At 32.7% G+C, this 69,364-nt stretch overlaps 3 protein-coding genes across 5 annotated transcripts; 2 read left to right on the forward strand and 1 right to left on the reverse strand.

The window, feature by feature from the left end:
- The first annotated feature begins 19,618 nt into the window (after positions 1–19,618).
- On the forward strand, positions 19,619–32,437 carry LOC109337502 (ubiquitin carboxyl-terminal hydrolase 15-like). 2 transcript variants are annotated; one of them, XM_019574479.1, is made up of 14 exons: positions 19,619–19,780; positions 20,964–21,376; positions 22,151–22,574; positions 22,668–23,127; positions 23,280–23,440; positions 23,564–23,652; positions 24,977–25,062; positions 25,181–25,343; positions 26,932–27,055; positions 27,381–27,538; positions 27,685–27,769; positions 28,559–28,771; positions 31,309–31,370; positions 31,598–32,437. In XM_019574479.1, the coding sequence occupies exons 2-14, from the start codon at positions 21,090–21,092 to the stop codon at positions 32,145–32,147; spliced, it is 2,862 nt and encodes a 953-aa protein (XP_019430024.1). In that variant the 5' UTR covers positions 19,619–19,780; positions 20,964–21,089; the 3' UTR covers positions 32,148–32,437. The 2 variants fall into 2 exon arrangements, with proteins under 2 accessions (XP_019430024.1, XP_019430025.1); XM_019574480.1 differs by having other exon boundaries at positions 19,620–19,780; positions 22,151–22,559.
- Positions 32,438–33,290: 853 nt separating this feature from the next.
- Positions 33,291–38,911, forward strand: LOC109337505 (ubiquitin carboxyl-terminal hydrolase 15-like). The gene is made up of 6 exons (XM_019574483.1): positions 33,291–33,445; positions 33,771–33,928; positions 34,075–34,159; positions 34,949–35,161; positions 37,783–37,844; positions 38,072–38,911. The coding sequence occupies exons 1-6, from the start codon at positions 33,338–33,340 to the stop codon at positions 38,619–38,621; spliced, it is 1,176 nt and encodes a 391-aa protein (XP_019430028.1). The 5' UTR covers positions 33,291–33,337; the 3' UTR covers positions 38,622–38,911.
- Positions 38,912–40,106: 1,195 nt separating this feature from the next.
- Positions 40,107–46,427, reverse strand: LOC109337503 (protein SIP5-like). 2 transcript variants are annotated; one of them, XM_019574481.1, is made up of 9 exons: positions 46,326–46,427; positions 44,607–45,021; positions 43,986–44,037; positions 43,862–43,907; positions 43,654–43,735; positions 43,412–43,556; positions 43,210–43,315; positions 41,710–41,777; positions 40,107–40,919 (listed from the first exon to the last, which is right to left on the reverse strand). In XM_019574481.1, exons 2-9 carry the CDS (start codon positions 44,796–44,798, stop codon positions 40,333–40,335), a joined length of 1,278 nt encoding a protein of 425 aa, XP_019430026.1. In that variant the 5' UTR covers positions 44,799–45,021; positions 46,326–46,427; the 3' UTR covers positions 40,107–40,332. The 2 variants fall into 2 exon arrangements, with proteins under 2 accessions (XP_019430026.1, XP_019430027.1); XM_019574482.1 differs by lacking the exon at positions 46,326–46,427 and having other exon boundaries at positions 40,107–40,917; positions 41,711–41,777; positions 44,607–45,286.
- Between the last annotated feature and the right edge of the window lie 22,937 nt (positions 46,428–69,364).

A 69,364-nucleotide genomic window follows, 5' to 3' on the forward strand; every position in this document is an offset into this window, starting at 1 on the left:
TTTTTTCACTATCTTTGGTACACTTATATCTTGGAGCTCAAGGAAGCAAGATGTGGTAGCCCTTTCAACCTGTGAAGCAGAGTATATTGCAGCTTGTAATGCTATATACCAAGGACTTTGGATGACATATTTGATAACAGAACTGAGGTATGAGGAGTTTGATAACTTCGAATTAAGCGTAGACAATAAGTCAACAATAAACTTGGCAAAGAATCCTATAAGCCATGGAAGAAGCAAACACATAGAAACAAGGTTTCACTTCTTGAGAGACCAAGTTGAAAAAGGAAGAATGAAGATGGTGCGTTGCTCAACAGAAATTCGAAAAGTTGATGTATTGACAAAGGCTGTGAAGAATGATAGGTTTAGAAAGTTAAGAGACATGTTGAATGTGTTTAGTTCCTAAATGATGAACTTTTTGCTTTGTTGTATAAGTTTTGTTTTCGTTTTTCATTTACTTAGAAATGAAGTAGCTTCTTGATTAAGGGATGATGTTGAATTGAGTAATCAAGGAGTTATTTAGAATTTTCTAACTATAGATAGTTGGTTAAGTTGGTTAACCAAATATATAAACTTGTATAAAAGCTATAATTGAGGCATTATTGAAGTAAGGAAAATTCATTCATTGATTCCATTCATTCTCACATATATAAACATTCATCCTCTATTCACTTTCTGTTTTCATCTTCTTCTCTTTCTCGACTTCTTCTTTTGATTTCTAACACAAAAACTATGTCTCAAATTCTATACTGCACAAATGAAAACATGTTATATTAATAAAATTTTAAATATTCATTATTTTTTCTAGTTTTGCTTTATTATCATTGGTGCAAGGCAAAATTTAAGACATAATGTAGGACAATAAATCTTTATTCTGTAAGTACATGTAATAATTTCTTTCATAGAGGAAGCATTATCACATGGTAGTCATTCACTCACCATCCATTTTTCTTTTATTCAAGGCATCTAATCTAAATCTTAATTAAACCCCACAAAAAATATAGTGGTGGGAAACATGTGCATTAGAATATGAGTTGGGTGGTGACAAAGATAGGTATCAAGCTCTTGTTTGTTTAATTGGGGTCACTAATTGCTTTCATGCATTAACTATTATTGGATGCATATCTTCTCAAAACCCTACGTGCACAAGGTCAGAGTTGCCCATAATCTTATAGAGCCCCACAAACCAGATTTTATGTACCTTCACTTTTGAAATTAGAGAATATAGATAGATATTTCTCTATCAGCTTTCCTAAGATTTGACACAGAGTGTTGCACCAATTATTCTTAACCAATTATTCTAGTTTTAGTTTGTAGCCTTAATTGAATAAGAATTAGTACATTTTAAACTGGGAAAATTTCAATCCAACTATACTAAATCGCAATAACCCATAAAGTAAATTGTGTTTTTTTTAAGCAGAATACTACTCTAATATTTTATTTTACTTCAATCCAAAAAAAAAGATAGAGAAATGTTATATATAAAATCATCTGGTCTAACTAGATGGTTTAACATTTTAAATTGATTAAACCTAATACGAATTTTCTTTCAACTTGATGTATTTCTCAACATTGTTATTTAATTTAATGCGAAGATAATGTATTTTGAAGATTGTTTATAGCACCAATTATGCAGATGGACTCCTTAAGTAAAATATTATTCTATTCTCATTCTTCATATCACCATGAAAAGGAGTGAATATCATCATCATTAAAACTGTAGCACCACAAAATCATTTTATATATTTCAAAAAACAACTTCACTACCAGTCATGACATGTAAGAATTGTGTCATATCTAATAGTTTTATAGTAAAGAAGATAAAACCATGTGAGCTAATTTATGAAAGAAACGTCTTTTATTATGATGAATTTCTATTTGAATAATTAAATAGAATCAAATAAATATTATACAAAATGATATGAATATTTGGAAATTCTTATTAAGGTGTATAATAGAAGTAAATTATCATGAAATGATATAATATTTGGAAAACCATGTTTCATGAAAAAAATATGATTGATAAAAGCATCTTATCATACCTATAAATTAATGATGTGGTCATCACTCTCTCAAACTAAGAAATATATTATCTTCATTACTAAAATATTATTAAGAAATGAAATAGGTCAATATGGAGAAGAGATTAAAAAGTATGTGAGATGGTGCAAATATACAAAATAAGTAAATGCAAAAAATATTCAAAATTTAAAAAATATTTGAAAAACTTATGTGTTATTTGTGTGTAAATATAATGATTAATAAATAAGTAAATGCAAAAATATTCAAAATTAAAAAAAAACTAATTCATATTTATCACAAAAATAATTTGTAGAAATACTAAATTATTATAAAAACTAATGAAATAAAACAGATTACAACATTAATCAAGCCTTACTCTCATAAATGTTATATCTTATATCTTGTTCACTAACAAAGCATTAGTCTCTAAAAATTTCCTAGTCATTTAACCTATGTGTTTTCTTGATTTTCTTTTGCCTCTGGAAATTGAGTTAACCTCTACTCGATATACTCTTCTCATTGTATCATCTAACAATCTCTTTCACATATGACCAAATCATCTAATAAACGATTCTACTATTTTTCTAGCATGGGAATTACCTCAATTTTCTTTATGATGCATTTTTTCATAATCATATATTGTCTATTGTGTTTACTCATCCAACATAACATTTTCATCTCTACTACATTAAATTTATTATATTCTTAACATTTTAACATACAATGCTCAACCTGATAAAATATTAGAGATCTTATAGCAATGCTATAAAATTTTCTCTTAAACTTTAGTGTTATATTTCTATTATATAGAATAGGTGAAGAAACATTTACAGTATTTTATGATATAAAATATGAATAGTGTGAAATTGAATCATAAGATAAAAGTAATATGTGAGAGTTTAAATACTATACTACGACCCATACTTTAATTCTTTTATGAGCATTTATTATCATTTTTTACTATCAATAATATTTACTTATCGTATGAGTAAGGAACTAATTTCTTTTAGAGTGTGATTATCTCTCCTAACAAATGTCACTCCTAAAAATCGAATATTTAACATTTTGATCTTTATGTAATCTAGCAGCACATTACAGACTAATGCCCTTATTCGAAACAATATTTTGTGGGTGATGTTTCCTTTATGTATTGATGTATTCAATATATTCTTATACACTTTTTCTTTGTGGAAAATGGAAATATTAGGATAAACTTTTTAAGTGGTTCCTTTTACTCTTCTATGTTCTAACACATGATCCTCCTAACAAGTCATTGATCATATAAAGAATATATTCTCTGCTCAATGCAACTTGATGTTTCAACCACTGAAGGAGTTGTTTTTTCATGTTTCATTGTCCCACCCTCCCATTCTATGACTCCACAATATCTTGCTTACTTCAACCCCTCCTTATTGCCATATCACACTACCCACATGGAGATATTCTTTATTTATTGATGAAATTACAACTATGTTATGTTGTTATGAAACATGATCATCAAAACCATATAATTAGTTTTCTTTATAGAACATGTGCATGTGGTTATAGGTCATGATTGTTGTACCATCCAATTGTTGGAGAGACTATTACATGTTTGATGACCAATTGTTCTAACCATATTTCTACCATTAAATTGAAATAAAATTAATTGATTTTAAGTTAGTAATACATTATTAATTCTGAGAATTTGATTGTGACCATCAATCTTGAATCATAAAATAATTTCAAAGATTGTTAGTGTAATACCTCAATCTTAATATAGTAGTCCTATGGGCTAGTAACATTACTAAATGTATCACCTTTTAAACTTAAATATCTTATACATTATTTTATTTTCTTACAATGGGCCTCCCACGACTTGAATCTATGTAATCCTAGGGACTTTTAGCTAAAGATTTTGTTGAGTTGCTACCCTTTAGTAAATTTATCGGCTTGGAAGGGTCACATGCAAGGCTAAGATTTTTCATGACCTTAGGAACTTATAACCATATATTTGATTTACTAGTGCACACTTTGTGGCTATTTAAATTCTAACATGCCCTCGTAGTTAGATTAATATGTTTCAACATTGAACTTCATAGAATCTTCATCATGCTCATTTGGGCATTATTTTGGGTTGAGCTTTATTCTCAACCTTGAGCATTATTTTGAGTGGGTAGATCCTAACTTCAAATTATGCTTAGATTAATTCTTGCTCCAAGGTCCTTTTCTCAACTTAGAAACTCATAAACACATTACTACCATATTAGTCTATACACTAACAATGTAAAGAATTATAATCTGATAGAATTTAGAAATCTACATATTCTCATTGATTGAAAAAAATGAAGTCAATATGACTTATTTATACAAAAGAGAAAGAAAGCAAAACGAAAGCTTGTAAACCAAACAACTAATACAAACCTAACTAAGTAATAACTTACTAACCACCAATCATCTTATAAAATAACCTCTAAAATATCTTCGATTTACAAAGTCAGTATATCATCCACCACTCCATCGTATTACTTTTTTCAAGAGTTAATGATTATTAAACATAAATAGTGAATGATACAATAACAATATATAAAACTCATCATATATTGTCAGTACATACATTTTTTTCTATATCATAATCCCATAGTACACTAGCAAGAAATGGTGCTTTTCTAACAAAAGATTAAAAATGTATGAGGTAAAAATAATGCCAAAGTAGCAGGCTCAGGTTAATGCTTAATTTATCAGTTTATCCAATAAAGTCTAGATAGAAATGTAATACCAAAGTATCTTGTAGATGGGAAGTGAATTGTTAAAAAGCATCTAACGCAGTGAACTTTAATGCATGGTGTCAAGACCATCAAAGTGTATGTTAGGAGATATATATTGGGTAGCATAACAAACTCAAATATAATACTTAAGCAATAGAGTTTTCTCACCTAATAGACTAGTCTTTTGAATTGAGCTCTACTCATATACTTAAGTCCTAATAATTGGTACTACTTTAATTGAGAGTCGGAAAGACTACCTATAGGTTGGATTAATGTATATCACCAAATATTGATAGGGCTATCATTGGATCTATGTCGATAGAGTGAAAGTTGTTGTGGATGTTAGCCTTTAAAGGGGTGGCAATGTTAGGAATCTCACATTGGATAGTATATCAAACTCAATGTCGTACTTAAGTCATGAGGCTCTCCCACTTATAGACTAATTTTTTTGGTTGAACTCTCCTCATGTGTTTAAGTCGTAAGAGTGTAACTATATTGTAACGTTCTGCCCAGTAATATCATTCACTTATCCATAAACAACATATCAACAATAAAGCAAATTGAAGGAGGAAATGCAAAACATACATGAATAAGGGAATCAACCACAAAGGAAGCATGAGATCCTATTTGCTAGAGAGTATACATGGAAATGGTAGTGTTTGAAATGTAGCCATTTGATCTATAAGACAATGCATAACTGAACCAAGAACTCAGCATCACAAAGCCAACAAATTATAGAGAAAAAGCATATCTAAAGTGAGCTATTATGTGCCAATAACTGCAGCAGCAATCCAACAAAGTTGATGCCAAAAATGAGAACTGAACAAAAATTGGTTCATTCTGACTCAATCAAACAGAAAATAAATATCAGGTTTCATAACAAATATACATTCCTTTTACTCTTCAATCATGACAGCATTAAAAAACACATGAATGAAATTAACAGATATACATCCTTAATAAACACATGATTGAAACTAATTTGATATTTTGGTATGTTTAAGATCATAAAAACACTGAACATGATTGACTTGGCAAAACTAGAATATTACATCCATAAAATGAAACCAAGCCGCAAATTAAAACAATAACAACAATGGTAACTGGTAACCGTTTAGTTAAGCACATTGTTTCAAATTCTAGATCACATCACCTGATGCTGATGCAGCTGTATTATTGAAGAATCGTAGCACACCACAATTGTGAGTTTGCGACGTGACACTGAATCACAATTATATGGCCATAACACAAACTGATCAGACTGTACTTGGACCACATCGAACCGCATCAAATTCAAAATATATTTTTTTAATCACGAATAAATTCACACTAAAATGGCCACAATCGCAGGAATCGCGTCCACACTTTAATAAAACACGGGTTAAACATATGCCTACTTCACTATGAGGTCTCTCTATTGCATAAGTCATAATCAACCATGAAGTCATGTCTCTGAAGCATATGATCATGACACTTCTCAAGCAAACTGAGACAGTTATAGCATCACTAACTTAGTATCTAAATTAAAATCAAAACAAAAAATGCTATGCTAATAGCAAGAACAGCAATTAAAGGAACAAAATTTTGATTACAATCTAAATGAGCTATAACTAGGACAGTGAATAAATCAGTTAGCATATGTTTATGTAATCATAGACACAAATCCCAGACTCTCAGCACAGCTACAGTGTAATGTGCTGCACCAGGAGAATGCTGGACATGTCTATATCAGAAGTACCTGCCACAAATCATCACTTTTATAAACTGTCCCATGTCACTAACTATAATTTTACCTAACAAAATAATACATCCTTCTACAAATCCTCTCATACCATCAAAAATTATTCGGACTCCGGCTTATGAGAAGAATCTAAGCCAAAAGACTAATCTACTAGGTGAGACATCTTCATGGTTTAAGTGTCATATTGAGTTTGTTATTTTACTCAACCTAAACTCCTAACCATTGTCGTCCCATCTAAGGGCTGACATCCCCGGAAGCTTGCACTATATTGACACTAATGCGATGATAGTCCTTTCTCTCTGTTTTTTTTTTGGCGACTTCACTTACCTATGAGTATTCGGTAATATAACTTAATTCAACATGTAGGTAGCTCTTTTCAGTAACACAACTCAATGAAAAACACCAAAATGACTTAAAGTAACATGTGTCCTACGGTGTGTCACAAAGTAATATTTACTTATTTATGTAATGATCTAATAGAAGAATATATCATTACACTTTTAACTATCTTTTTTAAAAGAAAAAGTCAAAAAACTAGTGTTGAAAAATGACTAATAAATCAAAATAATTTTTTTAAATGATGAAAGTAATAATGAAATATCTCAGATGAGTAAGGCAAATAAACATCAAATCCAGGTAAAAAAAACCACCAGCAGCAGTAAACTGGGCAGTAATTGGACCAGGATCTGCCATGTCATTCTTCATTGACTGGGTTTTGTAAAACAACTATGTTATATATTTTATCCGTGTTATAAATTTCACACCCAACTGCAACTTTGCGGCCATAATATTGAAATTGCAATATTGTAGCCGCATCGACCACGTTTTCCGGCAAATAAAAAAAAGTAATAATTACATGGAAATTAGAAATGAAAGAGAAGTATAAAGTGGGATGATATGTACTATACACTGGTGTGGAGCAAAATCTTGGTTTTCAATGTTGTTGCTGTCTCCTCAGTGAGTGAGATGGGGGCGGCTTTCTCCCACTGTTATTTATATAAATGGATACATTGAATAACCCGAATAATATGTAATCCGGCCCAATTTAAATATACACTATAATTTTAACATGAAAGAAAGACAAAAATTTTAAAAAATGGGAGAATGAGTTAAATATCTATGAAATGTGTAAAAATTTATATACATCTTATAGCGTGAATTACATATAACACAATGAAGATGTATAAAATGATAGCACATTTATTGTCCGATGGAGAGTTTCAATTTATGTATTATTAATTGTTATTGGTGAAAAAAATAAATTTAAGTTAAAATTTTAACAAGTAACTTTTTTTTGACTGATAATAAGCAGTGGCGCATATAATGTTATATTTTTTGGGACAGAAGATATTCATCGGTATAAAACTCATATTTTTTCCCTTTTTTGTTGCTATTGTAATTTCTTATAATTATATTTCCAATATTCTTTACAAAGTGTTTTTTGGGATTTAATAACAAGCCTCTTTATGATATCAATGGAAGAGCAAACCTATATGGATCTTCTCAATGTTCATAGGCTAGACAAAGAAATTGGCATTGGAATTCAAATTTAAATTATCCTTCCAGATTATCAACACAACTAATTCTACATTTTTTCTTGAGTAGTAGCATTCACAATAAACACAAGATTTTTATTAAAGGGAAACAAATCATGTATTATGTGAACCAACCTTGATAATTCTAATTTTTTAACAATAATCTATATTTATATTTATACTTACTATATATAAATCCAAAACATCTTATAACTACTTAATATGGTGTAATTTCTCATTGCCTATTTTTCCCTTCTAATTAACTATTATTACAATGTTTTTATACATAATAAAAAATATTAATAGGAGTTAAAGAAAGTTACATACCTAAAAATATCATATTATCAATGTAGTTTTTTAAAAGAATTAGAATTCATTTTCATATTTCTTTTATCACAAAAAATATAATATGATTCTCTTAAATATTTAATATTATGAAATAAGAATGCGGGTCGGCAGGCACGAAGTGCTTATCGACACGCTAGTAATAATAATGATAATAATAATTAAATTGGTATTTTGACATATAAAGATAAAGAGTAAATTACACTAACATTCCATGAGTTTTAGTGAAATTACACAAATCACTCTCTCATTTTTTACACCTACAAAAAAACCCTAAATTTTATACACGCATTATAATGACTACCCTTCTCCGATAAATAAGTATAATTTTTTTTTTAAAAAGGGAGATAAGTGTAATTAAGTTAAACAAAATATGATATATTGTAGAAATAAATACAAAAGTAAGCGAGCCAATACATTTTCAATGTTTTTTATTCATTAGAATATATATAAGAGTGATTTAAACAATTTCTCCTTATAATTATTGATGCATATTATAATGAAAATGTATTGACTCATATATTATTTGAACTTGTCTCCACAATATATCATATTTTGTTTAACTTAATTATACTTATCATCATTTTTTGTTTAAAAGATCACACCTATTTCTCATAGAGTGTTAGTCAAGTGTAATGTATGTATAAAAATTAGGGGCTGTTCCATCCCGGTTAAAACCGGGCATACCACCCGATCAAAGTAGGGTCAATCCAGCCAAGTTAAGCATGGGTCAACCCTCACGTCATCCTCACCTAAACATCATTAAAATATCACTTACATAACACTCATTTCAAACCCCAATTAGGTTATGCCACACCCCGTGACACAACGAGCCTGACCCCCAAGGCAGAAAAGTCCAACTTAGAGGTCTACGTCGCCATACGTCAGGACCCCAGTATTCCTCACACCCCACTCAATATTTTGCCAATTGACCTCTGCCATGCCGCCTATGGATTACAGCCTGCCCCCTCTGACAAAAAGTCAGAGACGAACCTACAGTGTGGCAAAAACAGATCTGTCACGCTCCAATCACACACGTTGCTAAGTCACTATCAACCGCTAGATAGGTGACACGTCTCCAATATATTTGCTATAAATAGCAGGTGCTCCCCTACAGGAAGTATCTCTCATCTTTATTCTCTCATGTAATAAATACACACTCTCATAATTTCTTACAGTCTGATATTTATTACTAGCATTTACTTATCGTCTCGATAAAATCCTCATACTAACTTGAGCATCAGAGAACCTTTTCAGGTACGTCCACTAGCAGGCCTAGTTTCCATCTCCATCTAGTTCTCCAAGGAAGCTTCTCTATTAAGATTCACTCCCTTTCAGGCCACCCCGATCAACCAGAAAGAACATTAGTGCCGTCTGTGGCTTACCTACACCATGGTAACCACTCGAAACCAAGCACAACCAATAAGTCAAGCAAAACCACTCACCGCCAACATGCCTCCCACCCACCACACTCCCTCCCTTGATCCTCCAACACAAGTACAACCATCCCATCAAGCCAGCCAGAGCCAGCCTCCCAACCCCATCCTAGAACCACCCACTATCCAACAACTTCTCCATATGATCCAAACCAAGGCCAAATCCTTCAACAATAAGCCCTACTTCTAGATAAACTTAGACAACAAAAGCCCGAATCTAGCAATCAACATCGGCCAGTTGCTGATGAACATTGTGCAGACTCCGTAGAGGAATCTCGACCAATACCCACAACCCCCATAAATACCAAAACCACAAACGCGTACCATCCAACCGACTACAACACCACAAAGGGTCAAACACCCTTTCACCAAGGCAATCATGTCCTCACCCCTACCTAAACATCTAACCCGACCAAGCAATATTGACCAATATGATGGCACACCCGACCCACAAGACCATCTGGATGCCTTCGAAGCAACTATGCTATTTCACGAAGCCATTGATCCTATTACGTGTCGAGCTTTCACCCTCACTCTAAAACGCGCCACATTATAGTGGTTCACCCGACTTCCACCAAACAACGTTAACCAATGGACAACCCATGCATACAAATTTAACATCATGTTTACAACTAGCAAAGAACAACCAAAGTCCTCTTACACATTGTCCAGTATTCGGCAAGGACAACATGAACCACTCCGAGCCTATTTAGACTGGTTTAATATTGAAACTATGAAAGTTCGCACCTTGAGTCTTGATGTGGCAGTGCATATTTTGGTCACAGGACTCCAGGATGGACTCTTTAGACAAGAGTTGGCCAAATATTCTGACCTCACAATGGAAGACGTTAGAGTAAAGGCCCAACAATTCATTAACCTGGAAGAGACCCGTCCAAACTAAACCACCCCTGATCACACCACTTATAACCACCCCTCGCGGGAAACCAAATGGTCACAGTTCCACGAACACACCAAAGATAACCTACCACGACAACCCAAAACACAAAATTAATGACCTATACCCCCCTTAACGCTAGCCGTTTCCAAATCTTCCAGGAGGTCATGGCCATCCACCTTGTCCAATTTCCTAAACCTATCCCAGGATGGTAGGCGGGAACCCAAAACCGCTCTAAGTACTGTGATTTTCACAGCCTGTTCAGGCATATAAGTGAAGATTATACTCAACTTTGTGATACAATAGAGGATTTGATACAAGCTGGCCATTTACAACATTTCATTGCTCAAGCAACACGACAAAGACGATTACCACCGATCCGCCAACCCAGCCCCTCTTGGAGACGCTCTCCCTCAAGAAACCAACAAGAACGCCCTCCAACCAGAGACCGGGTACACAGATATCGAAGGTTGAAAATGGCCTCATCCTCCATCCAGGCTGCCAACACACCCTCACTCTCAAAATACCTAGTAATCGAGGCAACCACGACACTGGTCAGCCTCAACCGTTTCAACAGTTTGGCTAGTGGGGTGTAATCCATCACCGCCTGAATCTCAGGATTAACTAGGTTGACGTTTATCTCCTCTGGGATGACATAGACATACCGGCTTGTGACTTTCCCCTTATCTTTGCCCGACCAAACAGGTGACTTATCCCTTCCCGACCTAGACCGAGTCAATTTCACTGCCTCCTCATCAGTCGATACGGCTTGGAATCCAACCGAATCAGCATCAGTCGGATTTGTCGGAATATCAGCTAGACGAGGCAACCTCTCGTCCTACACTCGTTGTTTGGAACCATGACCCACCCCTGGTGCCCGAGGGGCAGAAGACCCATCCCTTTGATGAATGGTTGAGGGGGTCGATGAGTCCACCCTGGCCCACTTTGAAGAACTTGGTGCTTGTCCCAATTCTTCTAGGCAACACGCTTCAGCAATTTGCTACGATCAATGCCATCTCCCATCTTAGCTGCTGCAAAAAAGTCAACAAAAAGGGGTCATAAAGAACGATAAAGGTGCAACAAAAAATAAGGAAAAATAGTAGGTCAAAAGGCACTACAACTCCCACAACTAGGCCTAAAACCTTGGACGAGTAACTTACCAACCAACGCTTTAAAAGCAACATCACCCTGCCCTAACACAATACACTCCAGGGTCTTGTCGGCCTCCACCCACTGTAACGTTTCCTTGGCTGCCAAAGCCTCGCAGGAATCCAAATCTTCAAAATCATAGCTAAAACTATCAGTCAGCCTCTGATGAATCCCACCATCCCAAGAAAATGGAAAACGAGGTCTCCCATCCGGGGCATAAGCCCACGTGTGACGACTACCTTGGGCTTCTACCAAAAAAACCCAGCTTTCCAATCCTTAACCGATCCCTCAAAAGGACGGAAAAATGCATGTTTGTTCTTAGACTGAAGGCACATCCATCCCCGACGATCAAGCTGATTCTCGTTCTTATTGGTGTTGTGCACAACCCGGAACATCCAGAAAAATAACCAGACAGTGTAGGGAAGTTCCAGGACGGCACAAAAGATCTTAAATGCTCGGATGAATCCCAAAGCATTCAAGTGTACTTGAGATGGCGCCACATAGAGGTGCTGCAAAATGGCAACGTGTCATTAATCCAAAGACATCTTCACTCCAACCAGGCGGGAGACATATTCATGCATATAAAAACTCTATTTATTACCCGTCTCCACTAGGAGGTCTTGACACACTCTATCGTCAACACTCGGGGCATAACAACTGATATCATTAGTCGGTTTAACCAAGACATCCACGTTTGGCCTAACCTTACCCTTATATGAGGTTGGGATGCCCAGCACAACGCGATCCACCCTCTAATACCTTGACTCCGAATGAATCAACACCTCTGGAATAGTGCATAAGTCAGCTCGGTTGGTAAAATTTATTCCCATTGTCAACCTGTGACTAGAGGAAGTATCAGAATCTAAGTTGGATACCCCATCTAGAACTGAACCCCACTTCTCAAGGAATGATGTCGGTTCCACAATCTGTGCAATCCTTCCGATCCCCTCCTCCTTAAATCACCCAGTAATGTAGGGAGGGAAAGGTCTCTCTGATCATAACCTCGGACAGAGGCTAAACTCTTACGCCAACAGTGACAGGTTAACCAAGAAGTGAAAGGTGGTGGTGGTCCAAGCAAGACCACCGTCTCAGCAGAGTCTTAATCATGCTCAGGGCAAGCGCCCATGATAGATAACTACTATAAAAGAATAAGAAAGCAAAAAAATGAGGAAATGAGACTTACAAATTGAAAGTTGAAGAAATGCAACAGCAAGGATAGTCACTCAAGTACATACGTGAAAATCACAGAAATTTTAGAGAAAAGTAAGCGTAAAGAAAGAAAAAGAATAAGAGGGACCCCTCTATTTATAGAGAAAAAAGATGGGGCCCTAAGAGGCCTAACCCCCATAACCGCAAGGTTAAGACAAATGGCAATAAAGAAAAAGCGCACCATTATGGTTTGAACTTTTGGCATTTGGATTCTGCATAGGCCATCATGACTAATGACCCCTGACATTCGTGTCAAAGAAAAAATGGCTTTAAGCACCACATGTCAACCACCAAAGAGAAACCACAATAACATATACGTAAACCAAATGTCACCAGATCTTTAGAGAATTCAAATAGTCAACAATGACCAATATTTTTGTTTCCTCGGGGAAAAGAAACCCATTAGGAAGTATGATTGGGAGCCATGTCATCATCCCGACCCCCGGATGACCCCATGTGAGCAAACAGACCAAAGACAACCATCAAGGAGGAGGTACCCCCTCCAAACCAAACTCTCGTTTGACCCCGGAACATATGAGTCTGTCAACTCCCTCAAACTTCGACCGTGCTGCCAAACTGGGGACAAGTACTCCATCCTAGTTAAAACCGGGCATACCACCCGATCAAAGTAGGGCTAATCTAGCCAAATTAAGCATGGGCCAACCCTCACATCATCTTCACCTAAACTTCATTAAAATATCACTGACATAACACTCATTGCAAACCCCAATTCGGTTTTACCATGCCCCCTGACATAGCCAGCCTCACCCCCAAGGCAAAAAAGTCCAACTTAGAGGCCTACGTTGCTATACGTCAAGACCCCCTATTTCTAACACCTCACTCAATATTTTGCCAATTGACATCTGTCATGCCGCCTGTGGATTACGACATGCCCCCTATGATAAAAAGTCAGAGATGAACCTACTATGCAGCAGAAATAAATCTACCATGCTCCAATCACACACATTACTAAGTCACTATCAACCGCTAGATAGGTGACACGTCTCCAATATATTTGCTATAAATAGAAGGTGTTCCCCTACAAGAAGTATCTCTCATATCATAAATACACACACTCTGATAACTTCTTACATTATCATATTCATTACTAGCATTTGCTTCTCGTCTCGATAAAATCCTCATACTGACTTGAGCGTTGGAGAACTTTTTCAGGTACCTCCACTAGCAGGCCCAATTTTCATCTCCACCTAGTTCTCCAATGAAGCTTCTTTATCAAGATTGACTCCCTTTCCGACCACCCCTATCAACCAGAAAGAACAATGGGGTTTTGTGTAAGTGTAAAAATGGAGGAGTGATTTGTGTAATTTTACTCAAATTCAGAAGGTGTTAGTATAGTTTACTCAAAAATAAATAATTTTTTATTTACCCAACACTATTAACTCACTTTTGCACTTTCCTTTGGATGAATCACCTTATGTTTTACTCCATTTTTCCTATATAGAGATATATTATAGAAGGTTTTCTTATTCTTAAATACAAGTTAATTTACAATACCTAGCTATCATTAAATAACTTATATCAAACATATTCATATTGTTTCCTAATATTTAATTACTTTCTCCATATTTCAATATTTTTTTACTCATCCATAATAATTATTACACCAATATAAGGGCATTTTTAGAACATTGACACATTTTTTTTTTATAAATTTCGAATAATAATCCCCTTTAATTTAATTTCTTAATTTATATGAAATAATCATTTATAAATAGGAAAAATAAAAATATTAGATTTTCTTTCTTAGTAACTATTTTAACTATTACAAAGGGAATGTATTATATTAATAAGATATTGATCTAGTATGGTGTAAGTGCCCACTGGATCCTAAGGTCGAAAGTTCGATTCCTGGGAGCGACATTTGTTGGAGAGGCACCCAAGAACCCCAAAATTATTAGTTCCTTACCCAAAAAGGTGAGGAGATACCCTTCATAATATAAAAAAGAATGTATTATATTGTTTTAATTTAATTAACAACTATGTCCACAATCATCCAAATTACATTAGGAATACTAGAATTATATTTAATAATGATTTAAAAAGTTTGTTATCTACTAACCTCTTAATTGTTCATCTTCTTCTCAATTTCCAACTTTGTTACCATTGACATTGTAATATTCGGAACAAAAGAACTCACATGGCTCTCTCACATAACACATGTTTCGGATTAATTTTTTTTAATGTAATAATAAGCGAAAGCAATACATTGGATTGTTAAGCTATTTATAGTTTAGCATTTAAACCTGCAATAGATAAATCTTGTAAATTTTCAATGTCCAACAAATAAATTATTTCCCTTAGTTGACTATTCCCCTTTAGAAAAACTACACTTAGACATCTAATATGCCATCATGCTTCCATCTTTAAGATCCAATCTCACATGGTTTGTGCCAAAGTTGCATTAGACTTATTAAACAATGACTACATAATGGACAAGACTCTCTTATTTAGTGAGGAAAGTAGGGTATCATCCTTACTTATAAGGAGTGATTGTTTCATAGATTTAAACTTGTGATTACTAAAGAATAAATTTAATGTTGGACTCCTTATTCATCAAGAATGTAATATATATATATATACTACAAGTGTAAAGATTTATATATGTTGAATATATGATATAATGATAGTGAAAAAACTCTTATACTTTTGGTGCATACATTTGTTTCCATGCACCATATCTATTTAGATTATTTTTTTGAAAAAATTAATAATAATTAAACATGAAAAGTAAATAACACAATAACAATATATAAAGCTCATATAATGTTAATACAAACATTTTTATGATAAAAAACATATTGAGATTGCAAAAGAATTACGTAAGTTATTGTTTTTAGATTTGTAATGTACTATCACTATGTCAGATATCATAATAAACAGCGGCCATTCAACAACGGAATTTTGAACGATGCTGTTGAAAATGAGGCGGAAGAACATCAACAACACATGATAAAGTAGACGCTGTCAATTTGTGTAACTTCAACATCGCTTTCTTGACAATGCGCTGTTGAACATCAATATCATTAGCGCTAGCTTGAATGATTTATTTTTAACAGCGCATTTGATAAAAAGTGTTGTTGATGTGAATATATTCAACAACGCATATTTAAGGAAGCGCTGTTGAAAATACATACACTTGCTTAATTATGCGATGTTGATGTTTTATGACTTTTTAAGCGTCCGAGAAATTAATGGTTGAGTAGTAATGCGTCTCTTTGTTTGTTAAATATTAATGGTTGAGTGGTTATGTGTTTATTGAATGGTGAAATATTAATGGTTGAATGGTTATGCATTTCTTGGTTGTTGAAATATTAATGGTCGAGTGATTGTACATCTCTTCGTTTGTTGAAATATTAATGATTGTTCATCTATAAATATTGTGGTTCATTCAATGTTCTAATTCATCAGTAAGCTAAAGTCTAAGAGTGTGTGTTTCTATAAGAGTATGTTCATGAAGATAGTAGTAAAAAAAAGAGCAATACTGCAAAGAGTGAAAAAGAGAAAAAACATCCAGATGTGTATAGAGGAGTCAAGGTTGTGTTTCTATTTCAGAATCATGTCAATGAGGTTTTTAACAAGTTTTTATTTTAGAAGGAAGGTGACTGTCATACAAGATTTGCGTGAGATGAAACAAATGAAAGTAAATAAAAAGAAAAGGGAAATCAATTATTTATTTAATTGATCTCTTTCAATTATTTTCCTTCATCATCTACAACAATTCCTAAAGTTCATTGATTTCCTTCATTTGATTTTTATGGGAAAATGACCTAGATTTTAAATTGAAATCAATGAACTATTCTACAAGATTTGTGTAGAGGAGTCGAAGAAAAAATTATAAACAAGATTATTTCCTCTTCTACTATTTTGTCTCTCTGAATGAATAATAAAACAATTATTTTGGATGTTGATTTCTGTTTTTTGTTAATTATTTGGATGATTATTCTCTTTAATATTTTTACATTGTTCCTTATTAATAAACACAATAAACAAATTATCAATACTTAATAAATACAAAAACAAATTAACAAAATGTAATGTTTAATATTTTATCCGGTTTCGTTTTAATAAACACAATTATATAGTAATAATCTACTTCATGTTAATTTAAGTAAAGTCATGTTGTATAAATATTTTCCAGTTATGTAAAATGTTAATTTAATAGCGCATAACTACGAATACGCTGTTAATTTGGAAAGTGAGTTTAGTTTAACAGTGCATAATTACGACTGCGCTGTCAATTAGATTCTATTCAACAACGCATAATTCAGATAGCGCTGTCAATTAGATTCTAATCAACATCGCTACATCTCGGTAGCGTTGTTGACGTGTTAATGAAAATAAGTAGTAAACAGCTGAATACGCAACAACAACACAATCCTTTATATGCGCTATTGAAGATGTTGATACAACAACGCTACGTTAAATATGCACCATGGAAGAGGTCGTGTTCATAAAATGAGTATTGTACAGTTGGATACACAACAACAGCGCAATCGTTAATATGCACTGTTGAAGATGTCAATACAACAATGCTACCATTAATATGCGTTGTTGAAGAGGTCAATACAACAACGCTATAGTTAATATGCGTTGTTAAATGGTTACTCTATTTTAAATATCTAAAACATGAATCGTTTCTTCTACGCTCTCAAACTTACTCGAAAAGAAATCCTCACACTCTCAGCAAACCCTCATACTGTCATAATAACATCCCTATTTTTAGGTCTAGGAACAAGTTCCCAAACTTCGTTTCTCTCAAACTGGTTTAATTCTTCATGCATAACAAGAATCAAGTGTTCATCCTCAATTGCTTCATCAATCTTAGAGGGTTCGATTTGAGAGACGAAGGCCATGTTAAGACAAGCTTTATCAAGCATTCGTCGGGTTGTGATCCCTGTATTTAATTCAGTAATAATATTGTCAATTGGATGGTACCGATGAGTTCTCCACTCTTTTGGTAAATCTTGAATATGCTCCTCTTGAATGATAGGTTATTATTCATTTTCAATTGCTCAGTCAGTTGTAGATTCAATAATAGAAATTTTATTTGAAGAAGAACTTGACAGTTCCTCCTCATCAGGAGTTATCACATCTTTTATCTCAGCATTGGTTTCATCAAAAGATACATGAGCGGATTCTTCCATGGCTTGTGTTTTTTTATTAAAAATTCTGTAAGCTTTACTCGTAAGAGAGTAGCCTAGGAAGATGCATTCATCTACGTTTACATCAAATTTTCCCAAGTTATCCTTTCCATTATTTAAAACAAAACATTTACAACCAAATACATGCAAATGAAAAATGTTTGGTTTTCTAACCATTAAGCAAAAAATGAAGGTATCAATAACTAACTATGTTTCTTACCTTTTTTCAGAGAGGATTCAGTCTAGGTGTTTCTGAAACATGCAAAACAAAAAAAATTAAAATGATGATTATTTGAATAAAAAATGTATAAGTAAAATAAGAGATGCATAAGAGAAAATTATCCTGCAAAAATATTTTAAGGGAGAAACAAACTACAAAGAAAGAGAAAAGATGATAAAAATAAGATAAGAAGTTAAATATATTAATAACAAAAATAAATGTAATATTGTAAATGAATGTATATATGGAGATTGAGTAAGATACCCTTGCTTGTCAGACACTAAGGAAGAGAAATGTTGAAAGAACAAATCTACAAAATAATATAATCAGTGAGAACACATCTACAAAATAAGGAAATCAATGGAAAAATAATAAGAGGGTGACACGTGATAAATAATAAGGTGGTATGAGTTTTTTATGTTATATAGTAAATAGAGGTGAATGTATATATAAATGGAGATTGTGTACATATCATAGGTTGTTTTGAAGGTTTAGTCTTCCTTGAGGAAGAAACATTTGCTTATCAGATGCTAATGAAGAGAAATGTTGGAAGAACATATCTACAAAATAATGAAATGGGTGAGAACACATCTACAAAATAAAGAAATCAATGGAAAAATAACCAAAAATCAATGATAAAAATAAGAATATATCTAAAAAATAAAAACATATCTACAAAATAAACAAAAAAGTCAATGAAAAATATATTTTAAACATTAGATTTACAAAATAAGAATAAATCTACAAAACAAATAAAAAAATGCACTTTAAAGAGGATTGAAAGAGAAATAAAATAATGAAATCAGTCAGAACATATTTACATATGATTAACATGAAACCATGTAGGAGGAAAAAAATGAAGGAAAATATAACATATGACAAATAATAAGATTGTAGAAGTTTGTTTTTTTTTGTTATAGAGTAAATATTAAATAGATGTAAGTTACTCTCTACATGATACAAAGTTACAAACTCCCAACAATTATGCTCTTATTAATGCATCACTCGTACACGTGGCTTCAACGAAAAATCATTGGGAGCATCATCCAAGCGGGTCCCACCCCTCACGAGAAACACCCTCCAAAATAAACGGTCGAAAACAATCATCACGCCACGTGTACGGCCACTGGTTGAGTATGTATTCCACAGCGTAAGAAAACCCCACAAACGTTAAAGAAAAAAGCATAGAATAGAAGGGGTTCCAAGTTGTGAAGTGAAGAGGAACAAGGTTCATGAAGAATCAACGAATCTCTTGAAGTTAGAAGAGATTAGAGAGGTGAAGTGTTTCTGGGTTTTCCTCAGATTTCTTCTTTGTATTGAAGGTATTTCAAAGTTTTCAACTTGGCATTGCTTTATTTGCATTGTGTTGTACTTTCTCTTTGTACTTGAATCTCAGATTGGGAAAAAATGCAGTATCTTTTCTTGATTTTTCTCATTTCTATGGAAAACTTAGTTTTTTATTTATTTTTGTGTTGAACCATTGTGTTAGATTTGTGTATTTAGAAAGAAAAAAAAATTAAATTTTTAGAGTGGTTCACTAGTTTTCTTTGGTTGAAAGCATCTTTTTAGGTGGAGTACTTGGTCATATTTTGTTGAATTTGAGAGTTTTCCTTAAATTGGTGTTTGTTGAATGAATGTAATATCTACGCACTGTCAATGGTAGATAATGCAGTGACAATGTATAAAATTCATACACTGTCATACATCTTTTTCTCTTGTTGAATATCAAATTGGAGCTGTGGGCATAACAATAACTGAGCCTTAGTTCCACTAGGTGGGGTCTATAAAAAAATGGAAGAGGTTTATTTTATTATAATTATCCTCAAATTGTTTTGTTATGTGAGATTATTGGTCTTTCACTGTTGATTATTGTGAGTATTGGTGAGTTGGTATTTAAATAAATGCGTTTGTTTGTTGTGTTTTGTTGAAATGGTGGATATACATGACAACTATGTTGATTGCAATTGTCTCTGGATTCTTGTTGAAATTGGAATGCGTTTTTTTCTTTACTCCCATCAAATATAAAACTCAGCCAAATTATTCTGCTACTAAATTGTAAAATGAACAAACATTTTTTGTTTGTGTGGCAACTCTTTGATGAATTTGTTGTTTCTGTGCTGTGAAAGAATGAACAAACCGGACTCTATCAGGTTATATGAGGTAGATGATTACGTTACTTAAAGAAGAAGCATAGTTTAGAAGTTTCCACTGCTTACTTTTTTTGAGCTAAGTAACCTATTATCATTAATCTAAAATTTGAAAATTTCAAGTTATTCGAAAGAAACATGCAAATCGAAGCTTGTATTCCTTTGTTCAACACTTAAATACATGAAATACTGTAGTCTTATGCTCTATAATAAAGTGTTTCTGTAAAAATTATAAATCTAATTAATTTTGTAAGTAAATGTCTTGCGGAAGTACATAAAATGGATTGATTTATGTACTTGATTTATTATTGGGAAACACTGGTCCTTGAAATTAATTTAAGTAGCCAAAACTTGACAGGTTGGCCGTGATTTATGCTGCACTCGAATTTGCTTATTGCCCAGATGCCATTTACTTGGGCTTTAGGTGATCATATTCTGATTAGCGGTTTAGGGTGAAACTGGACATGAGTATATTGGTAGGGATATGCTCGAACCACGCGAATCTGATATACCTGTCCTGTTTCTGGTCCTGGTTGTACTTCCGTTGGTTGCTTACATCTTGCTTGGAAAATGGAGTGATACTACTAAGAAGAGAGATAAGATAACTTTGCTTGCTCAATTGGCTGCTGAAGAAGCTTTGAGATCAGAAGAGATGGCCGTTCCTGATGTAATTCATCCAGTTTCTTCTTTGAAGAGTGAACTTCCTCTCTGTGCCAGGTGCTCTGCTCCAGCGAAAACTCGATGCTCCAGATGCAAGTGTGTCAGATATTGGTAATTCTTTTTGTTGAATTTATAGGGTCGGTCTAGATATCGAATGAAAATAAGGAATGCTCAAAATAGTAGCTTTGTATCGATAATATTGTGAATGATGATGTGATAATAATATGATACAAATAACCCTTATTTATACTAATATTAGACTTCTAAGAGAAAGAAATTATAAAATACAAAATAAAGTAATCTTAATTCTAAGAGACTTAAACAAATCTAAGATATAATCATCATAATATTAGATATTCTCTCTATATAAGTATCCTGTAGAAGTTCTCTATAAGATAATCTAATATATTAACTTTCATATATTCTAACACTTTTAAGTAATTTTAGCTGCTAATCGTTTTTCTTCTTCGCCTATCAGTTTTTTAGGTAGATGTATGTTGAAACTTGCTTTGAATACTTATAACAGTATCTGCCGAAGGGAAAATGTCTTAAAGCTAGTTTTATTATGGATTGCCAACTGAGCAGTACACAACCCTAGGAATTTTGCTCAATTAGTTCTCAAATAGGTAACGTGAAGAAACTGATGGCTATCAAATTAGTTCTTCGCTAAAGAAATATGCTCAAATAGGTTTTAGATCTTCTTGCTCTTGGCAATTGCTAATTTAGTACCTTTCTTTCCTAATCTAATCTGCTTCTAAAGGTTTTATTTCTCCATGATGGCCATGCTCCTATCTTATATGTATGATTTTTTTCGACATTGTTGATGAAAATGTTCTGTTTGACTTCGGATTATTTTTCAAAATTTGAGCTGTAAGTGGTTTGCAGCTCTGGGAATTGTCAAATAATTCATTGGAGGCAAATTCACAAGCATGAATGCAAGCTACTGGAAACTGATAAATCAAGCTCGTTTCCTCTGCCTGTTTCAGTTGACGAATATAGTCACGGGAGTGATTTTTATGACCATTTGAACAGCCAGTTATTTGGTCATAATTCGAAGTTGACTTTAAGGGAGAGTGCACCTCTGGATAATTTGATTCACCCTCTAACTGGCCTTGATGCTTCTGCTACAGCAGATTTTTCCTTATTAAATTACTCTGAAGTCTCGACTTTTGAGAGAAGAACTTCCTTTAAATCCAAGCGAGGAACACAAGGAAGAGACAATGAGTCTATATGTGAATCTTCTGAATCTAATAAGGCTACCGGTTCTCCCTCTTCAAGCGTGGTATCAAAGGAGGTATTTATGAGAAAGGTTTACTTTGATATACAAGTGGCATGTATTTATTATAAACTAACAAACATTATATCCCGGGGAATGATGCTAATTGCTAAACTGTTGCTGCAGTCAAGGAATAATGACTATTCTGTATCGGAGGACGACATTTCAAAGAAGGTCAATGCCAGTGGCAGTGGTGTTTACTTTTACGGACAAGATGGTTCAAGAAGCACAATCGTAGAGGGCGGTAACTATCAAAGTCAGTATGGAAATGCGTTTATACCGCGAAACAACGACGGATGGTCAAGTGTGTCAATTGAAGGAAACACTGATGAAAATGCATATGAATGTGACACAGACATCCTTACAAATGGAGGAAATGCAGTCAAAAGTGGAAATTGTAATTATGATGGAGCAGCACAGTACAAATGCTCTATTGAAATGGCAGTTAAAGGAGGTGTGAAAGCTAAAAAGTATTCACACCCTTCCAAGATCAGAAGTTCTAAATCGCCAAAGTCGACACCAAAATTTTTAACAGACTTTTGTTGCCCAGAAATAGAGAAAAAAGGGAAAATTGCAGATGAACCAAGTTAGTATGGAAGATCAAATCTATTTTCCTCCATATTTATTATGTATTTGTACTTATCTTAATGTCAATGATTCCTATGATTTTAGTTTACTTTTAATTCTATGATAAGCTATTATTTATTTGTCGTCAGAATTCTTGTCTTCATTGTGCAGAAGTCTCTGAAATCAGAGATACTATCTCTTTACATGGTACCAATGGGGATGCAAGCACAGGATTTATGAAAATGATGGGCTTGAGGAAATCGATAAAACTTACAACACCAGTTTCCGCAGAAGGTAGTGGAGTAAGGTTTAAGAAGACGAAGAAGATGAAGGTTGGTTTCATGCAGATGCGTACAAATTTAACTTTCCTCTCCTAATTGAAAAGGAGATATCTCCACAAGTTAGATACTGAATGATGCCCTTACTAACTAATTGTTGTCTTGATCATGTCTCAGATGTTGTTTCCTTATGAGGAGTTTGTAAAGATTTTTCAGAGTGAAGTCTTTGGCTTATGTCCCAGGGGCCTTTTAAACTGTGGGAACAGGTAATACTAGCATGATCCACTGCATGTTAGAATTGTGATAAAATACAAAGAAATGTTGATTATTTTTTTTGAAAAATTAACGAGTATTAACTGTTATTGAGTTGTGTTGTACATTGAAAACAAAAAAGGACAGCACAGTGCACGAGACTCCCACCTCAAAAAAACAACTAGCAATATATTGTTCTATAGCTTTTCAATGACGGCCAAATTCTTTGCATTATGATTGACTAAACACTAAAGGGGTCAAAATTATACATTTTATCGTAGAACTTGAGTGTTGGATGTGAAAGAAGCTTTGAAAAGGATAGAGAATGAGAAAGTGGTTGGACCAGAAAATATACCTATTGAGGCCTAGAAGGTTTTAGGAAATCAAGACATTAGTTGGCTTACAAAGTTGTTTAATGAGATTATGAGGTCTAAGAAGATGCCAATCGAGTGGAGGAGAAACATTTTAATCCCTATTTATAAGAACAAGAGAGGTATATGAAATTGAGCGAACTATAGGGGGATCAAGCTCATGTGCCATACTATGAGACTATGTGAGATGATAATTAAGCGAAGGTTGAGACAAAAGACACATATTACTGAATATTGGTTTGGTTTAATGTCGGGGAGGTCGACCATGAAGGCTATATACTTGCTACAAATATTGATAGAGAGATACTGAAGGAATCACATAGATTTACACATGGTTTTCATTGATTTGGAGAAGGCGTATGATTAGGTGCTTTGATGCTGACAGCATTCATACCGAATCAACCCACAATGCAACCACATTTAATTTAAAACCTTGGTTATCCTTTATACTGTTTTCCAATGTTTATCACCTGCACAATTGTGCTTTGATGCGGCCAATGTTGTGGTCACATCATGGTAACTCTGAGAAAAGATGTTTGTTTAAAATTGCAGTGAGCCCTGTTATCACTTGTGAATACAATGTTAGGATGGAATTCCTAACAAGGGATAAGACCAGATTCGAGATGGTGGATCTCCAGAAAACTTGGGAGAAAAAGCTAAGAAAACTAATAAAATCATTTGACTGATTTCATTGATTGATTGATAGCATAAAAGGTACAATGCGTATATATAAGATAAACCCGAAATTACTAGTAAGATCAACCCTGAAGTGACATGATCACATAAGCTAGGAATGATCTAGAAACTAAATATTAATAAACTATTTAATTACATAAAGACTATCCCAACCCTTTTCTATTGGGCCTAAATATTAGCAACCAATCATACAACTATTGAAAATCTATCCCTCATTCCATTTTATTATAATCTGAATCATTGTTAGTTTTTCTATCTCTTTATTTTGCAGTTGCTATGCCAATGCTGTCTTGCAGTGCTTAACTTCTACAAAGCCTCTTGTTGTCTATTTGTTTTGCCGATCACATTCAAAATTCTGTATTTCCATTCCCTCTCCATCTTTTCGCTGAAACATGAGTGTCAAAGTTCAATTTGCTTTCAAGACATATTTTTACAATTATCTTCTTTTAATTCTTATATTTTTATTGAGTGCCAGGTTGTGCTAGAGATTGGTGTCTCATGTGCGAGTTAGAGCAACACATAATGACTTTGAGAGAAAATGGGGTTCCTCAATCTCTTAGTCGGATACTTTGGCATATGCGGAGCATTAATTGCCACATGGGTGATGGAAGTCAGGAAGATGCACATGAATTTTTAAGGTCTTCTGAGATTATTTTGCTAATTTCTCTTTGGAATTATCAGGATTGTTTATTACTATTTTTCTTTTTCAGTTCTTAAAACCTGTACTGAATACATTTACCCTCCCTAAACCCCATTGGTTGAGGGTAAAGTTGAAATACATTTACCCTCACAAACGGAGAGATTGTTTTCAAGATTTGTTTCTGCGATCTCTTGGCCACTAAGCAATAACCTTGCCGTTGTACCAAGGCTCACCCTCTGAATTTATAAAACAATAAAGTTAAAATTTGTGTTTGGCTGGTATATTTCTTAAACAACTTTTTTGAAACACTAAAATAAGAATGTTTGGTGAAATTCTAGGTAGTTGATTGTGGAAGGTGGCTGACCCCAAAAACACTATAGCGGCATAGCCGCTACAACTACGAAAAAATATAGAAGTAATGAAGCCATGATTTTGGGAGTGGGTGTGGCAATGGGAGGTTGAGATGAGGCCATGATTGAGGGAAGTTTAGAGAAAGAAGTGGGTATGTGCAGCAGGAATAATTCTTCAACAGAGAGGAGTAGTTCTGCAGAATTGGAGTAATGAAGCAGAGAAAGAAGTGGAAGAGTTTTAAATAAGAGAAAGAAGTGGAAGAGTTTTAAATAAGGGAAAGAAGTGGAAAGAGTTTTCACGTTACAGCACATGTTTTAAATGAAGGAAATATGTGGAACTTTTTTATATAAAAAACCCTAAGAAACTAATACTAGCCATTAAACAATAAGGGCAAAAAAAACGTTTCTCATTTAAAAATTAGGGCAAAAAAAACGTTTCTCATTTAAAAATTAGGGTTTAACTTACCTTCATCATGTAGTGGGTTCTGGACTGCGAAATGGAGCGGAAACTGGAGTTCAACTCGACTTGCAATAGCTGCAACGGCAAGCTGCATCGCTATTAGCTGTTTCGTCATGAGGAGGGGCTGACAACCTCCGCAACACAACTATCGTGTGCGATTGACTACATAGGTGAAATTCATTAGTTTTAGTTCTAGTGGAGATATTGAAGAGTCAAAATTGGTTTTGTACATGGCAAAGAACAAGAATTACCAAACTGCCATTAAGAGAACATCTTAATTACAACACTGAAAATGTCTTTTACCTGACTTTCTTATTCTTTAAACAGTGTCATGCCCGAGTATACACCTGCTGTCCTACAAGTTGTGCCACTGCATGTGCCATCAACTGTGATTGGTCAGAAAAATAATTAATTATTAATTTTTTAACTTCAATAAATTTTTTCAACCAATGACAGGTTAGTGGTATATGCAGTGGCACAACTTGTGGGACAACAGATGTGCTCCTGTCATGCCCTATACTTTTAAAAACTAGGAGGAGAAAACACTACAAACGATATGTATTGGTCTTTTAAAGGCAAAACTGTTCTTTAAAACAGAAACCAAACATGCTGCAAATTTTAGAGATACCCGGTTTTCCTTCTGAACATCTCTCTCTCATATTAGTTTCCTTTATAATCTTTTCTAATTCTATACTGAAAGTCCGAAATATTGTTGAGAACTTGAGATTGTATAAAACTTATGCTTTGTCATTATTAAATTAAACTTGTTTATGTAGGCTTCTAATTACATCAATGCAATCTATATGCTTGGAGGGACTTGGTGGTGAGAAAAAGGTTGATCCTAGACTACAGGAGACAACTTTCATACAACATACTTTTGGTGGTCGACTTCAATCCAAGGTATGTATCACGTGTTTCCTTTTCTTCTCTTATATTTCCCTTTTCTCCTTTGGGCTTTAAAGTCTTTGATATTAGTGCTACTATTCTTTTATTTTTATAGTTAATTTTGCATTTAGAGGGTGAGGCTTGGCGCTACGGTAAGGTTGTTTGTCTTGTGACTTGGAAGTCATGAGTTCAAATCCTGGAAACAGTTTGTTCGCTCGTGATGGTAAGGCTGCATACGTCTACCCTCCCCAGACTCCACTAGGTGGGATCCTCGTGTACTGGCCGCCTTGATAGTTAATTTTGCATTTGTTTGACGGCATAGTGAAATTTAATATCACAGGTTAAGTGTTTAAATTGCAATCACGAGTCTGAAAGGTATGAGAACATTATGGACCTTACATTGGAGATATTGGGTTGGGTTGAGTCGCTGGAAGATGCACTAGCTCAGTTTACTTCCCCTGAAGACTTGGATGGTGAAAATATGTATAGATGTGGAAGGTTTGATGATCTTTTCCTGTATTTATCTTTCACAATTATATGTGGTTTAGTTATAATAAAAAGATATGTGAAAAAGAGAAAAACAAAGGAAGATTTTAAGGTTTTCACTTCTAATTGAGAAATTATCTCTATACGTTTTGAACTAGGTGCACTTCATATGTTCGAGCAAGAAAGCAATTGAGCATACACGAGGCCCCTAACATCCTCACTGTTGTTTTGAAGAGATTTCAGGTATCTTGTTTTTTTGTTCTCTATTCTGCTTTGCGGTTCTTCTGTTGCTAAGCTTGATTTTGTTACTTGTCTTGCTAGTTGTTCTTATTGGTATTTATGACTGGGTGTTAACTATTGGCAGAGGACATGAATTGAGTTTTAAATATTTAGCTAGATGTTGATGTTGTCGAGTGCTTCGTCATTCAATAATGCTCTGATCGGATATTCCAATATGCTATGGTGAATGATAAAGCAAAGTTTTATAGCTTGATTTTGCCCTTGACTCGTTCTTTTGCTTCTGACATAATTACTTGAAATGTGTTATGGGTTGGTACCTGATTTGCCACTAATGATTATGTTACAAGACTTTCCATATGATGAACTTGGCATGCACTACTGCGAATCTGTGATTCACATATCACATGGTTGTTAGTGAATTGGGTAACTAGACTTCTGAGTTGGGTGCTTTTTAGGCACACTCCTAACAGATTTGTGGGATGAGGTATCTTCAATTAAATGTTACTATTAAATAACAAATAATTCTTGTCACGAGGAACTTCACACTTAATTTGGTCATCGGCAACAAATTGTGAGCTTATTTGCCTTCAGAAATTCAGTCTTTAATTATGCAATGTCAGTGTAAAGATTGAATCTAGCAAGTCTTTAATTATCTAATGTTTTTAGTTATGCGGTTTTGAAGTTGTTTTATGTTTGGATTCTATCCTTTTATATGCTTGACAATGTTTCGAATTTCTCCATTTCCATATATTGACCCATTGGAATATCTTGTTTCTGGTTGTGCATCATCAGGAAGGAAGATATGGAAAAATTAACAAGTGCATAACTTTTCCTGAGATGTTGGATATGATCCCATTTATGACTGGGACGGGTGATATTCCTCCACTTTACATGCTTTATGCTGTCGTTGTGCACCTCGACACGCAAAATGCATCTTTCTCTGGACATTATATTTCGTATGTGAAAGATCTGCAAGGCAATTGGTACAGGGTAGATGATACTGAGGTAATTTGTTACCTTGTTTGCATTCTTTGTATGTAATTTCCTAAGTGGTAATCTACTTTTTATGTAACCGTTTTTGTTGCTTAGTATTTTGTATTCACATCATATATATTTTGTGGAGATTAAAATTTAGGAGAGGAACCCTCACGAATAAGTTGAATTAAGACGTAATCAAAGCAATCAGACGAACTTGTGACTATTAATACTTTGCTACAAGTTTGTGTCTACTAGGTACCAAAGCTTCATAACTTCTCAATTTGGAATTACAAATTATGTCATTTGGCGGCCGCAGGGTTAGATTCTGTGGCATAGCACATTTTCTAGCTGCTTAATTTCTCTTTTATAATAAGCACACTAGACTGGATAAGATTAGGAACAAATACATTAGACTATTAGAAAGAAAGTTGAGGTAACATCTACTATAAAAAAGATGGTAACCTTGCCTTAGGTGGCTCGGTTATGTGTGGAATGTGGAGAAGATCTGTAGACCTGATAATTTTCCGAGAGTAAATCAGATGGAGTGTAGCCCAATCATAGATGTTGGGGGAGACCAAGTATAACTGTAGTCAGAAGTCAGAATCATTACGATGGATTTAGATGTCAATGGTTTGTCACATAATTTATGATAAAACATTATGGTATCGTTTGATACAAATAGTTAACCTCACCTAGCTGGAAAAATCTTGGTTGTTGTTAATAATAAGCCAAATAGTGACTTTTTTATGTATCTACTTTATGAGATGATTGGTTTAAATGGGCATGGGCTTTGTGAACCAAAATATGAGATGTTTGACTGTGTTTCCATTGGAAAATCAGTTTTAAGTAATGCATCATAAATCACCTGTAGAGGAAACATTTCTCAGAATATTAGAGGTCACATTATCTTATATTGACTTGGTAGAATTTCATCCCTAGATATTCAGTTAGCAGAATTTCATTTGTTGAGTATTGGTAACTGTAGAGGAAGTCTTCAATGCCCCAAACTCCTTCTAAGTTATGTGTGCATTGTTGACCATTAACATGTACCACACCTTGACCTGTTTAGTCGCATTTTGACTTTTAACCTTGTATTAGTTCTTTCTTCACTTTCGCCCAAATAGTTGAAAGGACAATTTTGTCCCTGCATATTAGATGAATCTGTTATTCTTTTTCACTTTTGACCCAAAAATGATCTACAACAGCCTGATTTTGCGGGGGCGATTTCCACCATCGATTCCAGTCCTCATTCTTCATTATTACCACATCCATGCCAGCTGCTTCATGGCATCATGCTTCACCATTGCCATCTACAACTTTATTTTGCTTCCACCTAAAACCATAAATAGCCTTACACATAGTAATTACACAGAAACAAAATGAATTACTTCAATAATCATTGCCAACACACAAATATACTTCACAACCACAAGGGGGAAGTTCAAATGCTCACTGCAACTTCCTTTCAAATTTCCAAAATATTATTCATCAATGATTGAACCATTTCATGGTTTTTTTATCAGCACCATTTCATGGTTAATTTCATGCTTATTTTAACTTTCTTTTTTAAACATTAATATTAATTATCATAAACGTCAAATTAACCATGAATGCCTAAAGGGTGCTGTTTCTATTTTATAAGCAAATGACTTTGTTTACTAGATGGCCCAATTGATAAATGTTCTTTGCTGGGGCACTGAAGAGAAAGGCTGTCTCGGTTGCCTAAACAAGTTCTAGCGGTCGGGATGGAATAAAACGGAATACACGGCTAACGTGCCACAGTGCATGCCTTACAAGGAGTTTGAGGCATTGAAGAACGAGTCGTAACTCTTCCTTGTTAAGTTACAAATTGGAATGCAAGGCTTGCACTTGCACTAGCATTTCAAGATTGGTACATTAAGAGAATAGTCGTTCTTTCCTTCTCATATCTGCATTAGATTGGTTTTCACAAATTTAAGGCATGTCTGCACAGAATACCCTCCTCAAACCCACTATGTGGGAGCCTTGTACACTGGGTCAACCTTTTATGTTATGCATGTGGGAACTTTTGACAAATTCCTTCAGCTTGACGAGGAAGTGTTTCAGTTTTGGCATGACTATGTTAAGTGATTAGACGAACTGTCGAACTCTCAAGAGTGAAACTATAAATGATTTATTTTAGCTTTAATGGGATTGAAATTGTTAATTATGATCACATTTTCCATAATTGATGTGACTCTGACCTTTGGGTTTGTTTGGTATTTTATCACTCTTTTTGCATTCAATTTCTTGTTATTTTCCCCCAATGGTTATGTCTTGTTAACATGACTTCCAAGTTCCAGGCTATAGGTAAATGAACACATGACTCAAACATTTTTTTAGTCATATTATTCACATCTCTTAAACTTGGATAGACAGCTATTTACAGCAGGTGCATACTCTAATTTTTATTCTAATTACTGAAGATATCAACTACTATCAACAACTAAGCAAGGAATATCTAAGTATCAATACATACTAATAATCTGCTTGAATTTTTCTAGTTTCATTGGGTTTTAATTCCTCAGATTTTGCTTTATCAACAGGTTCAACCAGTGCTAATTGATCAGGTGATGTCAGAAGGAGCCTATATCTTATTCTACTTGAGGTAAAGATTTAATTGCTTTTACAGTTGTTTGTCTTCAAACATCTTCGATTAAAACAGCTTTTGCTTACTTATCGTTCTACGATGATCCACATTTTCACTTATTCTTCATGAATACCATATCCGATCCATTTTTGCGGTTAGCATCTAGGAAACCGTAATCTTCATCCCTTCTTTATAGATGGCAGTGTATATTTATATTTTGCATGCTGTATATATGCTTTCCTTAGGTCTTGCCCCCGTCCTCCGGTAGAACTTACCAGGAAAGCCATGAATCAATCAGTTCCCGGATCTTCAAAACACTACCCAGTGGAAGTGCAGAAGCGTCCTAAATCAGGACATCGACATGAAAGTGACTTTGTTGTTCACGAACCTTCACCAATTGCCACCAGTCCTACACACCTCAGTGACATCTATAACAGCGACTACCTTAGAAGAAGTGCTGCCAATAGAAACGTCCTGCCATTTACACAAACATATGCCCAAAACAGCCATCACGAGTTTTCAGACGCTGCGTCAAGTGACCGGTCGCTTTTCACAAGCTCAGATGAGGCTTCTTTCACAACTGAGAGTACCAGGGACTCCTTCAGTACTGTTGACTATGGTGATTCTTGCAATATGGACACAATTTCATCTATCTTCAATTATTCCAGACAAAAATCCTACAACAAATTTTCACTTAGTAGGCCACTTACCAGGTTCTTCCCTCAAAAGGGTCATATTGAAAGAGTACAAAGAATTGATCAAGAGTCTAAAAAAGCCACTCATTCTTCACTTTAACATCCATCAAATGGTAATGGTGGCATTTATGTACATTATGGAAGCAACCCTCTCAGTGGTATTACCTCAATGTGAACTATATAGTTATACATTTTGGAATCCTAACTGGTTAAACTGATGATTTAGGATGGATTAGGTGCCTCAAAGTTTTCAATATTTAGTTGATTGAGGCATATAGTTCTGTTAAGCAAAAATGTATTTTTACTTTTGTTTATCTATAATTGTAAAGATGACTGCAATGTTCCTTTGGTATTATCTATTAATTTAATCCATGAAAGCCCTTTCCTTATACAAGTACTATTGTACTTTTCCTTCTGATTTACATTTTGAATGCTTTATTATCATAAAGAATATATTGTTTTAATGAGATACCTTGATTTTTATCTATAGGTAGTAGTTTATGACACTGAATTTATTGGATTCCACCATTCAAAACATTATTTTTCAAACTCCAAAATAAAGGTGGAAATTAGTAGAGTTGAATTTGTTCAAGTGAACTAATTAAGGATTGGCTCAAATGGAGTTCAATCAATTATGAACTATGTTTTCAACTCAAGTTTGACTCAATTAAAGTTTATGAACTTTTGAACAAATTAACAAACTCGAATTTATGTCACTCTTCAACATAAATTTAAAGACTTACAAAAAGTCTTGATGGGTTATACATATACAAATAGAAAAAATTTGTAAATTTTAATAATAAAGAATTGAAAACAATATAATTGAAATTTATTTGAATTGTTAAAATTAAAAGATGAATACATATGACTTTAAGTATATGACTTTAAGTATTTATGTAACTGTTAAGTAACTTTTACTGTTAATTTTCAATAAATTTTTTCAACCAATGACAGGTTAGTGGTATATGCAGTGGCACAACTTGTGGGACAACAGATGTGCTCCTGTCATGCCCTATACTTTTAAAAACTAGGAGGAGAAAACACTACAAACGATATGTATTGGTCTTTTAAAGGCAAAACTGTTCTTTAAAACAGAAACCAAACATGCTGCAAATTTTAGAGATACCCGGTTTTCCTTCTGAACATCTCTCTCTCATATTAGTTTCCTTTATAATCTTTTCTAATTCTATACTGAAAGTCCGAAATATTGTTGAGAACTTGAGATTGTATAAAACTTATGCTTTGTCATTATTAAATTAAACTTGTTTATGTAGGCTTCTAATTACATCAATGCAATCTATATGCTTGGAGGGACTTGGTGGTGAGAAAAAGGTTGATCCTAGACTACAGGAGACAACTTTCATACAACATACTTTTGGTGGTCGACTTCAATCCAAGGTATGTATCACGTGTTTCCTTTTCTTCTCTTATATTTCCCTTTTCTCCTTTGGGCTTTAAAGTCTTTGATATTAGTGCTACTATTCTTTTATTTTTATAGTTAATTTTGCATTTAGAGGGTGAGGCTTGGCGCTACGGTAAGGTTGTTTGTCTTGTGACTTGGAAGTCATGAGTTCAAATCCTGGAAACAGTTTGTTCGCTCGTGATGGTAAGGCTGCATACGTCTACCCTCCCCAGACTCCACTAGGTGGGATCCTCGTGTACTGGCCGCCTTGATAGTTAATTTTGCATTTGTTTGACGGCATAGTGAAATTTAATATCACAGGTTAAGTGTTTAAATTGCAATCACGAGTCTGAAAGGTATGAGAACATTATGGACCTTACATTGGAGATATTGGGTTGGGTTGAGTCGCTGGAAGATGCACTAGCTCAGTTTACTTCCCCTGAAGACTTGGATGGTGAAAATATGTATAGATGTGGAAGGTTTGATGATCTTTTCCTGTATTTATCTTTCACAATTATATGTGGTTTAGTTATAATAAAAAGATATGTGAAAAAGAGAAAAACAAAGGAAGATTTTAAGGTTTTCACTTCTAATTGAGAAATTATCTCTATACGTTTTGAACTAGGTGCACTTCATATGTTCGAGCAAGAAAGCAATTGAGCATACACGAGGCCCCTAACATCCTCACTGTTGTTTTGAAGAGATTTCAGGTATCTTGTTTTTTTGTTCTCTATTCTGCTTTGCGGTTCTTCTGTTGCTAAGCTTGATTTTGTTACTTGTCTTGCTAGTTGTTCTTATTGGTATTTATGACTGGGTGTTAACTATTGGCAGAGGACATGAATTGAGTTTTAAATATTTAGCTAGATGTTGATGTTGTCGAGTGCTTCGTCATTCAATAATGCTCTGATCGGATATTCCAATATGCTATGGTGAATGATAAAGCAAAGTTTTATAGCTTGATTTTGCCCTTGACTCGTTCTTTTGCTTCTGACATAATTACTTGAAATGTGTTATGGGTTGGTACCTGATTTGCCACTAATGATTATGTTACAAGACTTTCCATATGATGAACTTGGCATGCACTACTGCGAATCTGTGATTCACATATCACATGGTTGTTAGTGAATTGGGTAACTAGACTTCTGAGTTGGGTGCTTTTTAGGCACACTCCTAACAGATTTGTGGGATGAGGTATCTTCAATTAAATGTTACTATTAAATAACAAATAATTCTTGTCACGAGGAACTTCACACTTAATTTGGTCATCGGCAACAAATTGTGAGCTTATTTGCCTTCAGAAATTCAGTCTTTAATTATGCAATGTCAGTGTAAAGATTGAATCTAGCAAGTCTTTAATTATCTAATGTTTTTAGTTATGCGGTTTTGAAGTTGTTTTATGTTTGGATTCTATCCTTTTATATGCTTGACAATGTTTCGAATTTCTCCATTTCCATATATTGACCCATTGGAATATCTTGTTTCTGGTTGTGCATCATCAGGAAGGAAGATATGGAAAAATTAACAAGTGCATAACTTTTCCTGAGATGTTGGATATGATCCCATTTATGACTGGGACGGGTGATATTCCTCCACTTTACATGCTTTATGCTGTCGTTGTGCACCTCGACACGCAAAATGCATCTTTCTCTGGACATTATATTTCGTATGTGAAAGATCTGCAAGGCAATTGGTACAGGGTAGATGATACTGAGGTAATTTGTTACCTTGTTTGCATTCTTTGTATGTAATTTCCTAAGTGGTAATCTACTTTTTATGTAACCGTTTTTGTTGCTTAGTATTTTGTATTCACATCATATATATTTTGTGGAGATTAAAATTTAGGAGAGGAACCCTCACGAATAAGTTGAATTATTGCTTAGTATTTTGTATTCACATCATATATATTTTGTGGAGATTAAAATTTAGGAGAGGAACCCTCACGAATAAGTTGAATTAAGACGTAATCAAAGCAATCAGACGAACTTGTGACTATTAATACTTTGCTACAAGTTTGTGTCTACTAGGTACCAAAGCTTCATAACTTCTCAATTTGGAATTACAAATTATGTCATTTGGCGGCCGCAGGGTTAGATTCTGTGGCATAGCACATTTTCTAGCTGCTTAATTTCTCTTTTATAATAAGCACACTAGACTGGATAAGATTAGGAACAAATACATTAGACTATTAGAAAGAAAGTTGAGGTAACATCTACTATAAAAAAGATGGTAACCTTGCCTTAGGTGGCTCGGTTATGTGTGGAATGTGGAGAAGATCTGTAGACCTGATAATTTTCCGAGAGTAAATCAGATGGAGTGTAGCCCAATCATAGATGTTGGGGGAGACCAAGTATAACTGTAGTCAGAAGTCAGAATCATTACGATGGATTTAGATGTCAATGGTTTGTCACATAATTTATGATAAAACATTATGGTATCGTTTGATACAAATAGTTAACCTCACCTAGCTGGAAAAATCTTGGTTGTTGTTAATAATAAGCCAAATAGTGACTTTTTTATGTATCTACTTTATGAGATGATTGGTTTAAATGGGCATGGGCTTTGTGAACCAAAATATGAGATGTTTGACTGTGTTTCCATTGGAAAATCAGTTTTAAGTAATGCATCATAAATCACCTGTAGAGGAAACATTTCTCAGAATATTAGAGGTCACATTATCTTATATTGACTTGGTAGAATTTCATCCCTAGATATTCAGTTAGCAGAATTTCATTTGTTGAGTATTGGTAACTGTAGAGGAAGTCTTCAATGCCCCAAACTCCTTCTAAGTTATGTGTGCATTGTTGACCATTAACATGTACCACACCTTGACCTGTTTAGTCGCATTTTGACTTTTAACCTTGTATTAGTTCTTTCTTCACTTTCGCCCAAATAGTTGAAAGGACAATTTTGTCCCTGCATATTAGATGAATCTGTTATTCTTTTTCACTTTTGACCCAAAAATGATCTACAACAGCCTGATTTTGCGGGGGCGATTTCCACCATCGATTCCAGTCCTCATTCTTCATTATTACCACATCCATGCCAGCTGCTTCATGGCATCATGCTTCACCATTGCCATCTACAACTTTATTTTGCTTCCACCTAAAACCATAAATAGCCTTACACATAGTAATTACACAGAAACAAAATGAATTACTTCAATAATCATTGCCAACACACAAATATACTTCACAACCACAAGGGGGAAGTTCAAATGCTCACTGCAACTTCCTTTCAAATTTCCAAAATATTATTCATCAATGATTGAACCATTTCATGGTTTTTTTATCAGCACCATTTCATGGTTAATTTCATGCTTATTTTAACTTTCTTTTTTAAACATTAATATTAATTATCATAAACGTCAAATTAACCATGAATGCCTAAAGGGTGCTGTTTCTATTTTATAAGCAAATGACTTTGTTTACTAGATGGCCCAATTGATAAATGTTCTTTGCTGGGGCACTGAAGAGAAAGGCTGTCTCGGTTGCCTAAACAAGTTCTAGCGGTCGGGATGGAATAAAACGGAATACACGGCTAACGTGCCACAGTGCATGCCTTACAAGGAGTTTGAGGCATTGAAGAACGAGTCGTAACTCTTCCTTGTTAAGTTACAAATTGGAATGCAAGGCTTGCACTTGCACTAGCATTTCAAGATTGGTACATTAAGAGAATAGTCGTTCTTTCCTTCTCATATCTGCATTAGATTGGTTTTCACAAATTTAAGGCATGTCTGCACAGAATACCCTCCTCAAACCCACTATGTGGGAGCCTTGTACACTGGGTCAACCTTTTATGTTATGCATGTGGGAACTTTTGACAAATTCCTTCAGCTTGACGAGGAAGTGTTTCAGTTTTGGCATGACTATGTTAAGTGATTAGACGAACTGTCGAACTCTCAAGAGTGAAACTATAAATGATTTATTTTAGCTTTAATGGGATTGAAATTGTTAATTATGATCACATTTTCCATAATTGATGTGACTCTGACCTTTGGGTTTGTTTGGTATTTTATCACTCTTTTTGCATTCAATTTCTTGTTATTTTCCCCCAATGGTTATGTCTTGTTAACATGACTTCCAAGTTCCAGGCTATAGGTAAATGAACACATGACTCAAACATTTTTTTAGTCATATTATTCACATCTCTTAAACTTGGATAGACAGCTATTTACAGCAGGTGCATACTCTAATTTTTATTCTAATTACTGAAGATATCAACTACTATCAACAACTAAGCAAGGAATATCTAAGTATCAATACATACTAATAATCTGCTTGAATTTTTCTAGTTTCATTGGGTTTTAATTCCTCAGATTTTGCTTTATCAACAGGTTCAACCAGTGCTAATTGATCAGGTGATGTCAGAAGGAGCCTATATCTTATTCTACTTGAGGTAAAGATTTAATTGCTTTTACAGTTGTTTGTCTTCAAACATCTTCGATTAAAACAGCTTTTGCTTACTTATCGTTCTACGATGATCCACATTTTCACTTATTCTTCATGAATACCATATCCGATCCATTTTTGCGGTTAGCATCTAGGAAACCGTAATCTTCATCCCTTCTTTATAGATGGCAGTGTATATTTATATTTTGCATGCTGTATATATGCTTTCCTTAGGTCTTGCCCCCGTCCTCCGGTAGAACTTACCAGGAAAGCCATGAATCAATCAGTTCCCGGATCTTCAAAACACTACCCAGTGGAAGTGCAGAAGCGTCCTAAATCAGGACATCGACATGAAAGTGACTTTGTTGTTCACGAACCTTCACCAATTGCCACCAGTCCTACACACCTCAGTGACATCTATAACAGCGACTACCTTAGAAGAAGTGCTGCCAATAGAAACGTCCTGCCATTTACACAAACATATGCCCAAAACAGCCATCACGAGTTTTCAGACGCTGCGTCAAGTGACCGGTCGCTTTTCACAAGCTCAGATGAGGCTTCTTTCACAACTGAGAGTACCAGGGACTCCTTCAGTACTGTTGACTATGGTGATTCTTGCAATATGGACACAATTTCATCTATCTTCAATTATTCCAGACAAAAATCCTACAACAAATTTTCACTTAGTAGGCCACTTACCAGGTTCTTCCCTCAAAAGGGTCATATTGAAAGAGTACAAAGAATTGATCAAGAGTCTAAAAAAGCCACTCATTCTTCACTTTAACATCCATCAAATGGTAATGGTGGCATTTATGTACATTATGGAAGCAACCCTCTCAGTGGTATTACCTCAATGTGAACTATATAGTTATACATTTTGGAATCCTAACTGGTTAAACTGATGATTTAGGATGGATTAGGTGCCTCAAAGTTTTCAATATTTAGTTGATTGAGGCATATAGTTCTGTTAAGCAAAAATGTATTTTTACTTTTGTTTATCTATAATTGTAAAGATGACTGCAATGTTCCTTTGGTATTATCTATTAATTTAATCCATGAAAGCCCTTTCCTTATACAAGTACTATTGTACTTTTCCTTCTGATTTACATTTTGAATGCTTTATTATCATAAAGAATATATTGTTTTAATGAGATACCTTGATTTTTATCTATAGGTAGTAGTTTATGACACTGAATTTATTGGATTCCACCATTCAAAACATTATTTTTCAAACTCCAAAATAAAGGTGGAAATTAGTAGAGTTGAATTTGTTCAAGTGAACTAATTAAGGATTGGCTCAAATGGAGTTCAATCAATTATGAACTATGTTTTCAACTCAAGTTTGACTCAATTAAAGTTTATGAACTTTTGAACAAATTAACAAACTCGAATTTATGTCACTCTTCAACATAAATTTAAAGACTTACAAAAAGTCTTGATGGGTTATACATATACAAATAGAAAAAATTTGTAAATTTTAATAATAAAGAATTGAAAACAATATAATTGAAATTTATTTGAATTGTTAAAATTAAAAGATGAATACATATGACTTTAAGTATATGACTTTAAGTATTTATGTAACTGTTAAGTAACTTTTACTGTTAATTTTCTACGTATATTTGTATGACACTAAGAATTGTTCTCAGTTCAGTGTGTTAACTTTTCTGCATCAAGTTTGCATCTTTGCTACCTATATGAATTTAAGCTTTTAATTAGGGAAGGTTTGGAGGCCAGGGCAGTTAGCTGTATTCCCACACCCACGCCCCACCCACGCCCCAAGTCACATGGGGGAAACCCATCCTGCCCCCAAACCCAATCAAATCGGTTTCTTCCGATCATATATGTTATCCCACTTTTTGTACCATCAATTCTGATTGATTGAAACAAAATTATTTAAATTAAAGTTGTAATTATTAAATATTTTTCTGACCAATCATATCTCCTGACACATGGAGTGACACAAAGTTGTGGAAAACAGATGTGCTCCCCGATTTCCCCATCAATACTATGGTGGATCAGATTCAGATGGCTACCCATGGGTATGAGTGCCCTGCTTAGATAACAACTTGAACATATTATAACTAATGGATAGAACTAGACACAAATTTCACTGACATGAAAATTTAATTTCTTTTTCTTGTTCGGTATATGAATGAAACACACATCTATCATCAATATTGAAATTTAAAAATAACTATTTACAGAAAACTAATGAGATAGCAGGAGAGAATATCAAAGATCAAACACAATTTTCTTTCTTCTTTTAGGAAAAAAATGACATAAGGAGCAACCTTTTACCGGTTAGGATCACTAGTTTTCCCTTGACATCTATATATATAAATTCGTGTGAGGAGAGAATCACCACTTGATCCTTGAACATATTGGGCACATGTGAACTTGGCTCAAACTCCTGATCCAGGACTCGGCTAGCCAAATAGTTATGACAAGCCTCCTCGATTTATGAACGATAAGATGAGCACCTCGACCAAAAACTATTGCCAAGAAGCACCCTGCCCACTTGACATAGCTCGAGCTTCAGCTAAAGAGACAGCCATAGCTAGCATCATCTGCTCCTCAAAACTTTCAGGAACAATGGGATCTGTAGCACTTTGAACGCTGCCAACAATTTCGTTTGACTGTGGCAAAGAGGATGATTCGCCACCATCTTCTGCTGCAACAGAGCTTGCATAGCTAGTTCCTGTTTCAGCCACTTGTGGTCCATGGTCTATCTTCCATTCACTATGTCCGCTAGCCATGGCCACAGAATCATCTGGTGGCACCTCATTGAGGTTTTCTGTATGCGGATAACTAACCATATCTCTACCAAGCCTGTTATAATACCTTCTAGAACCTTGTAGCATGTTGGAAGATGATGTGTTTTCATTGGAGAAGCTCATAGATGACTCTTCAGCCGTTTGCTGACGTTCAGCAAGAGCTGCAATGGCACAAGCAAGACCCCCAGATGGAGATGAGGATGATCCAGTTTGTGGAGCCATGACAGTTGAAGTACTGTGATTATTGGCTATGTCTTGTCCAGGAGGAGCATCTGCAGATGATAAATACATCTGCCTCCCGTTCTGTAGTGTATGTAATTCATATATTGAGTCAATCAAAATCATCAAATAAACAGGCCATGTAAGCCAAGATAAAATAAAGCATAGAGCTAGATTGCACAATATGGTTCTTTTACCAAGAAATCTAAAGGTTGTCCAAAATCATACTATAATAAACAATGAACCTTTGGTCGTCTGAAGAGCTATTACAAGTTAACAACATGCTAACTCGTATTCAAATTTAAGGCATAAGAACTGATAATTACTTATGCATGAGTAACTTTATTTTACTTCTTCCTAAACAGATTAAGCATGACTTAACTAGTTGGGCTAGGTATATAGATGTGAGGATGTCTGTGTCTTATTATCAAGACGTCCTCTCACTACATGCTTCCATGACTATCACAATTACAAAACATCACAAGGCAAACTATAAGTGCTTCACACAGCATGAGCACATATATTGAAAGTTATTTACTTCAGTAAGTATTCATATCTGAAGTATGAACTATTCTACCTGAAAAAATGTCGAAGTTTAAATGTAAAAATATATATTTAATTTCATATCTTGGAAGAAGTATTGCACTCCTTTGGAAGGGTTTACTTATTTAATTTCATCATTGTCTTAGAGAACTAGAGCAAGATAAACTAAAAACAAACAATTTTAAATTTGATTGAACTAGAACCAACAAAAAACTTATGGTGTGGTTAAAATTTTCAAAATGAGTGTTACACCACTTTATTGCAACAGAGAGGTGATCTTCCATTTTAATGCTCAATAGCTTATAGATGAGAATATTCAAACAATTGTCATCACCTGAATGGAAAGCCAGATTGCTTCCATGACCATGATGTCCTCAAGATCGACATCAAATTCATCATCTCTGTAGTTTACATAATTGGACACAAAATATAGGGTAAGTCCAACAACTACAATTTTGCAAAATACAATACATAAAAGAAATCACACACTTATGGCCATAACCAAACACAAATATTCAACACTAGTTTATTAAGACATCAAAATAAATTGCCAAATAGAAAGAGTTGGTGCTCCGTCTATGATGCATGGATACAAATACGGGCATCAGCTACAACACTTGTACTGATAACAGGTGTATGCATGAAAGGGCCTATATAGTTCCAATACTACCAAACAAACTAAACTGTACATCTTCTGTCATCAATTGTACTGATAATTCACCTAAGAAATGATCCTCGGATGGGGGAGATCATTGCAAATTAATTAATTACTAGTAAAAAATGGACTTTTCACCATGCTTCTAAATTACGACTACCGTCACGGTTGCTGTGATACTGAGCATTGTAGCTGCTGTGATGAGGTCCGCAATTTAGAATCATGTTTACAACATATTGCATATTGAATCCTCCTTTTTATGAGGTAGTCACTGTTAACATTATGTGCATCTGTGTGACTCATCTTTTCTTGCACATCTAACCATATTCATACATATAGATAAAACTTCTAGACTAGCATCATCTCAAGATGAGCTACAGAATCAAAACCGAGGAGTCACATAATAGCTAACTTATAGACCCGAGCAACACCCAGCCTTCCATTAAATTTATGACTTATGGTCAACTTACATATGGACTAATAATGCCCTTCACAAAGTTAAACTTAGTCATGTTAAGATTGTAGAGAGTAAAATAGGTATCCCCTCACAACATTACTTGTTGAAAACACCTTCAACTACAGATACAGACGATTGACACAATTCAGTATTCAGATTAGATCAAGAAGTATATTGTGTCTCATTTTATAATGGACTTGACACCTGATGATGCAATGGAATAGTATAATCTAAAAGGCATTATTGAGAAATTTAACACACAAAACGATCAGTATGAAGCAATGCTAAATGTTCATGCGCCTTTTCAGCAATTAGACATGTTAACTCATTTTCCCCCACATTAAAAAGGGTGTCCCAGTGCACGAGGCTCCCACTTAGTGGGGTATGGGGACGGTAAATGCACATAGCTTTACCCCTACAAGCAGAGAAGCTGTTTCCAGGATTTGAACATGTGACCTCATGATCGCTAAGCAACAACCTTACTATTGCGCCAAGCGCACACTTTTTTTAAAAGAAGTGCAACACCAAGACTTCCCAGGAGGCCACCCATCCTAGTACTACTATCGACCAAGCACGCTTAACTGAGGAGTTCTAATGGGATCTGTTGCATTAGTGTTGGTATGATCACACCTAATTTTCGATATTTAGTAACACAAATTGGAAACAGAAAAATAAGACATTACAACAAAAATTGGGGGAAAAGCAATGAGAGCTAGCATACCTATTGGTTCTAGCAGATGGAGATGGTCTAACCATTGAGGTGGCACATGAATCTTGAGAAGAAACTATTTCCTCATGTTCAACAACAGAAATTGAAGATGCAGCCACTAAAAAGTTGAAACAAAAGAATAATTTATACACAACTAGGACTAGTCACAGACAAATACAGATGAAAAAAATTCCAGAATGTGATGAAAGAATACCTGCATTTGAGCTGTATTCAACATCTGCAACTTCCACATTCATATTTGTAGAACTTACTTCTTGTCTTCTATTCATTCTTTCCTCTTCCTCAAGAAGTTCCTGCTGCCGCATCCTAATTTTTGCTTCTATAACACGTTGCTCTTCCTAGACAATTAATATTATGTAAGTGCAATTTGACTCGTTGTAATATTTCAGAAAATGCAGTCATAAAAGACAGTATTCATGGTAGATAACAACTTACTATCTGTTCCAATCCCTTTTCTTCTTTCGTTTTCACACCACGATACTCCACAGCATAGTTTAGTGTTTTGCAGAAGGGACATCTCATATTGTTAAGGCAAGCAATTATTCTAATACTGAAGCAATAGAAGATGGAATTCACCATCAAAAGACAATTATGAGTTATGTTTTCATATTGATTGATGCAAACAACTATAAATGGAGGATACTGTGTGGGTCGAGTTGAATTTGGAACTTTCATCTGCAAAAAGCACTCTGATAAAAGGAAATTAATTAGATTGCATAGAAATGCTAATGACAGTATGTAACCAATGAAGATGACCAAATGATTACCTGTACAAATGCTCTTCATGCAACATCTTGATCGGTTTAGACTTGGATAATACTAAATTAAGTTGAAAAAACAATGGAATGAAATGATCAGAAAAGGAATACGTGAAGTTTACAAGTTGAAACAGACTTCAAGGAAAAAAGAAGTAACAACAGTCCATATATTTTGTCTTTCTTGTATTCCGATAAGAAAGTTCATGATATATTTTTTTAATCTTACATCACCCATGAGTATGGTTTCTAGAAAGTAGGGGTAGACCCTATTGTGATTTGAACAAGTGAACAGAAGAATTTAGAAGCTTCCGTAAGAAAAATAGATAAGGTGGAAGATAGGCCAATATTTATAGGTTGAAGGAGACTGATCAAAACCATAAGTAAAATCATTAAAAAGGGGTTGGACTTAATTAGCATTTATGGGGCACAATGGTGGTGTTTAAGCAACGTAGCCAGCCCTACATAGTGGGAAATGATTTTCTAGTTGTTGTAAAGGCAACCTGCAGGTCAAATTTACAGTTTGAAAAGACTGCTCATTTTAATTGACTTATTTGTTTACTTTTATAAAATGTAGAGTAACAGAATAAGTGCAAAGAAACAAATATTGAGTGTGTGAGATAGAATACAGACCAGAAAGCAAATTGGGCACTCTTCATGGTCATGGGTGTTTTCCTCACCTCCAGGAAAACAAGGTGCAAGCTTTGATTCGAGTATTAGCTTCCTCAGCTTCTTATGATCTACATCTTTATGACTATACAGCCCTTGTGGCCTCGTATATTTTTCATCTATTACATGGCTCCTCTTCCCAAACTTATTACCCATCCAACAAAATACAGTTCTTGTTTTGACAAATATGTTTTGAATTCTTCAACAAAATAAAGCAATATAACAACAGAGAAAATAACCAATCATTGTTTACAAAAACTACTCACTTTTCCACGTCAGAAAAGTATCCGCTACATACAATACAATCAACAGACCTAAAGAAAATAACACTCTTTCTGCTCAATTCACTGGCATTGTTGGAGGCACTGAGATGCATATCCTGAAAGTCCAGCAGAAGTTTATGGAGAATTCAAACACATAAGCGAAAACACCAAAATTTATACAAATGAGAACAAGAAATAAAACCCTCAAGGCCACAGTTTTCAACAGAATGACTCAAAAACTCAAACTGTCTCTTGATTCCACATAATTCTTCACCAAAATGCATTGCTTCCACAGCACCAAACAAAAAAAATAGCACAAAATATATAAGAAACACAGATACTGGATATGTTGATGCGAAAAAATTCATAAAATAATTAAAAGACAGCAACAGTATGATAACACCGGCACAGAATTACAGAAAAGAAGAAGAAAGTTTCACAATCGATTCGGAATCATTTCGATTCCGAATACTAATACCTCGTTTATTGCTTGAAGAATGGACAAGATTACAAGATGAACCCTAATTGATTCCCCGAATCAATTGCACGTTACAAGATTAATTCCCTGAATGAATCCCTCTCCTCTACTCAATTCTCAAAAACTACCTACAATAACCCCCTATCACCTATTTATACTTTCTGCCCAAACTCCCTACACTGCTTCGGCAGTTACAGAAAACTGCTTTGGCAGTTACAGCTGCCACCTCACGCTGCAACGTGGCAGCTATGTGGCCTCCTCTGATACACCCTAGTGATGGGTGGTCTCCCCGGCATCCTATCAAAGTACCTAAAACTTTTTGAAGCATCTTATTAAAAAGTTATCATATACCGTTACTGCAACTATATTGTAGTATTAGTACTTCATGGATAACAAATCATAAATTCAGCCTAATCCTGTATACACAATACAATCAACAGACCCAAAGAAAACAACACTCTATCTGCTATACATATATCAAAATCCCTGCAGAAGTTTATGATCAATTCAAACACATAAGCAAAAACACAAAAAAGCAACAAAAAAAAAGTGACAACAAGGAATAAAACTCAAGTCCACAATTTTCAACAGAATCACTCAAAAAACTCAAACTTTCTGTCAATTCTACACAATTCATCACCAAAAACACATTGTATCCACAACACCAAACCAATCATAAATTCAGACCAACAAAAACATGAAATTGCAATTTTACCAATGGTAAAAACCTTAAACCTGCTACCAGTAAAAGACCAATTCCAAAACAATTTGAATTGACAATCAATAAGATTCAAGTGATTAAAAACACAAAAAACCCTAATTGCAACTCAGTAGAACTCAAATTAACAAAATCAATGGTAAAATGAAAAAAAGAACAAAAAATGCAATAGAAAAGGAAGAAAAGAAAGATTGAGAAATGAAATAGTGGAATGAGAAAGGAACCTGAAATGACTGATGGAGAAGAAAGAAGAGAGATTAGTGTTGTTTGTAATAAGATTGAGAGAAAGAAGGAGTAGTAGTAGAGAAAAGAATCAATTCATTTACCTTCTACTGTTATGACTCTCTCGCACTCACGCGCTCTTCTTTCACGTTAACTTCACTCGAGCTATTTTTTTTAATAAAGAACCATTTTAAAATGGACCTAGGATCTATGGATTATATTCAAATAACTTTTTTTGAGTACTAACAATTGATTTATTGATGTAAGGTATTATTGAATTCTGATAGTATAATTTTTGTAAACAACATTTGTTAGAGATAATAATCACAAACCCTGAAATGAATTAATTTATTTTCCTAAAATATGGGAGGAAACCCTTCAGTACAAAAAAATAAATTCTTCTGAATCCATGTTATAAATAACATATCATATTAGTCGATTCAACTAATAAATTTAGTCAATGTATCAAAACTAATGAAACTATATAGTATGATCAAATCAGATTTGTCAATGAAAAACTAATATTTCTCTTAATGAGATATTAATGATTCAAACATTAATCCGCATAGCTTTTTTGTAACACATGTAGTTATTACACCATTTCAATAATTGAGGTATATGATTATAATAATAAATTTATTATAAAATATATTAATTAGTGAATAAATGATTAAACCATCATATAAGCACTCTGATAGTATGATAATCAGTGCACTATTGATAACACCCCTTTAAGTGATAGTTTGATATTTTTTAAAAGATCAATTTGATACACTAAAAAAATTATAAGAATGGTGTGTAATCATTTTAACAAAAGATATGAAAAAACAATAAACCTTCCAGTTCAGATGTTTTTCTTAAAACATTATTATTTTTAATTAGACTTCAAGGCATTTTTTTAGTTTCCTAATTCTATGATTTTATAAATTTAATTCTCTTTGTTCAAATCTAGGGATTTAGTTCATTGAGGTTCAACTTTTGATATGTTTAACCATTTCGTCCATTTTTATCGTGGTCCACAATGAGACACATTTCATAATGTCCTATAAGAAAATACAATTTTTTGTTATTCATAAAAATGATAAAGAAATATGTTTAAATGTACTTTTGAGTTCTGAATTTCATCCTCATAATCGTATTTTTTGGTGATTTTAGTCCCCAAAATAAACATAAAACACGCGGTTGAATTAGACATGTTGATATATATAGATATTTTATCAAATATTAGTAGTCATACATTACTAACAAAAAATATCTATTCAAGTAATTATTAATTGAATTACAAATTTTATAACTTAAAAATTATAAAATAATATGTAAAGCATGTGAATTAATTGTATAAGTAAGTTAGGGAGCTAAATTTAAGTAGAGCAAATATGGGAAACAAAAGTGCATTTAAGCTCACTTTTCAATAATTTGATTATTTTTATGAATTTAAAAATCCTAATTTCCACTAGACAATTCACATCACGACACATGTCTCTGTGTCGGTTACATTGATATTATATCATTGACAATTTAGACTATGCACATGGGGTTGCCCGTCCACACATTTTGGATAGACAGAGCATAAAAATGTGTTCATTCGTCCTAAAATGTCTATCCAATATGCATTTTTCACCCACATGCATTTCAAACTGCCCGGCAAGGCAGCCCACATGCATCAATAATACTACAATAAGAAATTTGATGGGTCAAGTATGATAAGAGTAATTCATGTTCTCATCACTTGAGTACAATGTAACAATTTTCCAAAATATAACATCTTATCAAATAAATGCATGTCCGGTTTATGGAAAACAATGTGTTATCTTTTGTATTTTGAATCATACTGTCACACTGTGCATCCACACTCAAGTATGATAATATGAATATTGTAATATTTCAACAGTAAAATAAAAATAAGAGACAATATATAATATCTTACAATGTTCCATGTACTAGACCATTTTTAGTTTTTTTTTTTAATTTAGGACGGCCCGCAAGCCCGCCCTGCCCATGTTTAGGGTGGACAGAACATGATATTTCATGCCCTACTTAATAACGGGCATGTCCGCCCTAATGTTGGTGGGCATTGTGTGGGTATAGGTAGGAGGGTGACCCTAATTGCCAATACTAATTGGGATTGTCTTTGATATTGGTATCGGAGAGAGAATTATTATTTTTTCCTTTTAACTTAAATGACAAAAAAATTATTTCATTATAAATAAAATGTTTAAATTAAAGTGTCATAGCATGTCATTTTCCTATTATTTTTACTAGTGTGTCGACCGACACTCCATGCCAGTCACCCGCATTCTTATTTTTTCTGCTATAGAATGTATCATCTTCATGTTACATTATTTAAGAAAAAACAATTTAAATATAAGAAATGCAATATATAAACTCAATAGAGAGTGAAGATTTAAGAAGATAACTTGTAGTAGTTGATATGATATACATAAAACTTATGCGAATTTCTCATTTTATGCCTTTAATAATCATTACATAGTTGTTAGATGTTTTTTTTATATTATCGTGTGTTCTTCTTGGCTTGAGAAAGATAGAATATAGAAATAAGAGAATGTGTGGAAAATTAATAATATTAAATTATTAATATAAAAAATTATATTAATAGAAATAATATGTGGAAGTTTATAGTAGTTATTAATAATACAAAAGGATAAGTTTAAAATATAAAAGTTATATCATAGTGGTAATTATTACTTGATTTGCTTTTCTTAATAGTATATAAGTATAGATATATATAATATTTGTCTCTCTAATGAAGAAATTTTTTACTCAAAAATATATATACTTTTATAATCTATCTATACAAAGAAATAAAGGCAAAACAATTTTGAACTATTATGGATTGAGTAACTTTGATATTCCAATTTTGGTATTTACTCTATCATCTATACTTCTATGCCATTTACTCTATGTGGTAACTTCCTCTATCAAAAATTGCTCCTCACATTTAAAACTGCTTACGTCACGTTCTCTCTTTCTTATCAGTTTTCTCCCCTTATTCTCCACAAACAACTCCTTCTCTCATCTCTACACTTAACTAGTGTCTGATTCTACAATTGGAAACTCATTCAACAAATCATCTCTTCTACTTCTCCAAAAAAAAAAGAAAGTGCATGTCAATATGTTACTTTTTTTGATGAAAATGTCTCGAACGAAAGTATCTCCAATGAAAAGGAAATGCCTAGAAAATCTAAAACGGAAGTGCCTAGAAAATCTAAAATGGAAGTGCCTCTCATTCTCCGATGAAAGTATCTCTTATTTAATAAGAAGTGTTATTTTGTATACTAGAAATTTACATTATCTACAAAAAAGGAAGTGTGTGGCACTATGTTGCTGCAATCATCTGGTGGTAACAAGAAATTTCTATGATGATATTAAAGCCTCTGGTAATAAATCAAACCTGACAATATGTTACTTTTCTTTGCTTTGATCTTTGGTTTCTACTATTGGTATATTATTTTCCATGTTTGAATTATATTACTCTCTCATTCTACATTGTGGTATGATTCTAAGCTGTTTCACTAATTTTGGTTGATTCTGAAAATATTCCTCACATATTCGACAAAATGTCTCTTTCACAATGATCATATTCTAAAGATGAACTTAGTATAGTAAGTTGCAAATTTTATTTTATTTAAGAAATACCAATTAAGAAAACAGTGTAATAAAATAACAAACCTGATAGTGAAACAATATTATTACATAATATTATGGATATGGGTGATTATCCATAATATTATGGATAATCAACCATTGTTTAGCCATTATATTATGTTTATGGAACTACTCTACATATTCACCGTGAAAAGTAATTAGGAACCAATGACAAATCTTTCACAATTGCATGTTAAAAGGTTATGGAATAAGATATGTTAAAGGATGTTAGAAATGTCAAATGGAACTTAGATTAGCATGTCTTTACTATTAGCCCATAATATATTTTTCTATTTACTATATGTATACTTCTTAGATGATTGTTTATTGACAAGGATTTTATATTGTTTCATGACAAGAATAGAGACAAAGGCGAATTTCAACTCAAATAAAGGAAGGGATAAAATTATCAGTCTCACTGCTTCTATCAACAATCCTTCCTTAGGTTGTATACCTTTTTTTAGATATTCCTCCTATATATCATGTTGTTTTACTCATAAGTTTGTCTCATTAGCATGTGTCATAGTTTATTATGTATTGTTACTTGAAACTTATATATGAAAAGACTACATGTATTTACTCTCCAACTAGTAATACTCAATTATTTTAGTTAATTGTTGTATCTCAAAGTTTTACATATAATTTTGAGAGTCAACCAAATGATCATTTTTTTAGTGATGAACTTAGATCCATGGAAAGAGAGGTCGTACAAAATGTGGTTTTAGATTTTGAGGGTATATGATTGTTAGTGAAATTAAAAAAAAACTTTCCTATTTTTGTATGAGCTATTTTGGGAGTTAGATTCTAAAGGTGAAAATTGACTAAGAGAGTTCGTACCTTTTATAATCATGATATATTCATGGCTAATAAATCTAATCATTACAATATTTTAAGGTGTTTCATGATATATTCTTTACATTTTTTAAATAACACATTTTGACTTGATGCAAGTTCCTTAGATAAGTGTAATTGGAACGTGAAAGTGTTTATGTTGTAGTATCATTTTTTAAAAGAAACCTTATGCTTTAGTCAATGACTAACATATTTAGTATATGTTTTTATTTTTTGACTTTTAATTTATGAATTTGAAAGGCTATGAAGACATTTAAAAGTCAACTTAGTGTGCTATATTTGGAACTATTGACGATATAAATCAAGAGTAAGCAAAACATGAATAATGAATGAAATGTAATGTCTCATTAAATCAAGTAGAACTCCACAACAAAAACCACTATTATGAATAATTAGAGTGTAAATGTCTTGAATTGCAACTTCAGTTTAGAAACTATCAATCTTCTATAAATAATTATATCACTAAGTTTGAATTTTCACAATTTTGGTATAACTTATGTAGGTTTGCTCAGATATATGAATAGTTGTTGGCTCAAGTATAGGATGTTGCAACTTTTTACTTTCTTTTCAATAGTTTTTCATGCACATAAGCAACTAAGCATTTTGCTACACGAATTATTGTTCTATTTTTTAATTAGTACAAATAGTTTGTTCTCAAATCAAGTACTGATTATAGACTTCTAGCACTAGGCTATATAACTGGAAGCTTATTTTAGTTTCGTAACCTATCTTTGTCTCTATTATTAGTTTACGAACCCAAAAAATACTTGGTGCATCCACTAAACTGATATATACATATACTCATGTTTTGATTGTATTGTTAATCATGATAATCTTGGTATTTAGAATATCCATGATCGTCATAACAACCATGCCAGAGAAGTAGTGACATGCTTGTGGTTTCTCCAACCATTATTTCTCTTAAGTAAGTTACCCAATAGTTTGGGTCTTTTCTATTGATTTACATGCTATAGAACATGTGGTTTTCGAGTTTCTTTGAATATCTTTCTTTTTTTAAATGAATATACAATTTGGAATGGTTATTGTTACAACCACTTCTTTCTCTTTGAATATGTGATACCTAGATGCAGAGATTGAGTCCTCAATTTTTTTTGAAGTATATCTATATCTATACTATATATAAAGCCAAAACTTGAAATAACTTTCCTCATGATGTAATTTTTATTTCCTATTTTGCCATTCACATTATTTAATTTTTACAAAAAAAATTTATATAATTCTAAGCAACCACCACCAATACATTAATAAACCACATATCTCACCTTAAATTAAACATTATCATAAACACACAAAAATATAATTTAAAATACACCGAACACAACAAATACATTCTAATTAAAAAAATGAAATATATAAAAATTGAATATGTAGTATCACACAATATTCGTCGGCAGGCACGAAGTGCCTGTACATACTAGTAATAATAAATGTATGTTAGTACTATATATAAAAGCAAAACTTGATGTAACTATCATTATAAACTAATTTCTAATTTCCTATTTTTCCCTTGATATTTTTAATTTATACAAAAAATCACATAATCCAAGGTAACCACCATTAACACAATAATCACCTATAACATAAAGTACACCCAATAAAAACATTCTAATTTTCTAAATTAAACTATATAAAAATTAAATACTTAATATCATAAAATAAGAATGTGAGTCGGCAAACACGAAGTATTTGTCAACAAACTAATATTTATAAAAAAAGTTAAACTACTATTTTAATTCGCATATATGTTCACCGTGACTTGAGTTAGTCTTTCAATTACTTTACCTATCAAAATTAACTAAAGTCCACATATGACAGCATAAAATAAGTTAATGTTTTGCATTCTGAACTTCAAAATGCGTTTAATAAATTGTACAAAGCAGTAAACAATTCATGGTAAATCACCGGTAGTTTGAAACATGGATAACATAAGAGCTGAGAGTGTTTTAACGAATTGTGCATACTATTATACTAATTAAAAATATAATTTCAATTAATGACACATTTTGACTTGATGCAAGTTTCTTGGAGAAATATAATCGGAATGTGAAAGTGTTTATGTTGCAGTACTTTTTTTAAAAAGAAACCTTATGTTTTAGTAAATGACTAACATATTTAGCAGTGTTGTTAAAACCGTACCGGTTATCAAACCGGTCAGGGTACTGGTATAGTGGTACAGTGGTTCAACCAGTGGTTCAGTAATTAAACCGCATGTCGGTTAAACCGGACATACCTACTTATATTTATATATATAAACCTATAACAAAAAAAATTCCAAATAGGTAGCTCAAATTTATAATCAATAAATAACTTTAAGTCTTTAACAAATTCAAAGTCTAAATTAAAAAACATATATCAAACCAAAAGTATCACTTAACAACCACAAAATATAAATAAATAACATAAGTTCACAACTCACTCTACAAAACAAATAAATTTGGAGTTTTCATATTTAACACCAAAGAGTCAAAGTTGTCTCATATGAATATTATACTTTTCTACCAAATCCTATCTTCAGACAGTACTCCAAGATTACACAAATGTCACTGAGATTACACACATGTCACTGAGATTACACACAAATGTTAGGAACCAAAATGTGTAATCTAAGTATGTCTTGGAAGTATGTCGAAATGGTTTTTATAACTATGATATTTAGTATATGTTTTTATTTTTTTGACTTCTTAGTATATGGAGGCTATGAAGACATTTAAAAATCAACTCAGTGTTCTATATTTGGAACTATTGACAATATAAATCAAGAGTAAATAAAACATGAATAATAGAGGAAATATAATGTCTTATTAAATTAAGTGGAACTCCACAACAAAAACCACTATTGTGAATAATTAGAGGGTAGATATCATGAATTGCAACTTTAGTTTAGAAACTATCATTCTTCTATAAATAATTATATCACTAAGTTTGAATTTTCACAATTTCGGTATAATATATACAAGTTTGCTCAGATATAGGAATAGTTGTTGGCTCAAGTGGAGGAAGTTCCAACTTTTTACTTTCTTTTCAATAGTTTTTCATGCACATAAGCATTCAAGCATTTTACTACACGAATTGTTGTTCAAATTTTGAATTAGTACAAATAGCTTGTTCTCAAATCAAGCACTGATTATAGACAAAAGTGGAAGCTTATTTTAGTTTCATAACCTATCTTTGTTTAAAACCCCCAAAAAAAATACTTGGTGCATTGATATATACATATACTCATGTTTTGATTGTGTTGTTAATTAAGGTAGTCTTGGTATTTAAAATGTCCATGATCGTTATAACAATCATGCCAGAGAAGCAGTGATGTGCATGTGGTTTCTCAAACCATTATTTCTCTTAAGTAAGTTACCCAATAGTTTGGGGGTCTTCTTTATTGATTTACATGCTAAGGTTTTTGAGTTTCTTTGAATATCTTTCTTTATTTAATTGAATATACAATTTGGAATGGATACTCTCACAACCACTTCTTTCTCTTTAAATATGTGACACCTAGATGTAGAGATTGAGTACTTAATTTTTTTTGAAGTAACACTTTTAGAAACTTAACATAAATTATGTTTAATCAATACCTCTATTTGTGACACTTAATATATAAATCTATTTTGTGTTTTGATTTCCCTTGATCTTTTACTTTCCATCAATATAATACTATTTCTGATAGGGTCTCGATTATTTTATAGACTCGAGATAGCTTTATTTGTTGCTTATTGTGAGAATAAGTTATATAGTTTCTCATGTTTCTTTCGATTAACTTTTATAACAACTTTTGTTTCTTTATCATTTGGAAAGAAATTGTACCCTCAATCCTATTTTCATAGTAAGCTTTCTTATATTAATTTTTTGTAATTATTTTTTAACTTTATCATCTATTGATTTAGTTATCATTTTCATAAAATTTTGTGATCCTTTCATTCACAATAGTGAAGGAAACAAACGTCAATGGCAGACTCTTCATCAACTAGATTTATGTAAACATTTATGATAAGAAAACAAGAAGACATGATACATACATGCCTTCAAAGAATACCGCATCATCAACAACCATGTCACGTTCCAAACTATGGTTATTGTACTTAATTATAAATAAAATACTTTAGAAGTGGTTATTCTAGCATACACTCTTTAAATGTATAATTTACTTATTTTTTAGTTTTCAGATAAATATGTATTCTACTAAAACTATATACTCAATATTAAAAAATAATAAATTGGGTTTTTAGGAATAATGATGATAAATTTTATTCACTTCCGCTTATTTGAATTATGAGTAATTTGTATTGTGAATCATTGCAACATGTGTTGAAGTATATATTCAGATATGTGCATGAACATTGCATTAAATTTTATGACTCTATTATGCAATATGTATATTATATGTGCACTAATGCCTTACGGTTGGATATTGACTTTTGTCACCTTACAATTTTGCAATTTTTTAAAGTATATGTATAAGATATTATGTGTTAAGATGTGTTTTTATTTTATACATATATAATCTAGAATTCATGACCTTGTATGTATTGCGAATTAAAATATACATATACACATATGTAATTGTTTCCTGCTTGAGGTTGTTATGATGTCTAGAATTACTGATTAAATTTAATGTATATATATATATAATATTTACAGTTAATGCTTAAAATTATATATACTTTACTATGCTAGTGTGTGAAAGTGTATATATATGTTTTAAGATATACATGATCATATTCGATTTGAAATTTTTGATAATGATTTGCATATATCTTTTTATACTTTTCATTCCGGATCTAATTTGTATTTGATTAAAATTGCATCCATTTTTATGTGCTGATATATATGTAATATATCTTTTTTTGATTTGGAATTATATTATTGGATTAAATTTGTTAATCATAAAAGATATCAAATCTGAAGGTTTTAATTCAGAGATCATAATAACCACCACCATAATATAATTTTTATATTCCAAACTTATCATTTATAATCTCTATCATTAATAACTACTATAAACTTCCACACATTGTTTTCATTGCTTTCATTTTTTATATTAATATATCATTAATCTTCCATACATTCTTTTATTTCTCTAACCTCTCTTTCTCAATCCAAGAAGAACACAAAAAAATCTAACAAATATGTAATGATTATTAGAGGCAAAAAATGAGAAATTTGCATGTATATCATATGAACTACCACATGTTATCTTCTTAAATCTACACTCTCTATTGAGTTCATATATTGCATTTTTTATATTTAAATTATTTTTTCTTAAATAATATAACATGAAGATGATACATTCTATATGAGAAAAAAACAGGAATGCAAGTCGATTAGCACGGAGTATTAATAAAGGCAGTGCCAGTGGACACACTAGTATTAATAAAGGCAAAACAAATAGTAACCACCATGACATAATTTTAATATTCCAAATTTATCCTTTTATAATATCTCTCATTGATAACTACTAGAAACTTCAGGATTATTTTCATTGCTTCCATTTTTCATCAAAATATCATTATTCTTTTACACATTCTTTTACTTTTATCTTCTCTATTTCTTAACCCAATAATAACACACAATAGCAAACGAAAAATATACATCAACTCTATAATGATTATTAGAGGCATAAAATGAAATTTTGTAGAAGTTTTGTATATATCATGTCAACTATCACATGTTGTATTTTTAAATCTTCGCTCTCTATTGAGTTTATATGTTGTATTTCTTATATTTAAATTATTTTTTCTTAAAAAATATAACACGAAGATAATACACTATATATTAGAAAAAAAATAAGAACACGGGTTGACATGCATGAAGCGCCGATTGACACGCTAGTATATTATAAAAGTAAACAAAATACAAAGACTTGGACAAAAAAAGTGTAACAATATATTCCAAGTACAAAAGCTTAATTATAACATTGACTATTTGTTTTTATTTTATGCCTCTAATAATCATCACAAAGTTGATGTATATTTTTATCCTTTAATACATACATAAATAATATTTTTGTCATTGAAAACAAAAGGAAGAATAAGAACTTCACATCTGAAATCAGTGGCAGATCTTTATCAAAACTTTAGAAGGACCAATAATATTTAATTAAAATTAATCGAATAACGAAAATATAAAGAAACATACATGATTCGACTAGAGATAAAATTTTCAAAAATTTCCTTTTCAATATAAATCACAATGTTACCTACAAGAAATTCATCTTTTATTTTACTACATAATTTTGTTTCGTTGACTTCATTGTCGAAAATGATATTAATGTAGTAGTTGAACCACAATAGATAAAATAAGATGAATAACTTGATAATGCAAGATATGACTAATTACATATGGTAGAAAAAAATTTCAAACTTGAATAACTAAGGACACCAAGAATAAAATATTGACATTGACATCTCAAACTAATCTTCTACTGCTTAATGAAACTCATATGATAGATTTTTTGGACAAAAAATATATATCATCAATTTTAAATGACTTATAAGCATCCTTAGGGTATATACTATCAATACATATATAATATTTTTCATCAATTGTAAAATCATTATGAACTCAAATGAAGTCTTGTTATTATAAGCATCATTAACATCTAAACGTGTAAGAGAACTTGGTCCATTATGTATAATTTTTAGGCGGACCACACAAGTTGCATTATATTTATTTATCAAACTACAAATTAAAGAAATATGTGAGCTTAAACTAATATCTCCATAAAGACATCATTTGGGTGTAGGTAAAGGGAGTGCAACCGCTCCAAAAAGTGTGTCACTATGTGTCACATTTTATAATTTAAAAGTTCAATAATCAAATATTTTTCTCGCCAAACTCAACATGTGACACATGAAGTGACACACTATGTAAGACAAAAGATTATTCAAGTGGGGAAAAGTAAAAATGTTTTTTAGTAAAAATTTAAAAAAAAAATTTAGGAAGGAAACTTCCCCCATCTGTACCTTCCATGCTCTGCCCGAAAAAATTACGCGGATAGTGTAGTTTGACTATACTATCACACGTTTGGTATAAGTTTTAAAATATTTATGCAAGTAGTGCAACTTTTGAGAGACTCGTAGATGTCATACACAATTTTGGAGAAGTCATGGACCAGCAATCTGATTCCCCTAGGAACTCATGCATTACAGGCACAAGATCCTTACACCCTATCACACATCATGAAACTCGTGGACTACAGGCATGATTTTTATTTAAATCTCGTGCATGTACAACATGAGATCCATGTCGTGCATGAAGTTCACGAGATCCAAACACCATATACACACCCTCCACCCCCACTATAAATCACACTAGAGAAGAAAGAAAAACTAAGAAAAAATTGTACAGTAATTTATTATCTAAGAAGAGTAATTCCTAATCTAAGAAGAGTCATTATACAAAGTAATTAAATTTATTGTTTTGTTTTTAGTTCCAATTACTTTTTTCATTTGTTATTTATTATTACTCTATGTTTATATGTAGATAGTCATTATTAGAGATATTGTTAGCGATTTTAGTGATAAGGAGGACATTGAGCTATATGGTGATGATGATGATGTTCAGATTGTTACTAGTGAACCAGTTAGCATAACATATGTTACTCCTTCATCTTTTTTTCTTAACATTGATTATCAGTATGGACAAGATTTTCAATATAGAAGTAGTAATGTAAGTAATGATATTGATAATGATCTATTTGTTGGCATACAATTTGAATTAAAAGAAGCAACAATAAATGTTATAAAACAATTTCATATTAAGAATTATGTTGATTACCATGTGAATGGGTCTATGCCAGATAGATATGTTGCAAAATGCAAATATTTTGGTGTTGGATGTGAATGGAGAATTCATGCATCAAAAAATGTGAAGCGTGATATTTGGGAGATTAGAAAAATTAGTGGAAGACACACTTCTGTATCCACTAATATTTCCCAAGATCACACGAAATTGAACTCACCATTCATTGCAAACTGTATTATTCAATTAAGATTCGAAGATCCTGATATACCAATTAAAGCATTAGTGAAAGAAGTTGTCACTCGTTTTGGTTATACAGTGACATATAGGAAGGCTTAGTCTGCTAAACAAATAGAAATGTCCCAAATTTATGGTGATTGAGAAGAATTGTACAAGGAGTTACCTCGTTGGTTGAACGTTGTCCAGTATTATGTACCATGTACAATTGTTAGATATTCAACATCTAGCCATGAAGACCATAATACTTTAATTCTTGATAGGGTATTTTGGGCTTTCCAACCATGCATTGAAGCATTTGGATTTTGCAAACTAATCTTTGAAGTGGATGACACGTTCTTGACTGGAAAATATATCAGAATATTGCTAATAACTAGTTCACAAGATGGTAATAGACGTATATTTGCAGTTGTATTTCTAGTTCATATTGGTATAAGTCTCATTAACCCTACCCTACTCATCCTTTAAAAAACCATGTCTCCACCAACATATGGAATGGTGGAGAGGTTACTTTTCGTGCAAGATACAACTTTTGGCAACATCTACCATATGAACAAGTGTTACAAGTTATTCATAACATCGTGTTTGGCCACATTTTGGATATTGGAGCATTCGATATCAACAATCATCTCATTACCGCATTGGTTGAGAGATGGAGGTCGGAGGCTGGAGACTCACACTTTCCATCTACCTGTTGGGGAGTGTACTGTTACTCTCGAAGACGTCGCATACCAACTTGGGATACCTATTGGTGGAGTTTCTATTACTGGTATGGCGAGCACAAATTGGGATATTGTATGTCTTAACTTGTTGGGTGCTATCCCAACTAATAGACAGATTATGGGCCAAATGGTCCAAATGAGTTGGCTAGACTCCACTTTTGAAGTGCTCCCGGAAGATGCTGATGATGTTGTTATTCAATACCATGCAAGAGCCTTCATACTACGCATGATTGGAGGATTCCTCATGCCAGATACATCATAATTACGAGTCCACCTGATGTATCTCCCATTGCTGGAAGACTTATCACATACATACCAATACAGTTGGGGATCCGCTGTTTTGCCATGTCTATATCGAGGATTATGTCGTGCAATGTTAATAAGTAGCCAGATTGAAATTGAGGATGCTTGTTACTACTATAGTCATGGGCATATGACCGCATTCCGATGTTGGCTCCAAGAATGCACAACAACACATTGTAGATATTTCTTTGGTCTAAAGGTAAATATTTATTTCAAATTATATAGCTTTTTATTTCAAATTATTTATTCCAACTAATATACTAACTTAATATAACTTTATATTTTAGGTGGTCACAACATTTAATCACCATCAACATTATTGGTCATGAAACCAACATAATGCAGTCAATGTTGGAGCACTTGCATATTGATCAGATAATTTATCTAATTTGTTATTTCTATTTTTTTATTATTTATATATTATTTTTTGTTATTAAATTATTAATAATTTATGTTTATATATCAATTTGTATGGACCCCATATAGGAATATTACCTTTATACATATATCAGATATCTCCCGGGCATGTGTACCACATATATGTTTTGCGCTTGTTGAGTGGCATGCTACTAATAAGGTTATGAGGCAGTTTGGTCTGCAACAACCGATCCCACAAGATCCAACCAACTTGGAGAAACATCACAAGATGGAGAAACATTACAAGTGGATTCAGATATAGAATAACCGAGAAAACTATGTGGTAAATAGTTTTCCCGATGTCCATCATATGTATCACTACTCACAGTATATGTAGTGGTACTTACAAAGGACTAGGATATACATCTCTCCAAATGAAGCATATTCAGCTAGATCGGTAAGAATATTATTTTTTATATTACAATTTTATATTAATTTTTACATTTATATTAATTATTCTAATTTTTTCCAATTTTTTTAAGCACAATTTAATTAGAACGATTCGTGATCTGTGTAATCCTACGAATATTTTTTCAAATTCCATGCGTACATTGAATGACGTCTACTTACACTAGAATAAGATGATGGAAGTATTAACTCAACTACTTCCAACTACCTTCTCCGCCAATAATTATCAAGCTCCTCCAATACAACAGTTTGATATGCCTGATGCACCCAAGTTCATGCAGCATTATGAGAGTCAAACTCATACAGATACTTATCCACATGCATATACTCAAACACCTGCTCCTCAACAACAACAACAACCTTTTGGGTTTAAAGGTTTTAGAGCAATGAGTGGCTATTCCATCTCTCACTTTGCATATTCTTCACAATTTCAAGGAATGTCATCAATGTCTGGCACTACTTCAACTACTCCATTGTCGGCATTCAACTCTCAACAATATTATCAGCCGACATTGCCTTCACAAGCTGAAGATGATGATGGCGAAGACGAGGAGGAGCCACAATTGGTTAGAGATGGAACTAGACAAGCAAGATATCATCAACCACAACAATAATAACTAAGAGTTCAACCACCTCGAAGGAGAAAGACACCTGAATATGGCACATCATCTCATAGACATCACTAGGAAATGGAAAATTTGTATTCTCGTTTTGTTATTTTTATAAAGTAACCATTTTCCAATTCCTAGTAAAATTATCAATTTCATTTTCATAATTTTGTCATATTATTTTAATTTATGCATTTTATTTTTATACAACTAAAATCATAAATCTTAAAGAAAATCAAAAACCCTAATTAAACTCCCTAAAACTAACACCTTAGTAAAATTATCAATTTCATTTTCATAATTTTGTCTTATTATTTTAATTTATGCATTCTATTTTTATACAACTAAAATCATAAATCTTAATTAAATTAAAAAACTAACTAAACTCCCTGAAACTAATACCTAAAACCATAACTAATCAATCGTGTAAAAGGAAAATGTTAAAATTCATCATATCTCATTGAAACTCGTGTTTCTGATTCACGAGTAAGGAAGTTGTGCATGGCATACACGACTTCCACAGAGGAAAGAGAATGTTAACTAATATCGTCTCTGCAATGCACGAGTTCCTAGGAGTTGCATCCACGAGTCCCTTAAGAGTTGCACTACTTCTGTAAATATTTTAAAACCTATACAAAATGTGTGATAGTGTAATTCTAGAGAGGATCTATTCATAGATAACATAACCCTATGAAAACAAGTACAATAGACCTACTCCATTAGGATGTTGTAGTTTGTATGCATGATGTTTTAGATTTCTAATTGTCACCATTGTTATAAGACATATGATCCATTTACTTCAGGAGTAACTTGAAAAACCTACTCTACATCTTAGTCATAGATTTTATGAAAATCTAATGGTTCACATGGTTTGAATTAGTGGATAGATTTGAACCATTAGATTTTCATAGAATGAATAACTAAGATATGAAGTAGGTTTTTTTGTTACAAATTCATAATTTCTAATTAAAGTGGACATCATATATTTAATACAATTATATCGACTATTTATTTTGGGTTACAAAACAAGTGATCTAATTAATGACGACCTATAAGACTTTTGAAACTAATAATGAATATGAGCTTAATGAGTGGATATCCAAATGGTTGGCCTATAGGCGATAATGAGAACCCTATAAGTTAACATATAAGAAACGGTTATGGTCCCCAATACACCAAATCACAAATAGTTTTCACCTCTCCCCATGAGAGAGAAAACGAAGGTCCCAAAAGGAATTAAGAATTTGGTTGAGGAAGACCATCACACCAAAACTCTCTCAAAAGATATATAAAAAGAGTAGATAAGAGAACATGGATTCAGAGATTCAGGTACGACTTTGTATCCTTGTTTTATATTATATGTGAGAATCATGAGATTCATGATCCTAGGATTGGTATTTCACCAATCATTAGGGAATATCTAACAAGTGGTATCAAAGCGAAGGTTCTGAATTTTGTGGTTCTCTATTAAAGATGTTTTTCCCCAATTTTTTTTATGAACCCTAATTTTTAAATTTGGGGATTTTTCTATTTTCGCTATTGGTTATGAAAATTGGGTTTTTAGGAATAATGATGATAAATTTTATTCACTTCCGCTTATTTGAATTATGAGTAATTTGTATTGTGAATCATTCCAACATGTGTTGAAGTATATATTCAAATATGTGCATGAACATTGCATTAAATTTTATGACTCTATTATGCAATATGTATATTATATGTGCACTAATGCCTTACAGTTGGATATTGACTTTTGTCACCTTACAATTTTGCAATTTTTTAAAGTATATGTATAAGATATTATGAGTTAAGATGTGTTTTTTATTTTATACATATATAATCTGGAATTCATGACCTTGTATGTATTGCGAATTAAAATATACATAGACACATATGTAATTGTTTTCTGCTTGAGATTGTTATGATGTCTAGAATTACTGATTAAATTTAATGTATATATATAATGGTTACAGTTAATGCTTAAAATTATATATACTTTACTATGTTAATTTGTGAAAGTGTATATATATATAGTGTTACATATATGTTTTAAGATATACATGATCATACTCGATTTGGAATTTTTGATAATGATTTGCATATATTTTATACTTTTCATTCTGGATCTAATTTGTATTTGATTAAGATTGCATCCATTTTCATGTGGTGATATATATGTAATATATCTTTTTTGATTTGGAATTATATTATTGGATTAAATTTGTTAATCATAAAATATATCAAATCTGAAGGTTTTAATTCAGAGATCATAATTTTTTTATAATGGACTCATCTTGTTTTCCTTTTGTCTGTTAATTATTTTTGAATTAATCGATGCAATATGTTGCCAAAGTAACATATATTATGGAAATTGATTAAGATTACATAGATGAGTATGTGATTATTTATGTGAACTGTGTTTGGCCCAAAGGAAGACATAATTTGGCAAAATTATAACATACTTATGATGTTATATATGTAACAAATATAAAGTTTTTTTTCCATGTAAATAATAGTCGGTCCAAAGAAAGACTATTGTTTGATAGAACTAATTGTTAATATTTGATCGTTACGTTGAGAGAATCACTTACAAATTAATTTCTCTGTCCAAAGACTAAAAATTGAAGTTGTGTTAGGTTTCATGTGATGAACATATCTTGTTTTATGTATATTACCTGACTTATTTATTTAAATGATTGCAACACTTATGGTTTGTTACATTAGTTGGTGGTTGATTGTAGTATTAAGTGGTTGCTATTGTTGAAGCATTGTTTCTGTTTGGACAGCTTGTCATGTCATGTTTAATCATGTATAAAATGATAATATCTTTTATGGAAAATTCAAAAGGATCATCATTGAAATTCAAAATGTAGTCCTTGTGATGAGAATGATGCAATGTTATCAATAGGTTATAATGAATATATGTATTTATATGTGGATATAAATAATATATGTTTTGGATTAAAGTTATGTTGAATCAAACTCAACCAAATGATTTTTATTTTGGAAAATAAAATTGTTTGACATTTTAAGTGACTTCTTTTCTGTGAATTGTTCATAATAAATCTCAAATGCTAGTGCATATATGTATCCATGCGAGTATTAATCGGTCCAAATGAACACTATTATTTGGCAGGATTATATACACACATGTGATGGTAAACATGTGATTATTATAAGGTTGCATATGTGAATGATAAATTAGTTCAAAGAAAGGTTTATTATTTGACATGCATTATAATCAATGTTTGACCATTACAAACAAGAGTATCATTAGTGTTTGATATAAAATATCAAGCCAATTGTATGTTTGCATTTTATACGAAGAATGATCGGCCCAAAGGAAGATTACTATTTGGACCAAATTACAAACATATTTGTAGCAATAAATATGTGATAATCATATGACTTTCCATGTAAATAGTAAGTCGATCCAAAGAAAGACTTATTATTTGACAGAACTGATTATCAATGTTTGATTACTATATTGATTGTACCACTTTCAAGTTAATATTTTTGTCCAAAGACTGAATATTAATGTTGTGCTAGGTAACTTGTGATGTGCCCCATCATCATTTGAATTTAAGTATTAAAATTAGATGTGAGTTTAATTGCAAGAACGATTGTAATTTGTTTTGTTCTTTTACTATCTGCAAATATTTCTACTCAAATTAAGAATATCGCATTGCTCAATGAGACAAACTTTAAGGTCTAGAAGGAAGCCGTAGAAATTATTCTCGACTGTATGGATTTAGATCTGGAACTTCAGGTAGATAAACATATTCAAATCCAGAAATCTTCGATGAGGTTAAAATTGAGAAATAAGAACGCTCTAACCTATGTGTGTAACGATCATGAAATTCTATTTTTCAGAAGCGTTTCGGGACTCTATTTCTCAGTGTCAAAGTGCAAGGAAATTCATTAAAGAAATAGAACAATTTTTTGCCAAAAATGAAAAGGGCAAGACGATTAGCCTTTTGGTTAAACTCATCTCTGTGAAGTATAAAGGAAAATGGAACATAAGGGAGTACATTATGGAGATGTCTAATCTCACACCAAAACTCAAGTCACTTAAGTAAGAGCTTGGTGATAACTTGCTCGTGCACTTGGTTTTGATCTCGCTTTCTGTATACTTTGGACAATTCAAAGTGAGTTATAACACTCAGAATGACTATGTGCAAGAGGAAGAGAGACTGCAAAGAGATAAGACTGCAAGCACTCACTTAGCTATGACTTCTCAGAATAAGAAAAGAAAGAACAATAAGGATGTTGTGAAGGGTTATTTGTGTTTTCCTCAGAGAATGTGGAATTTTTCTACAATACATTATGCCAGGCAAAACTAGCATGAAGGGTGTTATTGAGTGATTAAACCGAACTCTTAAGGATATCATGAGAAGTATGACTAGTCATTCTTCCTTGCCAGAATATCTTAGGGGGAAAGCTTTAAAGACCGTAGTTTACATCCTTAATAGCATGCCAAGTAAAACAATTAAAAAAACCCCATATGAGCTTTGGACTGATAAAAGACCAAGCTTAAAACACTGCTATTTTGTTAGCTATGTTGAACGCTCTCAGAGCTATAAATTTTACGATCCCACTTCAAGACTTTTTTTTGAGATGGGAAATGCAAGATTTCTTGAGGAAGTTGATTTTGGGAAGGAAGAGAACATAAAGAATGTTGTATTTGAGGAAGAACCAGCCACTAATTTTGAACAAGTTCTTGTGCCTATTACCATTTGAGGAACAATTTCGGTAATAGAAGATAATGTTTAGAATATTGTTCCTAACAATATTCTTGAAAAAGACAACAATGAGGTTCTTCCTCAAATACCTATAGAGCAAATTCAACAACCTCAAGAAGTAGAAGTGTTATTAAGGAGATCCACTGGAGAGAGGAGAAGTGCAATTCCCGAGGATTATCCATTGAACTTCTTTCAAGGCATGAAAAGTTCTATCTCTCAAAAGTGGATCGATGCCATGAAGGATGAAATGAATTCTATGCATGATAATGACGTTTAGGATATTGTCGAATTACCTGAAAGTGCAAAATCTATTGGTTGCAAATAGATATTTAAAACCAAGAGGGATTCAAAGGGTAATATTGACAGATATAAAGCTTGTCTAGTAGTTAAAGGCTTCACTCAGAAAGAAGACATTGATTATAAAGAGACATTCTCTCCAGTATCTTCGAAGGATTCTTTTAGAATAATTTTGGCACTAGTAGCTCATTTTGATTTAGAGCTACATCAAATGGATGTTAAGATTGTGTTTCGAAATGGCAACATTAAAGAAATGATCTATATGGTGCAACCAGAAAACTTTGTGTCAGTTGGCTCAAAGTCAATGGTATGCAAATTAAAGAAATCCATCTATGACCTTAAACACGCTTCTCTTCAATGTAATCATAAGTTTCATCAAGTTATTACCTCGTATGTTTTGAGGCAAATAAAGTTGATGATTGCGTGTACTACATGTTCAGTGGGAGTAAATTTATATTCCTGGTAATATATGTCAATGATATACTGCTTGCTAGCAGTGATATGAGACTATTGTATGAGACCAAGAGATTTCTAACGAAGAATTTTGAAATGAAAGATCTTGAGGAAGCTTCTTTTGTATTAGGTATTTAGATACTAAGAGATTGCTCTTAAGGTATCCTAAGGTTATCAAAAGAAAGCTATATAGATAAAGTCCTAGATAGATTTGGCATGAAAGAAAGTAAACCAGGAGATACCCCTATAGCTAAGGGAGACAAGTTTAGTCTCGAATAATGCCCCAAAAAGGACTTTGAAAGATACGAGATGCAAAAGATTCCTTATGCATCTATAGTAGGAAGTCTAATATACGCTCAAGTTTGTACACGTCCCGACATAACATTTGTCGCGGGAGATTTGAAAAGATATTTGAGCAATATTGTAATACATCACTAGAAGGCTGTCAAACATGTTATGTGTTACTTAAAGAGAACAAAGGAGTACATGTTTATTTATCGGATGTTTGAGAATTTAGAGATCATTTGGTACTCTGACTTTGAATTTTGGGTGTCTATACAATAGACACTCCACCTTTGGATATATGTTTATATTGGTTGAAGGTGCTATTTCTTGGAAGTCTGCTAAACATACACTCATAGCTCCTTCAACCATGGTTGCAGAGTTCATGGTTTGTTTTGAAACATCAGACTATGACATATGGTTGCGGAAATTTCGTCATTGGCTTACATGTGGTTGATGGTATTAAAAGACCACCGAGAATTTATTGTGACACTAAGTCCGCAGTTCTTTACTCCAACGATAATTGGAGTTCTACAAAGTCAAAATTTATTGACATCAAGTTTCTGGTTGTTAAAGAAAGTGCTCAAAATAGACAAATTTCCATAGAACATATAGGGACAAATTTTATGCTAGCTGATTCACTGACTAAGGGTTTGATACCTAAAGTCTTTCATGAGCATATTGCTCATAGGAGTATTGCTACTTATGATACCTTAGTTCAGTGAAAGTCTATAAGTTTTATGATATACTTTGGATGTCATATATAGTTTTATGCATAATAAAGTTGATGGTTTATTGTTCTATTTTGAACTTGTGTATTGTAACTATTGTGTTGAAATTAAAGACTTTAGATTGATCTCACTAAAGAATAAAGAATGACCAGTTGGAAATATACATGTTTAAGATCACATTGTATGAAATTTCCATGTCACTCATCCATATTTGATCTATTTCATTTAGTATATTGGTATGGTGATCATCGTGGTCGAGTCACGTTTGAATGTGATGAAGGTCGCGTTGGTTCCATAGTTAATATATGAGATGGACCAGATTGTATTTAGGAAAAATCTAAATATAAATAACATAGAGATGTGCGTCTAAAGAATATGTGATATAATTGTTTCGGAAAAAATATGAAGCCCAAGTGGGAGATTGTTAGAAATTCATAATTTATAATTAAGGTGTGCATCATATATTTAATACAATTATATCGGCTATATGACTTCTGAAATTGATAACAGATATGAGCTTAATGAGTGGATGCCCAAACGGTTGGCCTATATGGGATAATGAGAACCCTATAATTAACATAATAGGAACGGTTATGGTCCCCAATACACCAAATCACAAATAGTTTTCACCTCTCCTCATTAGAGAGAAAAAGAAGGTCCCAAAAGGAATTAAGGATTTAGTTGAGGAAGACCATCATACCAAAACTCTTTGTTGAAAGGTTTTCTTAGAGAGGAGAGAGGGGTTTCGGTTTTCCTTTTCTCATTTCAGTGTATTTTCTTTTTATTTGATTAATTAAGTGAACTCGGTTTTATTCTTTGTTTGCCATCTCGGCTTTGTTAAAATAAATTCCAATGCCGGTATAATGGTTTCAAAATTTTTCCAGTTGCAACTTACTTTTAATAATCATGTGAATAAATTATTCATTCTTTGCCCCATCTCGGCTTTGTTAGAATAAATTCTAACGCCGGTACAATGATATCGAAGAAATCCCTTATTACATAATTATTAAGTACCTTTGAATACCATCTCGGTTTTATGGAATATATTCCAACCCTGGTTTAATGGTACTCTAATGTATAAAAGTGATGAATTGTTAGTTGTTAGAAACAAATAAATAAATAAAGAACAAAAGAATAATAAATTTAAGTGATCTTTATTTATTTACTCCCTTCGGGTTCATAAAAGTTAGTAAGTTAGGTTCATCACTTTTGTATATTAAAAGGTGTTTTCAACAAATAAATTTATTGATAACACTTTACTATTTCACAATTTACATCGCTTTCAAGATTTAATTGAAGTATAGTATATGGTTATGTCGAACCACAAAGAATTGCTTAATAGAATGAATCATATGAATATGTCAATGCACAAATAATGAGTTAAACATATTTTAGTGGTTTTTTTGTTGTTTTGCACATAAACAATTTAACAAGAAAAGTAAACTACATATTAACAAATTCTTGATGAGACAAAATCATTTTGAATACGGAAAATATTTCTCAACTTCTTATGAGTTTGAACTACTTAGACAAGTTCTTATGTTTTACTTTGATTAACTCCAAAC

Source organism: Lupinus angustifolius, unplaced genomic scaffold, assembly GCF_001865875.1.
Source record: "Lupinus angustifolius cultivar Tanjil unplaced genomic scaffold, LupAngTanjil_v1.0 Scaffold_7_11, whole genome shotgun sequence".
In the NCBI taxonomy this organism is placed as follows: Eukaryota; Viridiplantae; Streptophyta; class Magnoliopsida; order Fabales; family Fabaceae; genus Lupinus; species Lupinus angustifolius.

Excerpts from the sequence above, each read along its gene's own strand:
- LOC109337503 (XM_019574481.1), bottom strand. The coding sequence starts at position 44,798 with ATGGGTAATAAGTTTGGGAAGAGGAGCCATGTAATAGATGAAAAATAT. Across the intron at positions 43,316-43,411 it reads TGAATACAGCTCAAATGCAG|TGGCTGCATCTTCAATTTCT; the intron begins GTATTCTTTCAT and ends TCAACTTTTTAG. Across the intron at positions 40,920-41,709 it reads AATCTGGCTTTCCATTCAGG|AGAACGGGAGGCAGATGTAT; the intron begins TGATGACAATTG and ends TACATACACTAC.
- LOC109337505 (XM_019574483.1), top strand. The coding sequence starts at position 33,338 with ATGCAATCTATATGCTTGGAGGGACTTGGTGGTGAGAAAAAGGTTGAT. Across the intron at positions 33,446-33,770 it reads GTGGTCGACTTCAATCCAAG|GTTAAGTGTTTAAATTGCAA; the intron begins GTATGTATCACG and ends TTAATATCACAG. Across the intron at positions 35,162-37,782 it reads ACAGGGTAGATGATACTGAG|GTTCAACCAGTGCTAATTGA; the intron begins GTAATTTGTTAC and ends CTTTATCAACAG.
- LOC109337502 (XM_019574479.1), top strand. The coding sequence starts at position 21,090 with ATGCTCGAACCACGCGAATCTGATATACCTGTCCTGTTTCTGGTCCTG. Across the intron at positions 22,575-22,667 it reads AGGAGGTATTTATGAGAAAG|TCAAGGAATAATGACTATTC; the intron begins GTTTACTTTGAT and ends CTGTTGCTGCAG. Across the intron at positions 23,441-23,563 it reads AGAAGACGAAGAAGATGAAG|ATGTTGTTTCCTTATGAGGA; the intron begins GTTGGTTTCATG and ends ATCATGTCTCAG.